Genomic DNA, 72,089 nt, shown 5'->3' with positions numbered 1-72,089 from the left:
AGTTCCTTGGAAATGCCACTTTCTTCTAACCTCTGAAAAACATGTCTTCCCAGGAGCCCAGGAGTAATTGCCTGGGTCAAATTAAGACAACCTCAAGGCCAAGTGCTGCTGTGAGTTTTTCTAATCCTGAGGAGCCCTAGGAAAAGACCATGGCTACCTTCCTTCAGTGGAAAGTGGCACTAAACCAACACCTCTGTAATTCTATTGGTAATTTAAATAGAAAGAGCTTTGGGCTTTTTCCATATTAATTTCCCAAAACTGGTGTACACAAACTTAAGTGGATGTGATGCCCCCACAACTCTTGTGTGTCGTAGAACATGAGGCTTCTGTTCTGGAATTCTTTGTCTTTCAGATTGTAATATAATTACATCATTCCTTCTGTTTTTTCCCTCCAAATCTTTCCATATACCATTTGTTCTCTTTCAAATTCATGCCCTCAGTTTTTATTAGTTGTTGTTCCATACATATATGTATACACACATATTCCTAAATACATAAATACAACCTGCTCAGTCTGTATAATTGTACTTGTACGGTCATTTTTAGGGCTGTCCTTTGGTATTGGCTGACCAATTGGTGTGCTCTTCCCTAGGGAAGACTATTTCTTCTTCTGTCAGCATCCCTCAGTTGCCTGTAGTTCTTTGGTGTATGGTTGAGGCCTTGGGGTCTTTCTCTTGCCTCTTTTAGCAATCTATCATTGTTGTCTTTGTTCAGCTCATTCTTAGTCAGTCATGTTGTTGAGACTTTATGGGGGTAGCATCTGACTTCCCTATAAGATAGAATCTTACAACAATCTCCCTGATTCTCTGGCTGTTACAATATTCCAGCCACTGTTTCCTCAATGATACTCGAGACTTAGATGTGGGAATTGAATTGTGGATCTAGCTGTTGAAATTGGGCTCCACAACTTTGATCGGCTATGGTTTCCTGTAATGATTTCCATCTGATGCAAAGAAAAGTTTACTTGATGATGGGGGAAGGCTACACTTATCTTTGGGTATGAGGACAAATGTTTGTAGGTTGTGATTAGGGATTATGCTGTCTTACAAATTATTGGTTGTAGATTCTCTTCCATTAAACACGAATGTACCAGCACAGAGTCGTTAGCTAGGTTTCCAGTATCTGGCACGGACTCCCTCTTTTTGAGTGGGTCTTAGGTTAACTAGAGAATTGTTGGTTACTGCTAATGTATAAATGCCATTATTGTACCCTTAGGGCTATCATGCCATACTGGTTGTTGTTTGGGGTCATAGGTAGCACAGCTGGATACAACTGTTGGTTTCATCATGAGGCTGTTTCTTGCTTATGGTTCAGAGAAATAGAATGCCTATTGTTCATATAATCACATAAAACATAGTAATAACATTCATAGTTTCTTTTCTTGAAACTGAATTGGGTAGATGAGCTTGCTTCTTTTATCTTTTGATTAAATGACTCTTCTATTTTAAGTGTTTTTTATCCCTACCTATCAACAGAATTTGTCTTGTCAGTTTGAAATATAGCCATAATGAGAAAAAATACAAGGCTTGTCCAATAATTTTGTCCACTTTCAACAACTTTGAAAAGGGTGGTATTGTGCTATGTTGAAATAATTCTCACTGTTGTATTGATTGGAGATTGATAGCATGTCAAAATTTGTTGTTCTTAGCAAATAATAGAGCTGAACAACATATCCTCATGATGTATGCACCAAAGTTCAATAACCCTATGATATTCAAAGATTTCCTTGTGAGGGTTTTTTAGTAGCAAATTGGAAAATTCACAACCAGGCATGTTCTAGATGCTTACTTACCATTGGCTGTTACCTGTTCCTTGCTGACATTATTTTATTACTTTATTTCTTTTATTATTTTGTTGTATCAGTCAGGGTCTGATTTATTCACAGTGAAACTTTCTGTACAATATTCCGTTTCAATTTGCTTGTGTTGACAGCCCAAATGAAGCTTCACAAATTTCTCTTTTATATGCAATAGTGCAGTAAGAAAACACTTTATTAAGCAATTCCAGTATCTCTACTTGGGTAAGGAAAAGCTCCATGAACAGCAAGTTACAAATCTTAAAATACATAAGCGACGGGATTGGTGTGATCACTTTTATCTGTTGTTTTATCATAGTTTTTACACCTATCTACTTCATATTTCAGTCCTTTAGGTATAGATATTTGTTTATTGTTTGTTTGTTAAGACAGGTGCTCAGACTTGTCTTCAGTTTGCTCCAAAAGAAAAGATCCTCCTGCCTCTAGCTCCCAGGTACTGGGAGGACAGACATGGGCCACTCTTTTGGAACTTTTGTCTATAATATAGTCTGTTCCTTCTGGACTTGGAAGCTCCTTAAACACAGAATCTTATATCTGGATTCAACTAGAGACATTTGTCTTCTCCCAAATCGTCTTGTACCCTGTTTCACACATTTGTGAAGTCAATCAACCAAATCTACCACTCCTACATTTGACAGATAAGGAAATGGATTCACAATGAGAGTTTATATTACTCTAAAATTAAACTTTTAGGTCCTCATGAGACCAAGCCTAGGAGTATGTCATCCTAATTGTTAGGCCAATGATTTCTCAGTCATCTCTGAGTTATTGAAAAAGGATATGAAGTTTGGAGTGAGCAAAATATCATCATTTTACTTTATTTAAAACTTCTGTTGCCTTCCAATGGACCCATTGAGAATATTCCAGTTGGGGGAACCAGTACAAAGTAAAACAAAACAAAACAAAACAAAAAAAAACCTAAATACAGTTAAGAGGAGAATGCTTTATACCTTAGTGTACTCGGTGAGACTGGGTTACATATGTAGTAGTGATAAAAAAAATTTGTGCTTAAACATTTGGAAGCAAGTTAAGTCATAACAATGTAGGTGACTGGAAAATATATCAAAGAATTGAGTTAAAACTTTCAAAACTTGACTAAGTTTGTGTGAATGTATATGTAGGGTTAAAATTATAGATAATATAGTTGTGAAAATTACTGATTACAAAGATCAAATCATGTAAGTAGTAACGGAGACATTTAGCCAATACATAAATGTCTTCTGTGGACTCGGTTAGGGTATATTCAATAAAATATCTTTTTTTTCTTTCCTCCCATCCCCCTACCCAAATTCCACATGTAGGGCAATGCCATCCAGGTGGGGTCATGTAAATCTGTCAAGTCATTTGAAGTAGGAACTAGGACTTCTCTCCTGTCTCTAGGTTAAGGTTCATGGGGGATATGTCCGCAAGGTCCTTTTGTGCACCCAGAATACATCCTGGTTCCACTGTCTGAGGTCCCTTAGACTGCTCAGTCCTTCTGGCTGAGACCCATATTCAGGGGGTCCTGAGTCAGTCCCATGCTGGATTCCCAGCTATCAGTCTGGGGGCCCGTTAGCTCCTCCTTGTTCAGGTCAGCTGTCTCTATGTGTTTCTGCAACCTGGTCTTGTCCTCTCCCTCTGCATCTGGATTCTAGCTTGACTCAGTGTTTAGGTATGAGTGTTTGCCTCTGTTTCCAACAGGTACTAGATGAGGGCTCCGTGATGATGGATAAGTTAGTTGTTGATCTCACTCAGCAGATGGAGAGAGAAAGACGAAGAGTTGATAGTCTATTTGATGAGCCTCTGTCTCAAAAACAAATGAAGGGACAAACAGTAAACCAAACAAGGGAATGCAGATTTGAAAGCAGACTCTGCTTTTCTGTTTGTTTGTTTGTATGTATGTTTGTTTATTTTCTTTTGTTTTGTTTTTGAGTTAAGGTATCATGTGAAGCTAGCCTTGACCTTGGAATGGAGTAAAACATGACTTTGAACATTTAAAATTTACGCTGTATTTACTTATTTTTTTAACTAAATCTGCTCACCTACTGTTTCACACATGTACTTATTGCACTTTACTCTCATTCCTATTCTATTTAATTTCCCTCTTAACCCTGCAATGCCCCCTCCTCCCTACAAATCCCTTTCTCACAATCATGTCTTCTCGTTTTGTTTTGTGAACCACTGAGTTTATCTAAGTCAATCTGTGTGACCAGGGGCTTGCCCTTATCCACTGGAACTTGGTCGACTTACTTGTGAGTACACAACTGAAGACAATGACTCAGAATCTTTTCGTAGCCAACAGTTTAGCAGGGAGGGATAGGGTCCCAAGAGCTCCTCCTGCATCAAAGACTGATTATTGACAGAGCTAATCTTGTGTAGGCTTGGTCCAGTTACTCAGAGCTTCTGTAAGTTCATTATTGCAATGGGTGAGTCATGCCCCAAAGATGGAATTTTCCAGCTCTTCTCCCTATCTTCTAGGTCTTACATTCCCTCTGTTCCCTCGTCTATGATGTTCACTGAGCCTTAAAGGCAGTAATTTAGTGTGGGGCACTCAATTGTCACGCATTCTCAGCATCTTGAGTGGCCCTGCATCTCTATACTCGGTCCAGTTCAGTGTGAGAAGAGAGATTTCGCTAATTTAAGGCTGAGATTAATATTTGCCTATGACTGCATGTCAGTTAGGGTTTCTATACCTGCAATGAAGCACCATGACCAAAAGCAGCTTGGGGAGAAAAAGGTTTATATTTTTGGTTAGTGAGCCTAGCCTTTAATGGCTGAGCCATCTCTCCACTCTGAGGAAAAGATTTGTGTGGCTTATGCTTCCATATCACTGTCACTGAAGGAAGTCAGGACAGGAACTCAAGCAGAGTGGGAACCTGGAGGTACGAACTGTTGGGGGTGCTCTGGAGAGGTTTTGCTTATTTGCTTGCTCCCTGGCTTACTCAGCCTGCTTTCTCATACAACCTGGGACCACCAACCCCGGAATGGAACTACCCATGATGCGCTGGGCCCTCCCACATCAATGTCCCACTTACTTGTTTGCAGCCAGATCTTATGGAGGCATTTTCTTAATTGAGGTTCCCTCCTCTCAGATGACTTTAGCGTGTTTCAAATTGACATAAAACTATCCATCATAGAGCATAAACATAAATATTTAGAAGATAGTTTGATGTTATGTCAATTTAACTTTAAAAAAAATTATTAAGTTCTCTAGGGCTTTTGACTTCCCCAGACACTTTTTTCTTTTCTTCTTCTAAAAGCAAGATTTAGTAGTTCCAGGCATGGGTTTCTTTGCAAACATAGACAAAGAGTGACTGGTTATTTCCATAATAGTTGTGTCAATATTATAAAAGCGGGCACCTCTTGCCTGTTGAATACATCCGGAAGTTTATAGCATTCATAAGGCAATTGGTGTCTTTTCCAGCCCGCATAGAACTTTGTAAAACTTACTAGCATAATAGTACATTTCCAGTTAAATTCTAGCTTGAAATCTCTATATACTGCAACCTAGGTGTGTGGTGTCTTCAGCCATGGGGTATTTTCACCTGGGAAACCAAGGGGAATGACAAGAGCATGTATTGTCTGGGAATCTTCTGCAACTTCCCTGCCCAGCATTCCATACCTGGTACTGGGATGGCTTTTAACTTTTGTATGTTTGCTGTGAGCCTAGCCTTTAACAATTGAGCCATCTCTCCAACCAGCTTTTAACTTTTGATCATCCTGCCTCTGCCTTCCAAACGCTGGGGCTGCAGTCACAAACCACCATGCCTGGTTTATGTTGTGCTGGGGATCATGTGCAGAGGTACGTACACATCAAGGTTGCTCTCTCCCAATGGAATCGCATCTCTAGCTGCAGGACTCTATTTTTAATGTTCCTTTTATACCATCTCCTGCCCAATTTTCACTTGTTTTACTGCCTGAATTACATCAGCATTTTGACAAATATATGTTTTGTACCTGCTAAATGTCATACAGAATCTTTGGTAATGGTGTTTTATTTTCTGTTTACCCATCTTGTTTTCGTGTGGTGCTAGGGATTGGCATGTCAGCCAAATACTCTACACTCTCAGCCTCAGTAGTGTTATTTTAAATACAAATATAATGCTGATTTTAACTTCTGTGATCTTGCAGCATACTATGAACAACATTGATCTAATGTATAAGTACTTAGAAATGCATCACCACACAAATACGTTGGATATCCAGCATGGCTGGAAAACTATCAGGGAAGGCTTTTGCAAGATGAAGCCTCTATCACCAATTTATTTAAAGGTGTGTGGACCATGTCAAGGAATAGCTTTAGAAATGCCCCAATGCTAATTTGCATATCTAAAATGTATATCCTGAACAGCGGGCTGACAGAATTGCTTTTCTAAGCCACACCAGAGCATGTAAATTTCCATTGCTTATCTTCATAGTGGCATCTCCCAAGCCAATCACTTTATTTATTTTGAGACAGGGTCATATATTGTCCATGCTGGCCTGCGCCTGGCTATGTAGCCAAGAATGACCCTGCTTCTGATCCTCTGCCTCTGCATTCTGAGTGTTGGGAATACAAGTGTGGAATAGTCATGTGCACTACCATGCTTGCTTTATGTAGTGCTGGGAATCAAACCCAGAGCTGTGCTCATGCAACACAAACACTCTGTCATTGGAGCTACATTTCCAGCTCCAAAGTGTAATCATGATAGGTTTATCTTCTCGTTCATTTTGGGTATTTTGAAGAATTAGCTTTGGATAAATAGTTCTTTGCTATTTGGTTGGTCTCCAAAACAGGAAAACCATTCACTTTTGTTAATTCTGCCTTTCTAACCAGGCCTAGCATTAATTCTTTAAACTGTACATCTGTCCAGGAAGTATAGTCTTGTGTCTAATAGGAAAAAAAATATTGAAACCTTTTTGTTTTTGGAGCTTGTCTCCTAGTTAGTTATAAGATGAAAACTTATTTCACGACTGTCTTCTGTTTAAGTGCTTAAAGAGGACTATGTCTCTGTAGAAGCTAGTGAAAGTTCAACTGGACTGGGCTTATAAAGAAAGCCTTGGAGCGTTTTTGGCGGGTGCAGAGTGTATGGGGGGAAATCTCACAGGTTCAATGTACTCTGCAAGGGACTATCCAGTTCCAAGGATAAAATGTGGGAGCTGCATGTGCTCAGGAAACACAGTAGCCTCTCCTGCAGCCTCCTCACACTCCACCCTCACAGGCCTTGGGCCCCTGCCAAATACACACTCGTCAGGGAATAAATGATCTGCTCTGTGAACAGTCTGAACCATGTAACTGAACCTGTTGAGACAACAACAAAAATTCAGGAATGAACATATCCTTCTTACACCACTTTCAGGAAGATTGCCCACTACTAAAAGATTTCTATGTACAAGTGTGTTCTTTAGATGCACATATGCACATAATCAAAGACACGAGCCTTCGCTCTCCAATACTGACAACACTGATCGGAGTCTCTTGTGTGTTTTAAGTGCTGGCTGCTGTAATTGGCAGCAGACACTGATGGCTAGAAGTATTTTGCATCTGTCAGTGTTTACTTTGCCCTCGAACCCAGGCTGCTTGCTGGCACTGGCTGGCTTCCAATCACAAGAGCAGCAACTGTACAGATGAATATTGCATGACATGGTTTGGGCCACTGTAGCAGGTGTGCCTGTGCCCATAAGTGAGCGAACATGCAGCAGAGAGCAAAGCTGCTGCTTGGTGGGCTGACACAAGCTGGGCTAAAATTCAATTATCCCCGTGAGACATGATAGACTCCAGAAGCTTCCAGAAGATTCTAGGTACAGTGCTATGCCTGTTCTTGTCTCTCATCACCCCTACTAAAAGATTCACTTCTCTCACTTTCCATCTTCAGCTTTCACTCCTACCCAACATTGATTTATGTCTTCACTCTCTCTGTCTCTGTTGCTTTCTCTCTTTTCTCCCCCCTCCTCCTGTTTCTCATAACACTGTCCCTTATATTAATCACCTGAGTCTCTAAGCACCTAATATATTTCCCTCAAATCTATCAACTTTGAAACCATTCCAAAGTCCCCATATATGACCTTTCAGAAAATTATGAGAAGCCAGTCCTTGGCTATAACTTCTGTTAGTGGCTGCCATGCAAAGCTGTATGCACTTAACTGAAGACTGGGACCCCCATAGGCCTTCAGCATCCTCTAAAAGGAGTCTCAGTTCCCTGATGTCTGTTCTTCCCGTCATTTGCCTTCTACCGATTTGTTTTGAGATGAAAAGATTGAAAGGTAAAGATCCCTGCACCAGTCTTTTGAATGTATCCTGTGCTATTTACCAGCACTGATCAGTTTTTATTTAATGACTAAGTGGCCAGAAAGATTATAATTGGGGAGGTAATCAAATGTCTCTGCACTATGAAGCTGCTGCTAATAAAAACTTGAAGTTCATCTCTTTGCTTTACTTTCTACGCACACAACAGTGCTGGAGACTGCATCTGTGGCCTCCTGCAGGCTAGGATGTCCCTTCTCTTTCCACACTCCCTTTCCCTTCCTTTTCTCCCTCATTTCCATTTCTTTGTGACACCAGCATCATTTATAGCTCTTAGAATACAGACCAGGACAGACATGAAGCTATTGAAAGGGCTGATTACAGGTCTCATCCATCTTGTATGGATTGTGGCTCGGCAAGGACTCAGGCACACAATAATTAAGAACAATTCTATTGCTGCCTGCTAGACAATACTGAATGTTTTAGGTGCTTTGCATAATTATTTCATTTAAATTATTCCAGTAATCCTAAGACTCAGGAAGTGAAATTATCCCCATTGTACAGATGAAGAAAGCAAAACATGGACACCTCCCCGCCAAAAGTGACTTGTTTAAAGCGGCAATTGATTTGTGTGAAGATTTAATCATAAAGCCATTTGGCTTCAGAGTTTTAAAAAACCCTGATAACCTTGATAAATAATGCCCCATATTCACATATCCATTTACCTAGTGCACCCCTGTGGCATGATTGCAAGTTCTTTCTTTGGCCAGTTCTTGTGCGATCGTAAATCTTCAAGGCTTCCCTTTTATCCACTTTCTTTCTTCCTTGTTTGTTTCTTATTTTCAACAACAGGGATCAAAATGAGGGCCTTGTGCATGCTAGGCAAGCACTCTATCATATCTGAAACATGTCCTAATCCCCTGTCAAGGCCCCTTTGGATACTCATTTATATTTAATGACACATGGAAAAGGGATGTGAGTGGGAGGGAGTTAGGAACCAAGTGTGCTTTATCAATGAATGCCCACTCCCAGGACCCTCACAGTTCATGGCCTTCTTATCAAAAATATTTAAACAAAAGATCCAGTGTATTCTATGTGTATCATTGTTAAGTCTGCATATATGTATCTTCCTTCATCCACCCTATATGTGTGTGATGCCCTCAGAGGTCAGAAGAGGGCATTGGATCCCTTGGAACTGCAGTTATAGATGGTTGCCAGTGTGTTCTGGAAACTGAACCCAAGCCTGTACAGGAACAGCAAGTGCTTTTAACTGCAAATCCATCTCTTCCAGCCCCAACAGACAAATCATTTCCGTTTGTCTACTATCACACGCGGTGTATTCAGAGCTGAAGGTTGAATGCTGCCAACTGAGCTACATCTCCAGCCCTTTTGTGATCCTCTTGCCAATAATACTGTCAGTTTTTATCTTTTCTTATGTGGGGTTAAAAAAAAACATTTACAGAGATTTAAGTTAGATCTCTAAAGAGTTCAAGATTACGGATTTGTTTTCATTTCCATTTCAAGTAGATACTAACCACTACCTGCTTCAGAGGTGCCTGGACACCAGTGTTCAAAGGGCAGATTCCAGACAACCGAGCCAGCCCTGCTGCATCTGAGTCTACAAGTCCTTATTTGTACAAACTTCCTCTGGTAGTGATCATGCACAGTGAGCACTGTATGTAGAAGGAGGAACTAACTGCTAAGTGGACCCGCTCTGCCACAAATTTCCCATGTAACTTTGAATGAATCAGTTAAGATCTCTGGACTTTAGTGTTCTCATCTGCAAAGAAGAACTGCCTTCTCTCCAACATCTCTACAATGCGGCAGAAAGTTCCTTAGAGTTTTATAAACACACTCATTGTTATCACTGTCAAATGTGGAGACAGGAGAAAATAGTGGAATACAGTTCCCTTCTTTTCTCCCCCCTGGACTCCATACAGTGGGTTATATTGTGGAATTGGCAAGTTATTTCCAGTTCCAATCCCCTTCTCTTCACTTCTGTGAGCTCGATGCACACTGGTAAATGTGAAGAAGGCCTCTATCTTCCACAGGGCAGCTCCATTTCTGATCACCACAAAGCATGGTACTGTCTGACACTGGGTCTTGCCTTTTCCTTATCAAGAGCAAATGTAATTAGATGGTGGTCATATATGTACTAGCACTGAGGAGCAAACAGCAAGTATTGCCTGTGCTCGTTCATGTTTAAACACAGGAACTGTACATGCTACAGACTGTCACGTAAGAAAGTGCAGGAATTCATTTTTCACCAAGCCTAAATTATTTGAGCCTGAGCAATTGAAAGATTGTTTTTCTTTCATCCACTACTATGCATTGAAGTCAGTGCCTCATGCACGGTAGGCAATTGCCTTACCACTGAAGGGCACCACAGCCTCTGGGTAACTGATAAATAATAGACACATATTTCTCACAGTTCTATAGACTGGGAGCAGGTTAAGATTGCAGCATAAGGAGAGTCCATTTCCTGTGACAGTTGCTCTCAGCTTCTTAGCTAGAGCTTTGCTGCTGTAATCTCATAGGTGGGAGGGTACAGAAGCTGAGTCAGATGTCTGTGTACAGGTCACCAGTCCCATTCATGAGTCAGAGGTTATCCAATCTCCCCCGAGACCCCACCACCTCTTAGTGCCACCATATTGAGAATTATATCACAGTATGAAATTGGGGAAGGAGGACATTGACATTGAAACCACAGCAGCTGAGTCTAAATATTTGTCTCTTCTATAAATCAAGTTGCATTACCTAGATCCATCCCATGATTCTGTACTCTCCAGTGTGTGTGTGTGTGTGTGTGTGTGTGTGTGTGTGTGTGTGTGTGAATTTTAAAATTTAATTTTATGTGCACAAGTGTTTATTTTGCATGCATGTCTGGACAACATGTACATGCCTAGTGCTCTTGGAAGCCAGATGAGGGTGTCAGCTCTTCTGGACTGACGTTGCAGACAATTGTTAGCCTCAGTGTCAGTGGCTATGAATCGCAAGCACGTTTTCCAGAAATGCAGCCAGTATTTGGAGCCACTGGGCCATCTCTCAAAAGCTTTGGTGAAAGGATTTTTATCAACTGGTTTGTGATTCAAATTGAGTCTAGAGTTTTGTCCAAACATCTGGCTTTCAGTTTCTGAATGCCTAGGTAATCCCTGCCTCTTGAAAAAAAAATTAAAAAGCTACCCATTTTTGTCCTTTCCTGGGTGTTCTGTCTCAATGGTTTTCTTTTCCATCCTTTCGACTGTAGAACTAGAGGTCCAATTTCAACAGCTTGAGCAGACGTAATAATTGAAGTGACCCAAAATTCACACAGGTACTCCACCCAAGACAAGGAACTGCTGTGTGAGCTGTCAGAAAGAGGCGGGAGAAAAGAGCAGACAAATGACGCTATGGGCTGCAGTTCAGCCAGAGCATCCTCCTGAAAGCAGGCCAGTGTTAGAGAGGCGGCAGCTTCTCTGGGTTTTCCAGTTGGTCTGAAGTCTCTACCCATGCAGCCTAGCTTCCATCTCGTATTTGATGATTCAGCTGCTTCCCGGCTGCCAGCAGAGATTTGGCCAACTATTTGAAAAACACTGTCTGCCCCAGACCACACTTGTTTTTACTCTGCCTGTTGTCAGGGGCCTCTTCTGAAACGGAACACCTCGGGAAAGCAAACCCAAACTCCAAGGAGTTTCTTCTTTCCGACTCTTCTGCTCCTCTTTCAAAGGCAATTAAAGCAAAATAGGGATTGTTGGCGGCAAATGGCCTTTCTAGTGATGTTGAAAGCAGAGTGCTATCATGAAACGATCTCTCATTAGATCTCCTTCAGATCAAATGAGAAACGTAGTGTGCTAGCAGACTCCTCAGACATTAAAGGCACAGCTGTGGCCTGCTGAACTCCCCGTAGATCAGCTTGTTCAAGGATGCAGGTTAAAGGGTAATGGAGACAAGCATTTGGGTAAGAGATTGAGGAAGAACGTCAGCTGCAAGCTGGACTCTGAAATTCCACCACTGGCTGCTGTAAAGTCTCTGCGAGGTTCAGGCCCAACTTTTTAAGAAAGAAAACTATCCCTGAACTTGGGCTCCCTCCTACAGCAATCAACATAAGACCTTTGCTGGAGCATGGCAATTCAGGGAATGCTCTTTGGAATCAGACTGCCTGAGTTTGTAGTTCAGCACACCACCACATAGTTTCATAAAATCAGGCCACTCAGTGACTCCTCTGTGTCCCATTTTTCTTGTCTCTGGGGTCATGAGATTGAGATGACGAATGAGTTGATATGGAAGAGTGGTTCAGATTGTGACTATGCCTATGATAAGCCTTTAAGAATATTATCAATTGCTGGTCCAGTAAGATGACTCAGTGTATAACGGTGCTTGCCACTGTGCCTGACAGCCCCAATGATATCGCTGGGACTCAAATGGTGGAAGGAGAGAGCTGTACAGGGAGAATTTTCTCCATCCCACTCCCTTCATTGGCCAAAACAGCTTTATTCATCAACCAATAAAAGCAACACGTTTGCAGCCTACAGAAGAACCTCCCACATCAGGAAGTCAACTCTTGGAAGTTATCCTCTGACTTCCACATGCTACTATGGTACACACACACAAAAATTGAAAAATGGCACCATCTACTATTATTGTTACCCTCTCAAAGGCATTTATAGGCAACATCTCTCATATGCCAGATGGCAAAATGATTGGGCCTACCACTTACTAACCGTTTAGTCTTTTTTTTTTTTAATTTTTTAAAATTTATTTTATATAACAAAGTCCATTTAAATGAAAACAAACATTTATAGACAATATTTGGGAATTTTGGCGTCCTTCTTTCCAAACTACTTCCTGCTGGTAAGGGGCGCTGTCACGGGGGATTCGAAGAAAATTCAGAAATCCTGGCTGTAGTCTGTAAGGCTGTTTTGTCCAGCTGTTTTGAATGTAGGATCACCTCGTACTCTGTTTCAGGCTGTCTGGCTTGATCAAACCACATTAGTCTGGAAGGAATCCACAGCTTTTCATTTTCTGTGGAAAAAAAATAGAAATCCTTTTCCCCCGTAACTTGTCCTTGAACTTAAATTTTGGAGTCAAGGCATTTTTTTTTAATTTATTATTTTACATGTCGATCCCAGTTCCCTCTCCCTCCCTCCCTCCCTTTTACCCTCTCTGCCCTCTCACATGCACTCTAACCACCCTCCCCTCCCATCCCCCCACCCCAATTCCACATGTAGGGGAATGCCATCCAGTTGGGGTCATGTAGATCTGACAGGTCATGTGAAGTAGGGACTAGGGCTTCTCTCCTGTCTCTAGATTAAGGCAGTTATCCCTCCATGGGGGATGTGTTCGCAAAGTCCTTTTGTGCATCAGGGATACATACTGGCTCCACTGTCTGAGGTCCCTTAGACTGCTCAGTCCTTCTGGCTGAGACCCATATTCAGGGGGTCCTGAGTCAGTCCCATGCTGGCTTCCCAGATGTCAGTCTGGGGGCCCGTTAGCTCCTCCTTTGTGCAGGTCAGCTGTCTCTGTGTGTTTCTGCTGCCTGGTCTTGTCCTCTCCATCTGCATCTGGGTTCTAGTTCGACTCAGTGTTTATGTATGGGTGTTTGATCCTGCTTCCAACAGGCATTAGTTGAGGGCTCCGTGGATAAGTTAGTTGTTGATCTCAGTATCCAGGAAGGGCATTTATGGCAGCCTTTCCACAGAAGCTCAAATTGTTAGTTGGCGGCAGTCTTGTAGTTCTCTAGACATTTCTTTGTGTTCAATTTTATCTTCAAACCAATATTGGCTCCCTCTTTTATGTTCTCTCATGAACTACCCCTGATCTATACATCCAAACTCATAATTCTCTTTTAAATGTTAGATGTCCTTGTTTTTCATGCACTCTAATCAGGACAAAGGCCGACCTCCTTTGGGAAGTCCTTCCAGCTGCCAATAATCCTTCCAGAACACCTGAAAATCCATGTTCCCACTAAGCAAAGGATTACATATCTGACTGAATGCCTGTGGCATCTTGAGCACTAAGAAAAGATGAAAGCAATGGTGAAGACTTGTGAGAGATCAACAGCTTTGTAGGAGGAAGTTTGGAGTGTCTAGCCCATCAAGTGGTAGGTCATTCAACAGGTCTGCTGTTCTGGTCCTCAGTTGTCAACTAATTCTGTTCTAAACCATTGCTTTCCCAAGCACATATCACTCACCATAACTTTCCTTTTCATCATCCCTTCTTTTCCCAGGGTACTTTTTTTGGTAATATTGCTTTAGTAATGTTATAGTACTAATACTGTTTCAATTACCCATTACTCCAGGGTGGACAGCGTCTTTCTTACTGTCTCCAACTTGACTTTCTAAGTCAAGTCTCTATACTAGTTCTTACCCATCATAGTGGTTCTCCAAAAACCAAGTGAATTCATGTGTACCCTACTGCAGAGCAGATATTATGCATTGATATTATCAAAACAATGCAAACCTCAAATCATTGGAGTATAAAATGCATTGAAATATCAAGGCTTCAAAAGAGCATTATTGAATGCTGGGCTGAGTGGTGGCTCAATCAGTGACATGCCTGTCATGCCAGGGTGAAACCTGAATTTGCATTCCCATTATTTATATAAAATCAGCTGAGTGTGGTAGCATGCACCTGCAATCCCAGACTTGGGGAGAAAGGATGAGTGGACCCCTTGCTGGCCAGCCAGGCTCGCTGCATTTGTGATCTCCAGGTTCCATGAGAGACTTTGCCTCAGGAAACTAGGGTAAAGAACAAGTGAGGGACACGTCCTACAGTGACCAGTGGCCTCCACAGGCACACACATACATATCCACACCCCAACATTATTGAATAAGTAACTCCAATAATTGTGTGACATTTACGTGTGTGTAATTTATGTAATTTCCACGGAGGGGCAATATTCCTCTGTTTAAGGAGTGTTATGTGATGGAGAGAGAAGTAAATAAGCTGTAGGGTACTAAGCATAAATATAATCAATGAAATATATATAATGTTTCATGTCATTTTCTACTGCTTAGAGATCATATCCCTGTATGGTCAATAGAATTGTGTTTAATGGTTATTCATGGACTAGCCCATGTTTGTATTTCTGACATGAGCGCTGTACCTAGTCTTATCGTATCATTTTATGTCATGGTCAGTTGATATCCCTGGGAGGCCTCCCCTCTTCTGAAGGAACTGGAGGAGGACTGACTGGGTCTGGGGGAAAGGGAAGGAGGGCTTGCAGGAGAGGAGGGAGGGGAAACTGCATCTGGGATGTAATACATGAGAGAAGAATAAATATTAAGAAAGAGGAAAGAAAGCTTTTATCTTCTCCAACCACATCAATCACACACAGTAGTTGTTCTGCCTGTGATGTCCTTGTTTTTGTCTACATTCCCAAGGGAAAGCTTAATGATGTTATGTGAATCTTTCAGGCAGGATCTCACTGTATAGCTCAAGCTAGACTTGAACTCAGGCTGGCTTTGAATTCATGATCCCTCTTGCCTCCAAGATAACAGCCATGAGCTTACACCTTTGTGGAAGCTGATCTTCTCATTCTACATATGGGGCTCCGGGATTACACTCAGCTCCAAAAGCTTGGGAGTTACACACTGAGGCTTCTCTCCAGCCCACATTTCACCCTCTTCAGCTCTCATTTTTTAAATCTAGGAGCTTTGGGGGTAGCAAATGACATAATAGTGTGAAAATACCTTTTTTGTTTGTTTCATTTTCCAGGTGCTAGGCATTAAATCCAGGTCCTCACAGGGATTAGCCAAGGATTGCGAGCTACATATCACCAACTCCTCTAAATGAATTCCTTTGTAGCTAGAGAGTATTGACACTTCAGTTAATAGAAAACATAGTTCATATTTAAAACCCCATTTCAATGGAAATCTACTTGGAAGGTGAATACATACATAGAAATAAAATTTAGCTCTTCTTGTTGAAACAAAATGAGTGTGTTCAGTTTTCAGGTTTTTACTCTCTTAGCATCTCTGCAATATCCTGCTCAAAATTCTGCTTCCCACAGAAACGTGGCTTGAAAATCATTTCTATTTTGTAGTCTACACCCTCATAGACAGATGGGCCTGAGTCCCAGAAAATGATAACAATTCACATTGTGCCATCCTCCTTACACAGGGAGGACTATAAAGTACACAATGTACACACAGTCTGGCAGTCTATCATTTCTATGTAACAGTAATTTTACTTGAGAAGTATTATGCTTAATATAAAGTGTCTGGATACTTTAGATTGGTGTGTTGTGATATGAGGGTACAGGTCTAGGCTGTGTGGCTTCTGAAATTGTGTTCTTCATGTTGTAAAAGCACATGCCATCGTGGCTTTTACGCAGTAGATGGTAAATACATGCCAATTCTTTTCTGATCTTACTGAAAATAAGAAATATTTTAAGTCAAGGAAGTAAAGGAACCCAAAAGAGGAATCTAAACACTTGGCCATAGAATCAGAACAGATGGAGAGGCAAACATGGAGTTACTATTCCTACTCATAATTACCACCCCGATTTTCCAGTCTTCTTAGCATCCCCCCCCCCAAATCATCCAGTTGGATCTTCAAGTCAATGTACTAGAGAGCTGGCTACGTCTCCACCCCAGGATTCCATCCAAAACTACACCCACACAAGCCATGTGTCTTCTCCCCGCTGTATGTCATTAAAGGCGCTGTTGATGATCCAAACAGAATGGGAAAACGATGTTGAGGAAGAAGACTGTATGCCTGGATCCACTTGGCGGGGGTATAATTTGCCTGTCTGCAGAAACTGACTCTGATGAAAGCGGGAATGCTATCTCCTGTCTTCTCAGGATGCAGGCTGTACCAAAGCTGTGTCTGAGCTGAACTTTAGCCTCTCCAAAGCACTTTTGCAGATGCTAGCACTTGTGGTCCTTAGAAGAAACATCTGAAGGTGGCAGAACAGGTTCGCTTTGTATACAGCACAGCCTACTATACACCTGGCTGTGTGCTCTCCTCTGGATTAAGCATCTGAACAAGGCAAATGCCTTATCCTTCCAGCTCAACCCAATGTCTCTCTTTCCTCCCAGAACATAGGCTTACCCCTTTCTGATTCTATGTCTGTGTATGTGTTGTGTTTCTATGTGTGAATGAGTGCATGTGTGGATGCCAGAATTTGCATCAGGAATCTCCGTCAATAATTTGCCACCTTATTATTTTGAGATGAAATCTCTCACTGAGTCTTGAGCTCACCAATTCAGCTTGACTAGTTGGTCAACAAGTGCCAGGGCCCCTTCTGTTCTTCCCCTCCCAGGCCTAGGATTACAGGTGCACCCAGTACCACAAAGTCCTGGCTTTCTGCATAGTCTCTAGGAGTTGAATACTGGCTAAACCATCTCTCCAGCTCCTCTGCAGCTATTTTTCACAGGACTCTAACACAATACAATCCGATTGCAACTTTATTTATTTATTTATTCATTTATTTATTTATTTGTTGTCTGGCTCTCTGCTTGCACTGTAAGCTTTGAGAGATTGAAGATTTCACAGTCTGGTAAAGGGAAAGAGAGAGGCACACCCAGAAACAAAATAAACTAGTGTGGATGCCTTGGCAGAAGTCTGTTTAGAGCAGGGGCCTTAACAAGGAAGGAAGAAATTCTCTTGCTTTGTGTCAGAAGGAGCCTCCCTGTGGGGGTTAATCTGAGCTGATTCATGAAGCTCTTAAGAGGGCAATAATCCTGAAAACAGAAAGCAAGAGACAGTAACATGGAGGAATGGAACAATAGGCTGACTTCTGGACAATAGGTATTTGGGACAAGTCTTGAATGTGTAAGATAAGAGTGTGTGAATTACTGAGAGAGTAATTTGAAGTAAACAACGAGTCCAGGTGTGATGTGTGGTTCATGCCTGTCAATCCAGCATTTGGGAAACTTAGGCGGAAGGATCTTTGAGAATTTGAGGCCAGCCAGCACAAAATAGTGAGTTCCATGCTAGCCTGGGTTCGAGTGTGACACGCTATCTTCAAAAGAACAAAAACAGCAATACAAAAGAGGGATGAGATGCCCAGGAGGACTTTGAATGTTGTGTTCTTCAATGGAAACCTCACTCTTTTCACAATGATAGGTTCCGATGCTGGATGATTTCCATTACAACGAAAACAGTCATCACCTACTACTAACACTTTTAGCTGAGTATTTTGCATGGGTTGTCTTTTTTCAAATCTTTTATTACAGAAGCATCCATATATGAAAAAGTAGGAAGAATGCTATCGAGCTTAGGTATAGTCACTATTCAGCTTAGACCATGATCTATGCGCACCAGTCATCCTCCTGTTTAGTCATTCTCTATTATTGGTCCCTAATGTTGTTGTTGTTGTTGGCCCTGGGCATCTGGGTTAGGGTCTAATACATGCTGCATTGCTGAGCGTCACCACCATCCCTATTTTCTGTTGATAGTTACATATAGAATGGGTAAGTTGAAAGACAAGAGGTTCAGTTTGGCTCCTGGTTCTGGTCTAAGGGTAAAACTTTATAACTGGTGACTGTCCTCCTTCTTTGCATCTGTTATTAATTATGCCATGCTGGAGATTATAGTTAGGGCCTTGCAAATGACAGGCAATTTTTCTGGCTTGAACTATATAGCCAGGTTGATTTGTTCATCTGTCCTTCCTTTCATTCTCTAAAGAAAAAACGGTTTAGCAGGGTGATGGTGGCGTGGCACATGCCTTTAGTCCCAGCACTCAGGAGGCAGGCAGATCTCTGAGACTAAGGCCAGCCTGGTCTATGGAGTGAATTCCAGCACAGTCAGGGCTACAGGGAGAAAGCCTGTCCGAAAAAACAAAAAGAAAAAAAGAAAAAGAAAAAGAAAGAAAAAGAACTGGTTTCATTTTGAGTTGGAATTGTTAAGTGGTCCAGGCGTTCTTTGAACTTATGACCCTCCTGCCCCAGCTTCCTGGGTAGTAGGTATTGTAGGTCTACATCATCATCCTGAGGGGTGATGGCCTTCTTGCTAGTATACTTCCAAGACAGTATGAGACCTAACAAAACTAGATTTTATAGTAAATTCATTAATCCAAAAATTAGTTAATCTTATTCAAGTGGTAGAGTCCTGAGCACCTCTTAAAGGGGCTGCCTTGTCCCAGCTCGCACCATCAACAACAGCCATCAAATCTCAACATGTTTCCAAGAGGACTACATTCCTAACCATCTGTGACTATATCACACTAAGGGAAGCTATCCTCCCAGACTTAGTGAAATAAAACAAAGCTTTAATCATATCCCATCATCTGGGGAGCTAAGAATTGGGTTGCTCTAGCTCCTACACTATAACTAGGGCCACTCTGTAGTACTCTTCTGGTAGGGGATTGGCCTGCAGGTCTAAAGAGCTTCATCCTCCACAAGATGGCTTCATGGACACAGAATATCTCTACACTGACTTCTGGTCTCTTTCCTGAACAAGGGTCCCAAGAGCATGCAACAGGAGTTTCATGACCTTCTCTGCTCTTGTTCAGAAGACAAACAATGTCCATTCTGATGCATTGGTTGGGAGTTATCTCCATTCTTAGCTGTCACATATGCCTCTTCTATACTCTCCCCATCTCCATGAATTGCTCGCAACTGAATAACGTACATTACCTTTGCATCTGTAAAACTTTCTGCACATACAGATTCACTTACGCATCACCCCACACTTACAAGACAGGCATTTTAATAAACATTTTACAAATGAGGGAATAGAAACCAAGGCCCATACCTAATAATCTTGGTTCTTGCGAGGCGGTAACATGAGAATCAGGATTTCAAATCCAACCTTAGCTAACGTCTGATTGCATGGCTAGCCTGGGCTACCTGAGATCCTGTTTTTATTTTTATTTTTTTTCAAGTCACAAAACTATTAAGTGTTTCAGTCAAGACCGGATGTTTAATTTATAAACTATACTCTTCCCATATTGCAGTTTTATAAAGGGGGCTCCTGAGGGCTTATAAATAGTGAAACATATAGTCTAGTGGGGAGAAGAATTTCCTAGTTGTAATGTAGAAGGCACATTGGAAGGAGTCAGAATGGAGACAGAACCCACTCACAGGCTGTAATTAGTCTAGGTAAGTCCCTCTCAAATTTTAATGTGCAGATGAATCACCTAGAGATCTTGTTAAAATGCAGATTCTGATTCAGTAGGTCTGGAATGGAGCCCAAGATTCTTCCTCTAACAAGCTGCTGCTTGGCGGAAAGCCACATTCTGCATAGCATGGGCGGAAATGGGGAATGATGGAAAAGCAGAGTGAAAAGACGGGATGTGTAGGAATGGTTTCTTAAGATGTACCACTCCCATTTCCAATGGCTTCATAGAGTTGCTGTTCAAATAAGTACATGTCTAGCTAGGAACTGTGAGCATCCCTCTTGATTGAATTGAGACATACCTAGTAGATAGTAAGGCATAATCAGGGGAGGATTAACTAAGAGGGGAAGACCCACCCTGAGTGGAAGCACCACCTTCCCATGGGCCTGGTACCCATAGGGACAAAAGGAGGTGGGAGGAGAATACTAAGGAGGGTACGCAGTCTTTCTGCTTCCTGGCTACCAGGGACTGAGGAAGCTCTTGCACGACACAATCCCACCTCCTTGTCTGATCCACATGGGGCCATGTGACTAGGGATGGAGCTCTCTAAAACTTTGATCTAAAACAAATCCTTCTCTCAAGTGTGTAACAGCACACACACACACACTCACACACACACACACACGTAAGCAAGGACAACTAAGCTATGTCTAGAACACAAACCTGCTGACTTCTCATCCAACTCATCTGTCACTGAAGGGAATCCTACCTACAGTGCAGTTACAAAGTATGAATTTCCTAGTAGAACCCACCCACAAGCATCTTGCATCACATGTTTTAATTTGCATTTCTTGCATTTCAAATGTATTGTCCTTATCTACCTTTAACGCCCCCTCCTCTCTGTCTCTCTCTGCACCTGCAACCATTTCTCTATCATGAAGTTGATGATATTGCAAAAAAAAAAAAAAAAAAAAAAAAAAAAAAAAGAAAAGAAAGAAAGAAAAAGAAAAAAAAAGGGTTTTATTATGTAAAGTAAAGCAGAATTTTCAGGTATTAACAGGAGAGCTGGCCCTGCACCTCACTTTATTGCTAAAAAAAAAAAAAGTGTTTTATTATATAAAGTTAAGTAAAGCAGAATTTTAGGGTGTTAACAGGAGAGCCAGCCCTGTGCCTCACCTGGGCAGCACACTAGAGCTGAGCCTGTTGTCTTGACAGCAAGTGAGCCAGCTCTCAGTGTGGTGATATCTTGTTTATGATTTATTAAAGCCTGCCTGAGGATTCAGAAAGCAAAGTCAGCCACTGGCCGTAGAAGCCAGGCACACACCTTTAATCCCAGCAGCCAGAAGCTAGGAGGTGGTGGTACATACCATTAATCCTAGGACTCAGGATTAGGAGATAGGCAGATCTCTGTGAGTCTACACAAGAGTGAACCAGTCTAAAAGAGAATTATAGCTCACACCTTTAATCCCAACATTAAGGAAGTATATTAGACAGAAGCAAGGTCTAAGAGCAGGTTTAATTCTCCAGCCACACTGAGGAGAGGCAGCAGCTGGGGCTTGGTGAAGATCTCATGCATGTGTCAGCCCTTTCAGTCTGAGGTAGAGGTGAGTGCTAATGGCCGGCTGCTTTGCTTCTCTGATTGGCTTGAACCCCAATATCATATCTGGGTCAGTATCTGAGAAGTCAGCAGGTATTACGTCTGAGGTATGAGAACAGGAGAGCTGAGCCCTCCCCCTCCCCCATTCCTCCTACAGCAATCAGAAGAGAGGGCCCTTCCCCTTGACTGGGAAAAACAGTAGAGCTATCCCCTGGTGATGAGTTTGGGGGATCCAGATCTGAATACCCAAGGACAGGAAAACTGGCCCTACTTCTTGCTGTAGGCTGCATTGGATGAGCTAGCTGAGACAGTGCTGGAGAGCTTGCCCAGGTAATGATAATGAGGGAACGTTAGTGAACTGACCAGTCCAGCTAGTACCCAGGCCCAGAAACAGGGCTATGTTAGCTCACCCCAGCATCCATCAAATCTATGAGCTGTTGAAGCATGCCAAAGGGACAAACCTACAGATTAAAAACAGCAACTTGGCATAGGACAACAACAGGATATATAGGAAGAGCCCCAGTGAGAGCAAATAATAGGTGGTATAGCAGAAACCAGAGAGAGGCTGGGAGCCAGACCAATCGCTTGTGGCAATTGGCACTTGCAAGAAAAGATGAGCAGACTAAAGGATAAACTGTGTGTCTCAATGGGACACACTGCGGCTTCCACAGAGATGCTTCTTCTTTTTTTCTTTTTGTTCTGTTTGGGTTTTGTTTTTCTTTTAAATTTGGTTTTGATTTGAGGGGGTTCAAAGGGCAGAGGCCAGCAGATTTGAGAGACAGGGAGATGGGTGGGATCGGAATCATGATGTGAAATCCAGAAAGAATTAATAAAAGTTAAAAAAAAAAGGAACAATAAAATGCTGGGTGGTGGTGGCAGCACATACCTTTAATCCCAGAACTCTGGAGGCAGAGGCAGGCAGATCTCTGCGAGTTCAAGGCCAGCCTGGTCTACAGTGTGAGTTACTTAAACATTACCTATAATTATGATTCGCTACATAGTGTTTTACTGAATAATACTTTATTGATTGCTGGAACACTTTAATGCAACTCACAATGTGCCATTGCTAGCTATATATTCTTAAGGAAGGACAGTTTACTGTGGCAAACAAAAAAATGAACATGAAGCTCACAGAGCTCTCCAGGCAGGAGAGGAGGCCTGACTGCTCTTAGTCCCACCACTAGCTAGCTGTATAGTCCTGGATACATTGGTAAACTCCTTAGCTTAAGACTTGTCCCCAAACAACAGAAAAACAGAGACTTTATTCCATTTCAACTTTAAAATTCTGTGACTATTCCTTTTCTTCTAGGGATATATGAATTTTTAAAGGGAACAAATGTTTAATATCCTCCAGTTACCTGGTCAAGGAAAGTAGCTTGGGGGAACATTAGTTAGAGCTGTGGAGACAGAAGTATTCTTTAGGGTGTTTCAGAGCACATCCCCCCCCTTTTTTAGTAGCTGCCAAAACATACTCATGGAAGGCTGTTCTTGAGGACAACTGTCAAGCGTGGCTCCAAGAAATGCCAGCATTCCCCTGGTTGGCTAACTTTCAAAAGAAAGTCGTTAAACAGCCCCCAAGATCATCGGCCTGAATTAAACTTTGAAACAACCCTGAGAAGAAACTACTTTCCAGCGTCTTTCCAATGTCCATTCCTGAAGTATGCAAATGTATTTAACCGAAAACCTCTGGTTTGTTTTTCTGTTAAAGCAGTTCCTTATTAAGTTAGGGTCAGACTCATTTGTTGGGAAGTTGAGTGCTGCCCTCTGCTGGCTCTCTTTGAGAAGGGCAGCCTTTCAGACAACAAAGCCAAAACCCCACAGAGCCAAGGTACATGCCAGAATCAATAAAATTTTACCCACCAAAAAAAAAAGTAAGTTTTGCCCTCCCCCCAACTCAAGTAACATACGATTGTTTAAAAATGTGTTAAAATATGGAAAAAGTGAATATGGGAAAGTACAAATCACTCCTCAATTCAAAATCTTGATGTATTTTTTCTTTCCTCCTTCCTGTTTCTGTTTTGTTGTTGTTGTTGTTGTTTTGCTTATTTGTTTATTTTGTGTTAGATCTTGCTATATATCTGAGACTGGCCTTGAACTCTTCTTTTCCCTGCCCAGCTTCAGAGCACTGGGGATAGCTGGGGGGACATTACCACTCCCAGCCCCCAATCTTTATGTGTTTAATAATTGAGACAGGTTTTCCTGTATCAAAGAACTTTCTCCTTAACCATCAACTTCTGACGCTTCTGTTTCAACCTCGAAAGTTTTCGGATGTGTGCCAACCATGTCTAGTTCACCCAGAGCTTCATGCACAGGGGTTACACATACAATCAAATTACTATATATCCAAGCCCCAAACTTTGACTGCTACTCTACTTTTGAGGTGTTAGGCATCAAACCCAGTGCCATAGCATGCTGAACAAGCACCCTACCACGGAGCTACAGACCCTACCTCTTGATTAGAGTCTGATATTTTTGTTACAAACTCATTTTTTACATGAGTCTTCAACAAACATCTGCTGAGAACTTTCCAGAAAGCCTTTCATTAGGCAATGGGGAGGCAGGGCTGGAGATGTGGCTCACTGCTCGAGCATGGTGCTTAGTGTGCCCTGGACCCCGTATTAGAGTTCCAACACTGCAAACCAAAACTCAGACAAACCAAGTGAAGCAGGCCAGGGCTTTCCATACTTCACTGTTAAGCTTCTCTGGTTTTCTAGGTTCTAATGCAAAAAGCGTAACTATGCTTGCTGATCATGGTATCTCATAGCTGTAAGCACTCAGGAGATAGAGGCAGGAGGCTTGCCACAAGTTCCTGGTCTGCATAGCAAATTTGAGGAACAGCTAGCCAGACATAGGGAAAATATGTATCAAAACCAAAACCCAAACCACTGTGAATGTAGATATGAGAGGAAGAGCACTCAAGACATTAGTTTACAACCTCCAGTAACAATAGCCCCAGGGAATCTGACACTCTTTCCTGGCCTCTGTGGGTACCACCACTCACATTCACGTATCTACATGCAGACACACAATTTAAAATCAAATTGTTTTTTCTTAAGAAAGTTTTTTCTTAAGAAGTAAAACGATTAAGACAGAGAGAGGAGACAGACCTCCACACAGATACTAGAACTTCACCCATCTCGGGGCAGAAATCTCATTTGCTACTCAGAATCATTACCGTGTATCACGGTTATCACCTGAGATATTGGGATATATCAGGTATTGCAGGAAGGTTTGCTAGAATGTGGATTTCTGGGAACTGTACTTCGAGTTTCTTATTCAAGTGATATGAAATGAAGCCTGAGAATTTGCTGGTTCTCAGATGATGCTGTCAATGCTGCCCTGAAGACCATGCTTGGAAAATTAGGGCCAAATGAAACATGGATGGAGTTGTTGATGTACTGAGTGCTTGACTCTTCAAAGTGTCCAAAATTATTATTTGTATTCCCTTGTTTCTATGTTATTTAAGGCAGAATAGGAGATGGGTGAGGTTTAATCACTCATTGGAAGCAAGACACAGAGCGATGCTCCATGTTTCCATCCTGTATTCTCAGTCTATAAAAATATACCCTTTTTGGAAGTAGAGCTGTCTGTTACATAGTTCAGTCTTTCTGTGAGGCAATTTGTTAAAATATGTAGCATTCTGCATATGTACTATTTGGTCTAGCCATCTTCTACAAAATTGCCATATGGAATGAATTAAACATACGTTGCAAATGTATAATACATGGAACTTCTCCATAAGCATAATTTAGCAAAATCACACTGGAAACAGCTTAACAGTCCAGCAATGGGAAATTAGATTCATGCAGTGGAGAGCTTTGTTGTGGAAGAAACCTCAGCGACAGAAAAAGAAGTATGAGAGTAAAGACAGCCAGTGGTATTTGTCCCTGTCCTTCCTTATTGCTTTCACATGCTCTGAGGCCACAGTGGTTCACAATTTGTGCACCATACACAGGAGTGGCATTGGTAAAAGACTGCAAATTGGTGGCACCTTATTGCTTACTCGGTGATGTCACTTGGGCTTTGATGCCTTCCTACTCCACGAATAGATTTGTGGGAATGAGACACTCTACATTGTGGATCCAGTGCACCAGATAACATAACGTAAGAAGATACTATGATGGATAACCAGAAGGGCTGTACAGTTTGTAGGTTACCAACTATAGGCACACTAAACACAATGGTTGCATCAGTACCAGCATAAAGGCACATGTGGCTCATGGCTGCCATATTGCTGGATCATTGAGATAACTATGGCACATTTAATGAAAAGACCCTGTTACCACTGGATTTGCAAATCTTACAACCTTTGAACTATGGTTTTAAAACCAAATACTGTAACTGTGTTTAAACAGATGAAATATTTTAGTTTTAGAAGTCAGAATGCTAAAGGGAAGACATGTTTTGCAGATGGCAGACTTCAATAAAGCTGCTGAATCTCCTGCTGCTGGCCACCAAGATCCAGCCACACTCTTCCATTTCTGAGACAGAAATTGACCTGGAAAATTATTTACCTGCATCTCAGAGATCTTGTCTCAATCCCAGTGCCGTGTATTGATGCTTTCTGGGTGTGATTTTCAAGGTGAGAGAGGCTGGTGTTTTCACTCAGACAGTAGAATGCTTTCCTCGAAGGCACAGAGCTAGGTTTGATCCCCAGACTTGCATACGCTGGATGTGGTCTTGCAGACCTGTAGTACCTGTAACCATAGCACTAAACTAGGAGGTAGAGGCAGGAGGATCAGAAGTTCAAAGTTATCTGAGGATTTATACCGAATTCGTAGCTAGATTAGGTTATAGGAGAACTGTCTCCAAACAAAACAACAACAACATGAGAAGGGGAAGGGAGGAGATGGGGGGATTCTCAGCAAGATGGCTCCTCAGTGGGTAAAACTAGTTGCCAGTCCAAACCTGATGTTCCGAGGACCCCTGTTTTATCCCCAGAACCTAGAGTGGAAGGAGAGAACTGGGTTAGTTATACCCATGCATCCACACTCATCAGACACAACACACAAAAAACATGGCCAAATGATATTTTTAAGGTGGGGGGGGGCTGGTGAGATGGCTCTGGGCTTAAAGAACTTGCCATGAAAGACTGATGACTTGATTCCATCTCCAAATGCCAGGGTGAATGAACTGAATCCGCCAATCTGTCTTTTGACTTTCATTTGAGAGCCATGGCATGCACACCCTTGAAAACATGCAAACACGCCAGGCAGTGGTAGCACACGCCTTTAATCCCAGCACTTGGGAGGCAGAGGCAGGTGGACCTCTGTGAGTTTGAGGCCAGCCTTGCCTACAGAGCGAGTGCCAGGATATGCTCCAAAGCTACATAGAGAAACCCTGCCTTGAAAAAAACCAAACCAAACCAAACCAACCAACCAACCAAACAAACAAACAAAAAACCCCATGAAAACATGCAAACACACACACACACACACACACACACAAATAATAAAATTTTAACATTTTAAAAGTGTAAACAACTTCATTTTGACCACTGCATCTTGAAGGATGTCAGACTTCATGCATTAGTCATTTGTCAGTAATAACACAGAGCACATGTAATTTCTGTTTTTCATAATTTAGTAGGCATATGAAGAACATTTCTATTATTTACAAAGGGGCTTCTCTAAATGTAAGATACATGCATAAATGTCATACTCTTTATTTTCTTTCTAGTTTTCTTCTCGAACAAGGAGTCAGTATCAACATTTGGGCCCAGATAATTCCTTGCCATGAGAGACTCCACTGCACATTCTAGCACATTTTTGTAGCATCTCTGGTCTATACTCATGAGATGCTCCATCAATCAGTTCTGACAATTAAAAAAAAACATTGCCAACAGAGTCACCTGCTCCCTGGGAGGCAAACAGAACTTGATTGACAGATAATCCATATCCTTGAATGTAAGTTCCATGGAGACAAATTTATAAAAACTGTTTTGTCTAGTTAGGCACATTTGGATACATCTGTAATGGCAGCACCTTTGAGGTGGAGACAGTGAGAACAAGAGGTCAAATCTGGTTACTTAACAGCCTTGAGGTCAGCTTCGAAACAATTTATTAAAACTCCTTTGTTTTACTCTTGTATTTCCAATCCCCAAGAGCAAATGACCTGGAGACGAGAACTCCTTTTAGACCTGAGGCTAATTAGAGTAGTGTGACTTCAAAATGCCCTTAGAATGAAAAAACCTGGTGTAGATTTATCATTCTGCCCCTAGCCCCTTGTAAACACACACACACACACACACACACACACACACACACACACACAACTAGCTTCTCTTAGATCCATTCCCTTCTCCCAACTTAACAGTTTTGTTTGTTTGCTTTTTAAATAGCCCACTTCTACATAGTGGTGCAGGGCTTTAGTTCTCATGAAGCAGACACAGGCAGATCTTTGAGAGTTCGAGGCCAGTGTTGTCTACTGAGTGAGTTCCAGGACAGCTAGTGCTACACAGAGAAACCACCTTCAGGAAAAAAAAGCCCATCAATGAACTCCTATTTTTACTTGTATTACACTCATGGGTGTGGGACCATCCACTGGAACATGTTCAACCGAACTCAGAAGACAACTAGCAATAGCTCCTCAGCTAAGGTTCAGAGCTCAGGAGCCACTCAAGCCCCCCTTGATGGAATGCTGACTGACTTTAGGTCACAGCTGCTGTGATTATCTGAGGGCAATAGTCCTATCATGTCCAAAAGACACAGATTGTGGCCTGTATCCTGGCTGCTCACTTTAACTGTCTTTCGGTCCCTTCTTCTGAGATGTCCCTTGAGTCCTGGAGGAGGATGTGTGTGTTAGCCTTTATTGTCAATTTAACACAACTTATAGTCACCTGGGAAGAATGAACCTCAACTAATTACCCACACCAGACTGGTTTGTGGCCACGTGTGTGAAATAGTCTTCACTGAGGGTTGATGTGGGAGGGCTCAGTCCCCAGTGAAGAGCCCCATCTCTAGGTAGATGGGTCAGAAAGCTAGGAAAGCATGAGTCAGATAGAGAGCCAGTGTATTGCTACAATGTTTTCTGACCTATTTCCTGTTGCAGTTCCAGCCCCAACTTCCTCCAATGAAGCAACTGTAAACTGGAAATATAAGCTAAATAATCCTTTCCCTCCCCAACTTGCTACTGGATATCACATCAGAATGCTCACTAGAGGTGAAATCCAGATGTTCTATTTATGGCTGGATTGCTATGGTCTTTATATATTTACTTTTGGTAGCTTTCCTTCAGTCCAGTGAGTTGTGTTTCATTTTATTCATTCATAAGTCTCTCATGAATATTCATATCAACAGTACCAACTTAGTAAAAGTAGCTTTTGTTTCTTTTGCCATTTTCAGTTAGTGTCAAAGTTTCAATTAGTCACACAGAGGGAATATTTCTCAAATCTTAGAAATACACTGGCAAGTGAAGTTTGCAAATCTGTAGCACTACAAGAATCATCTGAGTTTAGTGCTTTCACTACAGATTTTACAGCATTGTGCAGAAGTATTTTAAGATTCTAATAGGAATAAAACTGCCCTTTCTATTATGTGAGTCAACATTACAATTGTAATTGGTGGGTATGTGTAAATATTTTTGTGTTTTATGCCTTTTCACATTTCTGCAATGACCGTGTATTGATCTTACGCCAGAAGAAATGTTCTTATGCTGGTGATGCAGCTCATTTGGTAGAGTGCTAAGCTAGCATGCACAAAATCCTAGCACTTGGAAGATGGCAGAAGGAGTAAAAGTTCAAAGTTACCTTTGGCTACATAGCAAGCAGGAGACTAGCCTGGGATACTGGAGACCCTGGGAGAAAAAACAAAAAACAAAACAAAACAAAAACCAAAACCAAAAAAAACAAAAAATAAAAAAAACCCAAAACAACAAAAAACAAAACCTCCACAAATCAACCACTTAAAAAATCTTTCACAATAAAAAGCATTTAAAATAATTTTTGAAAAAAAGAGAACAAACATGCTCCCTCAAAAGTAATCTTTTGTAAGAATGGTATCAGAATGGGGCATGTCACAACACACCTAGAATCCTTGTATCTAAGAGACAGAGGCAGAAGAATTGGCACAAATTTAAGGCCAACCTGGCTTCTGCACATTATCCTTTTCTGTAATAAGGATTAGGTCATTGTAACAAACTTATAGCCAATGATTTAGACCTTAAATCAAACAGATGATCACTGTTTTCAGTACAGTATTATAATTACTAGTCATTATTGTTAATCTGACTTAGAAACAGTGCCAAAGTATAGAGTTCATTTTTCTTCTATCTCCACACTGCATTTAATTGTCCATGTAGATTTAACTACTAAATGTGAGGACAGGTGTTGCTGCATTTTTTTTTAAAAAGTTTTCATGTCACTGTGGTAAAATACCTTAGTAAAAGCAACTTTGAGAAGTATATTTTAACTGGCCCTTTGAGGTTACAGTCTGTTATGGTGAGGAAAACACAGCAATGGGAACTTGAGGAAGCTATGAATGCCTGTGTTCAGCTCACTTTCTACTTTTCCCAGGGTAAAGTCAAAGCTCAGGGAATGGTGCCACCTGCAGTGGATGGGTCTTCTTACCTCGGTTAACCTAACCATGATATCCCCCCCAGGAATTCCCCCTCAGAGGCTCTCTCCCAATTGATTCTGGACCTCATAAAGTTGTGAACTGAGACTAACCATCATACCAGCCGTCTACAGAAATACCACTTAATTATAGCATCACTTTGTGAAATGTAGAACTGTAAGGTTATCTGGACACAGGGGCTGAGGTCCAAGTGCACTTTGTTAATTCACCACGTCAGGATCATTACTACTTTCGACTCCAAGTATCAATGGTCAGGAAAAAGCACATTTATATTTAAATATTTGAGCTGGGGAGATAGCAGAATAGTAGAACATGGCCTACATTGCATAAGACCCCAGATTCTTTGTTTTATTACACTTTTTGTTTTGTGTATGCAGACACATGGAGGAGGTTAGCTGACAACTTGTAGAAGTCAGCTATCTCTTTCTACTATCTGAGACCAAGGGATGATCTCAGATTAGATCAAGCTTGGTGGCAAGTGGCTTTATCTGCTGAGCTGTCTCACATTCCCAAGGCCCTGGGATCGAGTTCCAGCATTGAAATATTGAAATAAATAAATAAATAAATAAATAAACAAACAAATAACAATGCTCATACTCTTTATTATTTTTCATGTGTTTACAAAACCAACAACAGAAGACGTTACTCTTCATTTTATGTTACGGTACAAATTTCTATAAAATTTAATAGTACAAAAGTCTATTGTTTTACTAACACACTAGTTAAAGTTACACACAGGGATTGGTTTTTGTGGAAAGAAATTCCTTATCATTTGTATAGGTTCCAAGGCTTAAGGACTACAGTAAATTATACTTTTCTCTCACATCAAAAAACTAAAAAACAAAACAAAACAAAAAAAAAAACCAACAAAAAGTATATTTCTAAAGATAGCTGTTTTCCTAAAATAACCCAATTAAATCAGCTTTCTTCTTGCACATCTCCTTGTTCTCTTATGCAAACGGTGCTAAACAATTTTTCTTCCAAGTGCTTAGTATCAACAAAATACTTGACATCAAACCCAAAGAAAGTACTTCAATAATAACAGTCTAAAGTCAAACATTCTAAGAATATATTTATGCTCCTAAGTATGGTTCAGTGCAATTGGTAGCAAACTGTTGATAGGAAAGGACAGTTCATTCTTCCTGTCTTTCTTGTCCATTGTTCATACTGTTCAATCTGGCACGTCTCAAATTCCTCAGTATGGTAAATCTAGTGTGGAGCGACAGGTTAGTCTGTGAAAGAGACAAAATGCTTTACATTTGAGAACTCAGAAGTTTAACAAAATACTCTTGAATTTGGTTATTAAAAATAAACTAGGGAGACAGTTGTGCTGGCATACACCTGTATTTCCAGCGCTTGGGAGGTGGGGGCAGGAATTCAAGGTCATCCTCAGCTATGATACTGAGTTTGGAGTCACCTTGGGGTATGTGTACCCTTAGCAAAAAATGCAAGGAGGGAGAAAGGGTTAGGGAAGAAGGGAGAGAGAGAGGCAGAGAGAGTGAAACAGAGACACTAGGCAGCTAGGCCTGTTGGCAAAGGCAGGATGATTGGAAGTTTAAAGTTTTTTGGGCTATAAGACAGAGGGCTGCTTTCCAAATATACAAAGAACGCAAGAAGCTAGTTACCAAAACACAAATAATCCAATAAAAAAGTGGGGTAGAGAACTAAATAGAGAATTCTCAATGGAGGAGTCTAAAATGGCTCAAAGACACTTAAAGTGCACAACATCCTTAGCCATCAGGGAAATACAAATCAAAACAACTCTGACATACCATCTTACTCCTGTCAGAATGGATAAAATCAAAAACATCAATGACAGTTTATGCTGGAGAAGATGTGGAGAAAGGGGAACACTCCTCCACTGCTGGTGGGAGTGCCAATTTGTATAGCCACTTTGGAGATCAGTATGGTGGTTCCTCAGGAAATTGGGAATTAATTAGTCTACCTCAAGACCCAGTAATTCCACTCTTAGGCATATACCCAAATGATCCACATTCATACAACAAGGACATCTGTTCAACTATGTTCATAGCAGCATTATTTGTAATAGCCAGAACCTGGAAGCAACCCCTCAACTGAAGAATGGATGGAGAAAATGTGATACATTTACACAATGGAATACTACTAAGCAGAAAAAGCAGAAAAACATAATGGAATCCTGAAATTTGCAGGGAAATAGATGGAACTAGATGACTCCCCATGGACAGCCTCACCCTCCCTGGGGAGCAGAAAGGGAATGGTCTGTGTTTGGTGGGTGTGATAGGGGAGGGTGGGAGGGTGAGGGAACTGCGACTGACATGTAAAACCCAGTTTCAAATTTAAATAACCAAGGATAAAAATTTAAAAAGATAATTAATGTTGGCTTATTTCCCCAACTTCCCTGTTTTTCACAAAGGCAGAGCACAGGAAAAGATTTCTTGTTTAGTAAGAGAGTCACATGTTTCCTATATATAAAAGATAACCTTATATATTTCAAGTTGACCTAAAAATAAACATGGTTTCCTTAACGTATAGTGAGCCAACAGTTGTGCAGTTGCATCATAAATACCCGATTATTCCGTGCTCCGACATTGAAGCTCAGTCTTATTCCTTTTGGATGACGTGGAATAGTCTTAATAGTGGTGTATCTACCATTCAGGAATTCAGCATCCACTTCAGGTCTCCATAAACTGTCAATTAAAGCATAATTCACAAGTAGATATAGTAGCCACAATCAGATGAACAAGTTTGAGGCCTTCAACTTAAGGGTATGTAGGAATCATTTCTAGAAGTCTAAAAGAAGTTATAAGGTTTACCACTGAACTATACTCTTAATCCTAGGTATTATTACTATTATTAATTTCCTTCACATCTTTAGATGAGTTTTTACCTGCTAGATAGGAACCCAGTTTTACCCTTCTTTAAGTATAGTGTACTTTGGACTAAATGTAACCACAACTTCTTTAGAAAGAAAATAGATTTGTGATTGCCTTAGTCTAGGATGGGGAGAACATAGGTCTGAATGAAGAGACAGTGAGAATGTTCTAAAATCATACTATGAGGAAGACAACACATTTCTTAATTCACCAAAATCCACAGAGCTGTGTAGTCTAACTACAAAGTATAAAAATTGTAGCTTAGTAAAATTATTAGGAGCTATACCTATAATCCTAGCACTCAGTAGGTAGAGGCAAAACAATCAGGAGTTCATGAGTATCTCTGACAATATAGAGTTTGAGGCCAGTCTTGGTTATATGAGATAGTCTCAAAAAATCCAAAGAAAACAGCTGCTTGCTATCTTCATCACTAAGACCACCTACTTTTCTGAGTCCCAACTAACTGTAACGTCCCCTTTCCCCATTTCTATTGGATAGTGGCTAAAATCCCAAGCCCATTGAGCCAGCCTGAAACCTATTCTTCCCCATGAAGCTAATGAATATGCTTGTTTTGTTGAACCTTATGTCGAAAGTCATGACTTCCTTTCTTCTGCTTCTCCATCTCCCTCCTCCTGGCAGCTGCTGAGATTTACAACTTCTCTGCCCTGTCAGTGTCTTTTTTCTAACTCATAAAATGGTCCTTACACTTAAATAAAAGAAAAAAATGGTACAAAAATGTTAGCTGGAGGGCTAAGGATAAAGAACAGTGGTAGAACACTTGATTAGCCTGTGTGAAGCCCTGAGTTCCATTCTCCTCACCCTAAGAATCCCAAGATAAAAAGTGAAAAAAAAAATTAAATGTGATAGAGCAAACCTAGACTCCCCAAACCAAGAGACCGAGGCAGGAGGATCTTGAGTTTAAGGGCAATCTTGTTATATAGGAGTTAATACAAAAGCCAGCTTGGATTCCTGTGACATTTGTTGTGCCATGTTGCAAAGGTGTGTTCCATAATGGGCCTCATGGGTGGCTGCTAGTGGGTCTGGTTTATTTTTTGTCTTACATGGCTCTTTGTGTCAGTGAATAGTAGAGCAAAAAGAAGCTTTTTTAAAAAATCTGTCCAATAAGCATTTTTGTAAAACATGTCAATTTCTTTATTAGATGATAACCATTTTAATAATTTTACTTCAAGAAATCAGTTACATTTTACACCAACAAGCAAAAAAAATTATACCAAATTAAATGCCATGCTGCTAATCTCTTGAAGTATTTTGACAGATTTTGTATATTAACAAATTTCCTATAATTTTGGAAATCATTATAAACTATATTCTGCACTATAATTTAATTTTCAAATATTTTTAAAGAAATAAACTTGTATAGAAATGTGAAAAAAGAAGCTTTATTTTTTTTTGGAGATAGCATCTCATATAGCCTAGACCATCTTAAATTTCATTATATAGTTGAAGATGACCTTGAACTTTCAAAACTCCTGCTTCCACTTCCTGAGTGATGGGATTGCAGGCATTGGCCAATAAGCCTGGTATTATGCCCTTCTGGTGAATGAATTAAGAGATTCATACATGCTAGACAAGCAATCTAACAACTAGACTACATCCCCAATCCAAGGAGTAATTTTTTTTATTATATGTTCATTTTAAAATATTTTATTATTATTTAATACTTTTTCCTTATTTTACAAACCAATCCCAGTTCCCTCTCCCTTGCATTCTCCTATGCTCTCCCCCACTGGACCTCCATCCTATCCCCCATCCACTCCCCAGGGAGGGTGAGGCCTTCCATGAGATCAAAATCTGTCAAGTCATTTGGGATAGGGCCTAGGCCTCCCTCCTCCCTCCTTTTGTGTACCAGGGATACATCCTGGTCCTACTGCCAGAGGTCCCCTTAGACTGACCAGTCCTCCTGACACCCACGTTCAGAGGGCCTGGTCTGGTCCTATGTTGGTTCCCCAACTGTTGGACTGGGGTTCATAGGTTCCCACTTGCTCAGGTCAGCTGTTTCTATGAGTTTTACCAGCATGATCTTGACCCCTTTGTTTGTCACAAGGAGGAACTTTTTAATGGGTAGCTAAAATAGTATCAGGGAATAGGTTCATCATATGTAGTGACACTTTACCATAACACAGCAAATGTTCAAAAGCTGTGTGGTTGTCTTGATAATATTACTTGAGTTATTATAGTCAGCAGTTCTATATAAACAATGTTCTTTCTATAACAATATAAATATTGTTCCTACCAGGCTTTGAGTGGACAAAACAATCATTTTTAGGTGGGATAAGTTCAACAAATAGATATGTATGTTTTCTTTCTCCGTTCCTTCAAACATCTCTTCCTCCGTTTGTTATCTTCCTCCCTTCCTTTTACAGTGCTAGGCACCAAACTCATGGCTAAATAATTCCAGGCAAGTGCTTTGAGTCCTTCAATGTTAATTTCCTCATAAAATTGCTGTTGCATTTTCTCTGGCCTTTTCTTTTTTCCTATTTTTTTTTCCTGTAACACCATGTACCTGGGTTAGCCCAATGCAATCAGAGTACAAGGTCTAAAGTGGAAGTTAGGGAGATTAACAGTGAGAAAGTGGTGATTTGGGTGGAAATGTGCATGTGGGTGGTGTTGAAGTTGGAACTGGCATCTTATAAGAGGGGTGGGGTGGGGTAGTTCAGGTATTGTTTTTGAAGAATGGACTCTGGATAACAAGCAGTAGGAAACTAAATTCTGCCAACCACTAGAATCATCCTGGAAGTAGGTACCTCCCAGAACCTTCTAGTAAGAGGGTACCCAGGGCAGCACCATGATTTCAGGCATGAGTCTAGCAGACAAGCAATCCTTGACATATGACCTGCCAAACTGGGAGATGATGGGTGGGTTCTGTTTTAAGCTGCTGTGTGTGGTAAAGGTACATTGTGCGGCAAGTTCCCAAGTGTACTTGGTGGCAGTGTGGTGATAGGGCTACTGATCTTTTGAACGACATTTTAAATGCCCTCAGCATTCAAATCTGTATGATGAGCAACTGTTTTAGCTAAAGCTCTTAGAGAATGTTTGAGTCTGTGACTCATTCATTTCAGTTGACCTTGAGTATACTTTAATTATTATTGTGCTTAAATTATCCACCTAGAGGCAGTTGGCAATGTTTTTGTTTTTTAACATATATGATCTCAGCTTGAGCATGTCATATGTGTTAGGCTCCAAAACAGAAGTACCTCCTTTTTGGAGGCCAAGAACATCAGAAATGAGTTCTGTTTCCTAGTTTCTTAATACTTCTTAGGCTTGCTTGGAAGGAGGAAGTGCCTGCGACAGAGACGAGGTGCCTAGATACCACTTATTAGATGACCTACTGGACTGACCATTATATTTTCTTCCTTATACATTATACCAATCTCTGTCCTAAATTCTGAAAAATATCCCCAGAGCAGCACCTTGACATTTCCCTGCCCCTGGAGACCTGCTCTTTCTGTACAAGAAGTTTGCCTTCTTTTAAGCTGGCTCTAACAAAATGCTTCTTCCTAAAATATCCCCTCTGTGGCCCATTAACTTCCCATTTCAAATTTGGAAGACAAGAACTAGAAAGCCACTGGCTTTGGTTGGCTCTTGAGTTTTACAACACTTTAGCCCTCCAAAGCTAATCTTAGCAAGAAGTAAGAAAGGCTGTGAACTGTCAAAGGTACCCCACTATTTCCTAACCCACTTACTGTTCAAGTAATAAACTTCTCAAAGATACCCCACTGTTTCCCACTCCACTTACTTGTTACTGTAGTAAATCTCTTTCCACTCTCGTTCCCTGGTTGTGGTTATCCTTTTTCCACTCACTAAGACTGAATCCACTGCCCACAGCCATTGTAATTGTTTAAGCCACAAAAGAAAGTGAATATTCCAGCATTGCAAGATTAAACCTCCTCTGTACTTACAGTTATGGAAAGGCAATATGGAACAATAAAATCCCATAGGTTCTTCCCCACCTCCCGCCCCCCCCCCAAGAAAGGGTTTTCCTGTGTTGCTCTGGCTGTCCTGAAACTCACTCTGTAGACCAGGCTGGCCTTGAATTCACAGAGATCTACTTGCCTCTGCCTCCCTGGTGTTGGAATTAAAGGTGTGTGCCACCACTGCCCAGTCCCATAGGTTTGTAGAAACACAAACACTCTTGTTAGCTGTATGATTTGGGGAAGTTAAAAAAAAAAAAAAACAAAAACAAGAAAAACTACCTTCCTTTGCTGGAGTTGAACTCTATGACATAGTGGTAAATCTTATTCCTTCCTCTGTGCACATGATCCTAGGTTTGATCACCAGTAGTGCCACAAACCAAACCAAACCAAAACAAACAAACAAAAAAACCTACCCTTTCTTCAGTTTCAAGCTATCATTCTGTAATAAGGAAATGCTAATACCTTACCACAGAGGAATTCTAGGGCCAAACTAAATTATGAATATAAAAGTGCTCACTTACAACTGTCAATTATTTCATATATTCCTTTGGCTACTCCCATTTCAAAGTTAGTATAGCAACATTCTTCTCTGTTCCACTTGTATAAACTCCCCTAGCATCACTGAATAAGTTTTAGACAGCCACCCACAAATACTACCGAAAGAGACTGACTCCTCAGTTCCACTGTAAGAGGCAAAAATATGCCATCTATAATTAGTCTCTTTTCTGTAATTACTACATTGAGTTAATCATTTTGAGAAAGACAAGACACATGGACAGCTGTGGAAACCAAATGAAAAAGTAAAAGTCACCCTTTTATGAGAGAGAGAAATGTATATCTTCAAAGGTAATTTATAAGAGTTTCCCCCTTTTGCCCCACAAAGAGAAGGATAAGCAATAAATGCAGCTCTTGCTTTTTCCTTCTTTTCCTGACCATCTCCCTGAGCAGGCCTTTACCCACATCTTTGTTGGTTTCAGGCAGGATGATATATATGTTAGTGAAAAAAATCTAATTGGCCATGCATGTTCAAGTTTGCTCTTGTGGTAGGGACCATCACTACCTCCCACCCAAACAGCAGGTAATCAAGTTAAGAAATTTTGTTTTGCTTACATTTGCATTTTGACTTGTTTTTGTTACAGGGGTCTATATTACCTAAGATCTAAGAAATCATAAAGGAACACAAAATTCTTGCCTCCCTGAACCATCACAGGCTAAGTAAGCCTTGCTACTACTGTTACTAAAGTGAGATGTTGAAATTCATCTTGCTTGTCTAGTAGACCCTGTTATTACACAGAAGAATTTCCTATCTTAAAATTGAAATACGGAAAAAATCCAAATAGTTCTGATTTTTTCCAGTGACAATTCCTGTAGAGATAAAGCCAGTTTCAATGCAAAATTATGATATTGAAGATACATCATCAGAATATGGTATAAATAAAAGTCTCAGAAATAAAAATAAAACCAAGCCAGGCAGTTATAATTAAGACTTTTCTGATTCTGACTAGGATTATTTATGCAATTTGTTAAGGAGTTTTCAAAGTGAGATTGTAAGGTTCATGGATGAATATTATATTCAATGCCAGTTTTCATATTTTCCTCTTAAGAACTATACAAAGCCCATCTAAAGTTACCTGTCGGAACTTTCGTCACTTTGATCAGAGCTGTAGCCTTCTATCTCCTAAATGGAAAAAGTTGAAAAAATTATTGAAATGACATCATAATCTAAACTGCAACTCTTAGCATTTAAATGACAATATTCCTTTCACTTGATTCTTAATACTGTTAGCTTTGGCCTTTGCCATCTTGTAAAGCTTCCCCATTGTGGTTAACCATGACAATTCCCAAACTAAAGTGATTGAATTCCTAGAACTAAAGTAAATTGCATTTCTAGATTCTTGCCTACCCTATGCTTTTCATCCCCAAGAGATACTGATCTTCTGACATTGTTTAACTGAACACTCTTGGCAATGGCCAATATCCGGACAAAGGGGAAGATTTTCCAACCCTGTAACTACTCATGTCTAAGAGGACCACAGGCTCTCTAGTTTCCTGAACTAGAGATCTCCATGCCACACGTCTTTTCACAAATAAAGCCTGCACTGTTATGGAGTCATTCAGTCCACTGTCTGTCTTTCCCTCTTGCTCAACTGCAAGTGTACCATTCAATTTCCGATAGTGTACACAGATGAAAGAATGTCAATGGCAGTGTGCCCTTAGAGATAAATCAGCCTAAGCCTTCTAATCATATTGAAAAATTGCAGTTGAGAAGAATCAAGGAACTTCCCCAAGGCCTTGTAGTAGTGACCTAGAGAAATCCTCTCAAATCTGTGGCCTGGGTCCAAACATTATTTATCTGGAGTGAGGGTAGTATCAGAGTTGCAAAGAAAATCCACAAAGGGTTTTCTCAAAATTTGTATATTCAAACTCAAGATACTGGTTGTCTTTGTAACAGCTAAAGTAGAAAACTGTATTACTCCAGTCATTTAGTTTTATCAACTTATGTCTCTTGTTCTTATAATTACTATGTAAGTGATAACAGCTAAATAGAAGAAAGCATAAAAACAACTTCATACAAATGTTAATTGGCCCAGATCAACCCACAACTAAATAAGCTGTTTAACAGCAGTCCTAAGTGGTGGTAGTGTGTGTGGGGGGGAACCTGACACTAGCCATGGTGGCACCTGCCTGTTAGCCTTGCACTTAGTGGACAGAGGCAGGGAGAGCATGAATTAAAGGATGGGATTACAGGTTTGTGCTACCATGCTTGAGTTTATGTAATGTAGGTGATCAAAAGCAGTGACTAGTCCATGCCTTGCAAAAACATTACTCTAATTTAGCTATGTTAGTTTCAGACAGGATCTTGCTATGTAGCATAGGACTGTCTTTGTGTCTGAACTTCCTGAATGCCAGGATCTTAGGTGTCTAACACTTTGCAGGAAACTTATAAGTAATTACACAGAGGACCGGAAACAATGTTTGTAAGCATATATAATATGATATATGGCTTTCTTATACATTGATAATTTGATAATTTATTTTTTAAACCCATGAAAATAATCATTAATATAAATAGATGCCAAATTTTCAAAGAAGCAAACATGACACCACAGGAAATCCTAATTAAATGAAAATGATACATAATACTACACAGACTTTTGAGGTAGAAAGTAGAAAGCGCTGAACTTACCCCTTCGTTCAGATTTTCAATTCTGTGCTGTTCCTGAGCCAATAAGTATTCAGTCTGTTCTCTTATTGTAGAATTTCTGGTATTCAACATAGAGGGTGAAAAATCAGAAAACTAGTTTTTACTAAAATGATCACTAACAGATTATTTAATATTTGTGACTGATTTAATTATATGTATGTATGTATGTATGTATGCATTTCTGTCAGAGTATGCCTATGTATTGCTACATGTTCCTGTATATACATGGAGATGCCAGAAGAAGGCACAATCACTTTCTACCTATTGTTTTGAGGAAACTTTTTCCCTGATACTGGGGCTTGCACTTTCTTGGCTAGTCTGGAAGCCAGCAAGCCTCAGTGAGTAATCTTGTCTCTCCGCATTTCAGTTAACCGGGCTACAGGTTTGTGTAGTACACCTGGTTTGTTGTGTGGGTGCTGGGACCCAAACTCTAGTCTTCATGCTAGTACATCAAATATTTTAAATTCTTAGTTCTCTCTCTAGCTCCCTATCTAAGATTTTTAAGGAGACATTTCAAATTAATCGCCTTTATGATATTGAAATGTAGACTAACCAGTTATTGCTGCATCTAGGAAACTTGTAAGTAAATAGATGGAATTAGGAAATATGCCAAGTGGGTAACCCAGAATGATAAATGCTGCATGTTCTCCATTTCTGTGCATACTCTAAATCCTTAGATGAGTATATAACCTGGAGTATCCTAAGAAGCCAGGGAAAAGATAAAGGTACCACAGTGGGAGGAAGAGGTGCTCTAGAGAGGAATAGAGTGGAACATTGGTACTGTCAAAGGGAAAATGAGAAAACAGGTTGGGGATTTAACTGGAAAAGGATGAGGAAATACAGAGGGAGAAGAAGGATGGAGCATTAATTAACACTAAGAATATTTAACAAAGTCATAGTAAAGCATAGTAACTTTGATCACATATAGTATATTTAAAATATACATAAACATGTTTAAAAACATGTATGTAGTTCGAATGAAGTTATGCCATTTTAAGTGCCAATGCTTCCCATAAGGATCATAGACAACCTAAGAAAAACCCAGGGCTAAGCATAGGAAACCTCCCTTTCAATTGTTGGTCATGGGAGTAGAAGAGACTCCCAAAACGGTATAGGCTATTGCTGTTGCCCTTGTTTTCCTTGCATAATTTGAAGGTAAGACCTTACTGCTGAAGATGGCACCTACTTTAGACAGTGTACTTGGAGGAATTGAGCTGCTCAAAGACACATTTGCTCAGATGAGGTTGTGGCTCAGAGGTAAATCATTTACTTAACATGACATGTACAAGGCCTTGGGCATAACATAAATACACATACCCATATATATTATTTGCTAAAGACTTTTAGGACTCCTTAGGAAGGAGATTAAGGAACAAAATAAATTAATTACCATTAGTTATATTTTATCTATTTAGCATAATTTGTCAGTACATTACTTTGCCTACCAGTTTGAAAGATGCAACAAACCTAACTAGATACTAAATGAACAACTTTGTTTATTGGGTAGGCCTCAGAGGAAAGGTCAGAAACTAGAAAACAAACTTAGTTAACTGCATGTGCATGTCAGTTGATACCATGAGCCACATAATTGGATTAATCTAAATGGGAACAATTTCTGAATTAGGAAAATACATATTTAGTTATCAAGATACAGAAATAGAAAGCATGCTTATACACTTACATATCCTACAAAACATTCTAACACAGATAAATCACTGATTTACCTGTCAATTTCAGGATCAGATTCTGGTGATGTTCGGATTCTTCTAAACCTTTCTCTTTGACCATGGTATCTTGCTTCATGACTGCGAGATCTCCATGTACGGTTGTTATGAGCTCTCCTTGCACGGCCACGATGAGGTCTTCCTAAGTGGCCATTATTAGCTCTCCCTCTGCGTCCATTATGAGCATGGTTTTGACGAACTAGCCCTGTATGGTTGGGACGAGCTCTTCCTCTGTGGCCACGATAAGCTCTCCCTCTGCGTCCATTATGAGCTAGCTCTGAGTGGCTACGATGAGCTCTCTCTGCACGGTTGGGAAGAGCCAGCCCTGTGTGATTAAGATGATCTCTCCCTCTCTGGCTTCGGTGAGCTAGCCCTGCATGGCCAAGATGGGGTCTATCTGAGTGGTCATGATGTGGTCTACCTGCATGGTCATGCTGGAGTCTACCTGAGTGGTCATGATGGGGTCTATCTGAATCATCATCTTGGGGTCTATCCAAGTGGTCAAAATGGGGTCTATCTGAGTGGTCATAATATGGTCTATCTGAGTGGTCATGATGTGGTCTACCTGAGTGGTCATGATGGGGTCTATCTGAATCATCATCTTGGGGTCTATCCAAGTGGTCAAAATGGGGTCTATCTGAGTGGTCATGATATGGTCTATCTGAATAGTCATGATGTGGTCTACCTGCAAGGTCTTGCTGGAGTCTACCTGAGTGGTCATGATGGGATCTATCTGAATCATCATCTTGGCGTCTATCCAAGTGGTCAAGATGGGGTCTATCTGAGTGGTCATGATATGGTCTACCTGAGTAGTCATGATGTGGTCTACCTGCATGGTCATGCTGGTATCTATCTGAGTGGTCATGATGGGGTCTATCTGAATCATCATCTTGGTGTCTATCCAAGTGGTAATGATATGGTCTATCTGAGTAGTCATGATGTGGTCTACCTGCATGGTCATGCTGGTGTCTACCTGAGTAGTCATGATGGGGTCTATCTGAGTCATCATCTTGGGATCTATCCAAGTGGTCAAGATGGGGTCTATCTGAGTGGTCATGATATGGTCTACCTGAGTAGTCATGATGTGGTCTACCTGCATGGTCATGCTGGTATCTACCTGAGTGGTCATGATGGGGTCTATCTGAGTCATCATCTTGGGATCTATCCAAGTGGTCAAGATGGGGTCTATCTGAGTGGTCATGATATGGTCTACCTGAGTAGTCATGATGTGGTCTACCTGAACGGTCATGTTGGAGTCTATCTAAGTGGTCATGGTGTCGTCTACCTGCATGGTAACGACGGGGTCTATCTGAGTGGTCATTTTGGGGTCTATCTAAGTGGTCAAGATGGGGACTATCTGAGTGGTCATGATAAGTTCTATCTGAGTAGTCATGATGTGGTCTACCTGCATAGTCATGTTGGAGTCTATCTAAGTGGTCATGACGTGGTCTACCTGCATGGTAATGACGGGGTCTATCTGAGTGGTCATCTTGGGGTCTATCTAAGTGGTCAAGATGGGGCCTCTCTGAGTGGTCATGATAAGATCTATCTGAGTGGTCATGATGTGGTCTACCTGCATGGTCATGACGTGGTCTATCTGAGTGGTTATCTTGGGGTCTACCCAAGTGGTCAAGATGAGATCTATCTGAGTAGTCATGATGGGGTCCATCTGAGTGGTCATCTTGGGGTCTATCCAAGTGGTCAAGATGGGGTCTATCTGAGTTGTCATGATATGATCTATCTGAGTAGTCATGTTGGGGTCTATCTGAGTGGTCATCTTGGGGTCTATCCAAAAGGTCAAGATGGTGTCTATTTAAGTGGTTAAGATGGGGTCTGTCTGAATGGTCATGATATGGTCGATCTGAGTGGTCATTATGTGGCATATCTAAGTGGTCATGATGTGGTCTATCTGAGTGGACAGGAGCTCTCCTGAAGGGGCTAGGAGATCTGGAGTGGCGGCCATGAGATCTGTTAATGGGGCGGCCACGAGATTGGGGGTGGTCATGAAATCTGAAGAAAACTTGATTTCCTTCCATTTGTGGTTGTCTCTCTTCAAATTGGTTTCCATTCCACTCTGATTCATCTTCACTGTTGTCATGTCTCATCTACAAAGGAGCCCAATTACATAATACAAATGAGACAGATTGTCCATGGTTAGATTAAGTCATAAGGGTAATTTTCAAAGTCAGTCCTTCAGTTCTTCTGTCCTTCCTTCTTCCATTCCTCCCCCCTTTCCAATGAATTTTTGAGGCAAGTTCTAACTATATAGTATAGGTTAGCCTGGAAGTTCAGAGTTTCATGAATGCTTGAATGAGATTATACTACCACACACAGCTTATCAAGACAATTTCTATCGGTCTTTCTCCTAGAATTATAGTATAACTGCCATTTGTATACTACTTACCAGTATATAACCAACTTAAAGACATATCTGATGTACCACGTCCCTTGCATAAAGAGATTATACACATGAAAAAAGAGAAATATGTAAAACTAGCTGTCTTATGAATTTTAATAATGAAACAAACTATGTGACTTTATAATTGAGATGAGAGGTTTTTTGGGGGAGTAAGGAGTTTATGCTGGCCAGAAACAAGCTCCTAAGTATAACCTTGAACTTCTGAAACCCCTGCTTCCACCTCAGATGCTATGATAAAAATTATATGTGTGCCACAATATCTGGTATTATATGTTACTGTGAATTTAACCCAGACCTTTATGCATGTTAAGGCAAGTACTCTATCAACTGAACTACTTCCACAGGCCCAAGAATGATAGAGTATTTAATAATGTTTCATAACAGAGAATCTTAAGATCAAAGAAAGGCATTATAAATTATTCTGTTGATTATTTCCCTGCCCAGTGGTCATTAAAAAACTACCTTTCAATACAAAAAATTACTTAATTCTCAGGAGAAAAACAAAGAAAGTGGAAAGGATGGTATAAAAGAAGCAAAGGGTTGATTTGATGCAGTTCAAATAAATTAATCCAGTAACAACTCAGCTTTTCTATCCTTTCAATTTTTAAAACAAAAGGACTATATTGTGAATCACCAAGAAGAAAATAATGAAAATTTTGGCAAATGTCTGATATTCAGAGTAAATGAATACTATCATATGGACTGTGCTAAGGAAGCAAGTTTTAAACTAGCACATGTTGCTCAGCAAGGAAAGCATCCCTTATATTTAGCATTACCATGTACTGCTACAACACTGTTAAACGCTAGAAGTAACTGCTAAATATGAGGAAGGTACTAGCACGAAGATATAGAACTTGAATTAAACTACGAAAAGTCAGCTGATTTGCCAAAGGTTAAATCCACAGCTTCTATTTAGTATTTCTATTGAGAACATGAATAAGTAAATTAGGTAGACTATCAATGTTACCCTTTTAATTTTAAGTGACTAGTCTAGGGAGAACAGTGAATAGTCAGGAAAGACCAGACTGAGGCACATCTCCTGAAGAATCTTTTAACAGACTTTCCAATAGTTTCACGAATGTTTATGTAAGGAGTATTTTCTGGGCTTGGATTATATAGATCAGTGGTATAGTGTACCATGAGCATGATCAGGGCTGTGATTCCCATCTGTTATATCCCTAAGGAATTATTTACACCAAATTAGGTATAAGATTCCTAAATTCGATCGTTGGCTGGCCAGAGTGTAGGTCCAACACCCCCACCCTGTCCTTGGTACTTTCTGGGTTGGCTCTGTGCATACTGAATCAACCCTCCATTCAGGACCATATTGGGCTGGTCCTCACTTGACCTCTGAACCCCTTTGCCTGCCCTCTGCCTGAATGCATAAGACCATCCTGAGCCTGCCTTCCCCAATCATTGGCCCTGCTCTGGCCTCTGCTTAAGCTTGAGAGACCTCCAAGAAAGTTGGGATCATCCAGAGTTACAGACATTGAACTCCTGACCCACCTACACCGACTGAGAAAGCAGGAGAGAGAGAGAGAGAGAGAGAGAGAGAGAGAGAGAGAGAGAGAGAGAGACTCCACCTGCGCCCACTGGAAGAAGTGATGGTAAGACAGCAATATAAGAAAATACCCAACAATAGAAAGTCAAGCATGACTTGGGACTCTACACCACCTAAACCTAAATACGCCAAAGCAGATGAAGCAGAAGAGAACGAATTAAAAAGTAACTTCATAAAAATGATAGAGGCTCTCAAAGATGATGTGAGAAAATCCCTTAAGGAAATGGAGGAAAAAAACAAACAAAAAATTGGAAGAAACAGAGGAAAAGACCAAGCAAAAAATGAAGAAATGAACAAATCTCTTAAAGAAAGCAAGGAAAGGCAAGAAAAAACAAACAGATGAAGGAAACAATTCAAACAGTTCAAGACCTGAAAACTGAAATAGAGACAAGAAAACAGAAATTGAGGGAATGCTGGAAATAGAAAAACTGAGTAAACGATTAGGAACTACAGACACAAGCATAACCAGCAGATTACAAGAGATTGAAGAGGGAATCTCTGGTGCTAAAGATAAACTAGAGGAAATAGATTCATCGACCAAAGAAAATCTTAAATCCAACAAATCCTTAACACAAAACAACCAGGAAATGTGGGACACTGTGGAAAGGCCAAACCTAAGAAACATCCAGGAAATGTGGGACACTGTGGAAAGGCCAAACCTAAGAATAATAGGCATAGAAGAAGGCAAAGAAGACCAGCTGAAAGGTGCAGAAAACAGATTCAACAAAATCATTGAAGAAAACTTTCCCAATCTGAAGAAGGACATGCCTATGAAAGTACAAGAAGCATAACGAACAACAAATAGACTGGACTAAACTCACAAAGACACAGGCAATAGATAATCCCACTTTACCAGAACCCAAAAGAAAAAGTGAGGCAAATATACAACAAATCTAAAACAAACAAGAATTAATAATCAATGGTCCTTACTTCCATTCAATATAATGGTCTTAACTCACCAATAAAAAGACACAGGCTAACAGAATGGATACGAAGACAGAATCCATCCTTCTGGTGCATACAAGAAACACATATAAGCTTCAAAGACAGACATTATCTCAGGGTAAAGGGTTGGGAAATGATCTTCCAATCAAACGGAGGCAAACAGGTGTAGCTATTCTAATATCTAACAAGTTAGAGTTCAAACCAAAATCAATCAAAAGGGATGAGGAAGGTCATTTCATATTCATCACAAGAGAAATCCATCAGTACAACGTCTCAATTATGAACACCTATGCCCCAAATACAAAGGCATCCACATTCATAAAAGAAACACTACTAAAACTCAAAGCTCACATAAAACCTCACACACTCATAGTGAGAGACTTCACCACCCCACTCTCACTACTAGACAGGACCACCAGACAGAAACATAACAAAGAAACAACAGAAGTTATATCTCAATTGGGTTTAACAGACATCTATAGAACATTATATCCAAACACAAAAGAATATACCTTCTATTCAGATCCACATGGAACCTTCTCTAAAATCGACAACATACTAGGTGACATAACAAGCCTCAACAGATACAAAGTAATTGGAATAGCCCCCTGTATCATATCAGACCACCAGGCTTTAAAGTTGGAATTCAACAACAACACAAATCGCAGAACCCTACAATCTCCTGGAAACTGAACAATGCATAGTTGCACCATTTCTGGGTCAAGGAAGAAATAAAGGAAAAAAAATTAAAGATTTCCCAGAATTCAACAAAAATGAAGACACAACATACCCAAACTTATGGGACATTATGAAAGCCATGCTACAAGGAAAGTTCGTTGTACTAAATGCCCATATGAAGAAAACAGAGGACAGTCACATTAGAGAATTAACAGCACAACAGAAAAACCTAAAAGAAAAAGAAGCAAACTTATCCCAGAGGGGTACATGCCAGGAAATAATCAATTTGAGGGCTGAAATCAATAAAGTGGAAACTAGGAAAACAATACAAAGAATCAATGTAACAAAGAGTTGGTTGAGAAAAAATCAACAAGATAGACAAATCTTTATCCACACTAACCAAAAGGCAGAGAATATGCAAATCAACAAAATCAGAAATGAAAAGTGGAACATAACAACGGACACCAAGGAAATCCAGAGAATCTTCAGTTCATACTTTGAAAACCTATACTCTACAAAATTAAAAAAAATTAATGGAAATGGACAAATTTCTGAATAGGTATTACTTATCAAAATTAAATGAAGAACAGATAAGCAATTTAAATAGATTTATAACCAGTAATGAAATAGAATCAGTCATCAAAAGCCTCCCAACCAAAAAAAAAATCCCAGGGCCAGATGGCTTTAGTGCAGAATTCTACCAGAAATTCAAAGAAGAGCTAATACCAACACTCCTCAAAGTGTTCCACACAATAGAAGCAGAAGGTTCATACTAAACTCTTTTTACAAGGCCACAATTACCTTGGTACCCAAGCCACACAAAGTTAAAACTAAGAAAGAGAGACTCGGACAAATATCCCTCATGAACATTGATGCAAAAATACTCAATAAAATACTGACAAATTGAATCCAAGAATACATCAGAGAAATCATCCACCATGACCAAGTAGGCTTCCTCCTAGGGATGGAGGGATGGTTCACCATATGAAAATCTATCAATGTGATCTACCATATAAACAAACTGAGAAAGAAAAATCGTATGATAATCTCACTAGATGCTAAAAAAGCCTTTGACAAAATCCAACAACTTTTCATGATAAAGGACTTGGAGAGATCAGGGATAACAGGAACATACCTAAAGACAATAAAGGCAATATACAGTAAACCAACAGCCAACAGCAAAACTGAACGGAGAGAAGCTTAAGGAACAACACAAGGCTGTCCACTATCTCCATATCTCTTCAACATTGTACTTGAAGTTATAGCTAGAAAAAGCAATAAGACATCAAAAGGAGATCAAGGGGATACAAATTGGAAAGGAAGAAGTAACACTGTCATGTCTAGACAATATGATAGTTTACATAAGTGACCCAAAAATCTCTACCAGCGAACTCCTACAGCTGATAAACACTTTCAGCAAACTAGCAGGATACAAGATTAGTAAAAAAAAATCAGTAGCCCTACTCTACTATATACAGATAATAAAGGGGCTGAGAAAGAAATCAGAAATATCACCCTTTACAGTAGCCACAAACAACATAAAATATCTTGGGGTAACACTAACCAATAAATAAAAGACCTATATAGCAAGAACTTTGTGTCTTTTAATAAAGAAATTAAAGAAAGGTTTCCCTTGCTCTTGGATACGTAGGATAACCATAGTAAATATGGCAATATTGCCAAAAACAATCTAAAGATTCAAAATAGTACCCATGAACGTCCCAGCACAATTCTTCACTGACATAGAAAGGATAATACTCAACTTTATATGGAGAAACAAAAGACCTAGGATAGCCAAAAAAACCCTGTACAATAAAGAAACTTTAGGAGGCATCAACATCAGCGACTTCAAGCTCTATTATAGAGCTATAGTCCAACAGTTTTGTATAGGCACAAACATAAACAGGTAGACCAATGGAATCAAATTGAAAATCCTGATATTAACCCATATACCTAAACACCTGATTTTTGACAAAACAGCTAAAATTATACAATGGTAGGAGGAAAGCATCTTCAACAAATGGTGCTGGCATAAATGGATGAATGTTTGTAGAATACTGCAGATAGACCCATCTCTATCACCATGCACAAAACTTAAGTCCAAATGGATCAAAGATCTCAACATAAATCCAGCCACACTGAACCTCTTAGAAGAGAAGTGGGAGGTACCCTTGAACTAATTAGTACAGGAGACCGCTTCCTGAACATAACTCCAGTAGCACAGACACTGAGATTGACAATAAATGGGACCTCCTGAAACTGAGAAGCTTCTGTGAGGCAAAGGACACAGTCGACACGTCTAGTTGCTGATGGAATTGGAATCAAACACCCACAGCTAAATACTGAGCCAAAGTCCTAAAATCCAGTTGCAGAGAGGGAGGAGTGATAAGAAAATGGAGTCAAGACCAGGCTACAGAAACCCACAGTGACAGGTGACCTGAACAAGAAGGAGCTAATGGACCCCCAGACTGATAGCTGGGAAACCAGCATTGGACTGACTCAGATTCCCTGAACATGGGTCTCAGTTAAAAGACCTGGGCAGTCTAAGGACCTGTGACAGTGGAAACAGGATGTATCCTTGGTGTACAAAAGGACTTTGCGAGCACATTCTCATGGATGGATACTCCCTTAGCCTACAGGCAGGAGGGAGGGCCTAGTCCATGCTCCAAATGACTTGACAGATTTTGATGACCAGTCCTGGAAGGCATCACCCTCCCTGTGGAGTGGGTAGGGATTGGGGATGGGAGGAGGAGTCAAGGAGCATGGCAGGATGGGAGGGGAAGCATCGATATGTAAAGTAAGAAGAAAGATAATAAAAAAATTAAGCTTCCAAAAATAAGATTCCTACATTTAAGAAAATAAACAAATATTCATAAGAGTAAACACTTAAGAAATAAATACTATGTTATATACATATTTGGGTTTATGTGTCCATGGTATGTGTGGATATATGTGCTATGGTGTGCATGTGGAAGTCAGAAGCCAACTCTGTCTGAGCCTACTTTTTCCTTCCACTTCTACAAGGGTTCCAGAGATCCAACCGGGTTGGCTAGGGTTGTGTGGTAAGCACCTTTACCATTTTCTTTTCCTATTTGCTAGTAGAAACCTATGAAAAATAATTATATGTACAAGATATGGTAGTTCATGCCTATAATCCCAGCACTTAAAAGACTGAAATCCACATGTTTGCTTTCCCACCGAGGCCAGAAGAGGTTTGAAGCCCTTGGAAATGGAGTTACATGAGGTTGTAATCCACCTGATACCAGTGCTGAGAACTGAACCTAGATTTTCTGGAAGAAAAGTAAGGGTTCTTAACCACTGAGACACCTTTCTAGTCATAATTTGTGGTTTATAAATTAATTTTAATGCTACTAAAATATTTTTACAATGTAACTTAAGATCAAAAATTGTATGAGGACAAAAATGAGAATGATTCTATATGATAAAATACAGTTACCAACAATTTTTTTTTACATTTTATAAATTCAAAATTCCTGATGAAGAATGAAAATAAATATAGGGACAAAAAGTAGATCAAAATCCATCCCAAATTTAAATTAAATACATGTTAGCAAGGAAAAAGAAATCCCTTTTCTCAACCATGGTGTTTTGTTACAAGAATAGGAAAGCATTTGAGATAATCAACATGAGTGTGGTCCCAGCACTCTGGAAGACTGAGGCAGGACAACCATCACAAGTTCTTTGCCAACTTAGGCTACACAATGAATGATATAGTAGTTTGTTCTATATAGCAAGACCTTGTCTCAAAACACACACACACACACACACACACCCTTAAAAATCAACAATGTCACATTTCAGACTCTTGATTTCTGTTAACTATTGGTATTGACTTACCAGATGAAATGAAGGCTGAATTTCTGGAAATCTTTGTCCGAAAAAAATCTCGTTCCTTCCCCTACTGGCACTTGTGAATCCTGTATATTATTTTGACAACAGTTATTTTCTGCATCTTCATCAATGAATTCAGTAACTTTCAGAATCAGCTGTTAGAATCTAGGCCTTGTTTTAGAAAATATTTACACTTTCATCACTCTGACAGTGTCTGATTGTCTCACTGAATTCTGCAACAGCGTTTGCCACCCTAGCTATATTCACTACTTCAAAGGGGCAATCCTCACTTTACACAGTATTTAAGATTCAAATTGTATATGGTACCAAGGTTGAGACATCTGGAATTAATTAAAAATAATATGCCAGCATAAAAAAAGGAAAGATGGGAAAAATGTATTTTTTTTAAAATTAATCACATCAATATTTGCCCCAGTTTATCTACTTTGTTTTGGGTACAGAGATAGTTTAGGAGATACTCATAAAATACTTTGTGGGAATGTGGCTCAGTTGGCAGATTTCTTTCTTAGTATGCACAAAATCCCTGAGTTTGGTCCCCAACACAACATAAAAGTCAGTGTGCTGTCATGTATCTGTAGTATTGGCCCTTGACAAAGGCAGAAGATCAGATGTTTAAGGTCTTTCTTTGTGACACAGTGAGTGGGAAGACAGCCTGTAGTACATAAGACCTTATCTCAGAAAAATAAATTAATTAAAAAATAGAAATATCTGAAAAGCTTATAAAGATCAATTTTATGTTTTATTGGAAAATACATGAAACTACTTTCTTACCTGTCTTATCTATATTGCCCCTACAATAACTACTCTCTCTGTTTCTCATTAGAGATTGAGGCATGGAAAGATTCATATGAAGGCCACAACAAATTTGGGTAAGCTTGCAGAAGCTTGCAATATGAATTGTGTTAAGATAGTGCTAAACTAATGAGTATACCAGAGACCCTTAATTGTTGAAAATACTTCTTTACAATGACAATCTGTATAGCATGTTTTTGTGAAAATGTGTTTACGTGTTTCATTGCTCCAAACAATGCTGTTAGAGCTACTGGAGATATTCTTCACATTCTACCTCATTCTCTTTACCTGATAATATTGCTGTATAGCAAAATATAGTTGTGACAGTGATTAGGTTATTGATCATGCTCTTAACATTCTTGTATTGCCTCCTAAAAGTGCAGCAACCAGGCAAATCTAAAACAGTTATTGCCTCTATTGTTAATGTCTCAACCTGCTCTCCAATAGAAAAGTAACTTATCACTTAAGCATTTCTTTCATTTGACCTAGAATTTTTACCAAAACCGTACACGTCCATGTCTGAGAGAAATGAAGTATGCAACATAATGCAACATTAGTATACTTTAAATGTTTTAGAATCTGCAATGTTACTTTTTACCACACGTGCTTTTGAAAATGTGCTTTACCTATCCCCCAATGATGCCTATGGATAACCAATGGTCCTTGGAAGCTTGGTCTCTGTGTGTCATTCTGCTCACTGTAGTGTTCGTGAGGGCTAAGAGCTTCTCGTCTATGGAGTCTAATTTCATCTGCATCAGAAATTACAGGAAAAATGAAAAAAAAAAAGTGGAAAAGTCAAATGACAATAATTTATTCTTAGAAACAACTCTACATCATACTTCATATTTCAGAACATACAGAACAACTGTTAATTGTTAAAAAATAATCCCTAACACAGTCTAGTGTTAGAAAAAATTTGGAAAACCAAAGTAACAGCAAAGAGAATACAGACAGTTGTGAAACATGCAGCTTCTATGTAGGAACTAAACTCTAAATCTTTTGAAAGTGCAAGCATTCTTTAAAAACAGTTAAATATGTTTTTCAGAATTCTTTGAGATTTCAAACAATCTATATTGAACATATTCACCTTCCTCCTCAAACTCCTCCCAGATCCACCCTCTATTCCATAACCTCTCTACTTAGAGTCTGCCTACTTTTAAAATTCATCAACTCCAATGTGAGATACCCATATACTGCTGGGTATATAGCCATCCACTTTAGGTTGAGTAACATGCTTGGGCCACACCTTCAAAGAAAACTATCTCCAAGTAACTATCCATTGCCAATAGAAATTATCCATCTCTCTTCAGCATGATGGGAATTCATCTGATACGAGGTACTATGCATACTGCCATAATAATTCCTCCAACTCTACAAGATTCAGCAAGTTCTAAATCACTCAAAGTCCTTGAAATTAACCAGATATATGTACAAGATCCTCTCATCCAGCACTATAGAACAACAGGGACTGCTGAGGAGACCTGGACTGGATTAGCCAAGCCACTGTGAAGTTGTTGAGCTGTGTGCTTCAGGGCTTCAGCATTCCTGAACTGTCATCAACATTATCTCTTGTTCATACTTTAATTAGAAACTCTAGTAAGCTTACTGGTTCATCAAATTGAACTTCAGTGGTATCATTATTTTATTCTGTTGTTGGTTCCCTATATGTAGTGAGTATGTTCACCTTTACCCAGAATTTTTATGTCACACAACATTTTGTGTGTGTGTATGTGTGTGTGTGTGTGTGCTCATGAGCATGTGTGTAGGTGTACACATGTCATGGTCAGAGAACAACCTTTTGTGCCTGCCCTTTTCACTTTATTTAAGACAGAGTCTGTTATTTGTTGTATATGTCGGCCTGGCTTTCCCTTGGATCTTCTTGGTATTTCTACAACTCTGCCTCTCATGTGTGCTGCTATAACAAGACATGTAGATTATGGACATTTAAACCCAGGTTCTAATGATTGCAAGGCAAATGTTTTACCCATGGAGTCATCTCCCCAGATATTTTCCTACTTTTTTCTGCTTGCTTGTTTGAGAAAAGGTTTTGTTATATAAACCAAGCTAGTCTCAAGGAGTACTTAACTTATCCATGATTCCTTATTGCTAGGGGAATAGGCATGTGCCACCACACTCCACAAGTTTCCTTAAATAATATGGAAGCTTTTATGTCAAAGAGAGTCATGATAACTTCATTTACACACACATACACACACACATACACACACATAAACAAAAATGGTTTTCAGGTTCTGTTATCTCAACAGAGAGATCATTGATAAAAGTGCTTTCACCTAGTGTTATTCTAGTTTTAGAGAAACAGCATCATTCCCGAGTAAATGCCAATATAAGACAGTTACATATATTTTCTCAAATATAGTACGTTGGACATGAGATAATACTTTGTAATCTGTCACCTTATATACTCAGGGAGAGAGCACTTAAATAATTAAAGGATTTCAGTGGTGTCATTTTCCATAGACAACTTAAGGCACCTGAAGTTTCAAACAAAACACACCCCAACTCATACCACGCCCTTTAAATCAGAAGTAAAATATATACAATTGCTCCTCAAATATCATGTAATCAAATCTGTTTATTTTCAGCTCATCTATAACTTTATAAAAAAACTAGTTCAATCTTCATGATACTCAGCACCAAAGGCCATAATTTAAAAAATCATTTTCTTTTGGATACAGAATGTATGGGTTTATTTTCCCAGTAGTTCTTTAATACTATGAGTGACAAAACATGAAAACAAGAGAAGAAAATAATAGTGGTGCCATGGATAGGAAAAAGTCCATATTTCAGATGAGATGAGCTCCTCCTCCCAACAGAACTCTTATTGCTTATTTGGGAATTTCATACAATGTACCCTGATCCCTTTCTTCCAAGGTCCACCCTCCTAAGCTTGTGCCCTTCCCTCAAAATAAAAAAATACAAACAAATACACCAAGTCCAATTTGTATTGCCCATATACTCCCCAGAGCATGGCCAACCTCCCAATGGCCAGCCTCTTAAAGATAACTGAACCCTTCTCCACCTCACCCCCATCAGAAGCCATAGACTGTGAAGAGCTACACTTCAGCAGCTTTAAAACAATAAGGACTCTTTTCAACGCATTCCTTAATAGACCATTTTCCTTATTTTTTGGGGGGGGGTGTTTGCCAAAAAAAGCCTTCAATGTCTCTCATTCTCAGTCTGAAGTCATTGATACCACTGCAAAAGAAGCTTCCTTGCCCATAGCATCCAAAGGCAGCAAGGATCATGGACTTTCACATGGTTTGTGGCAGCAGCACGGAGCAAGGGCCATCAGCAGCACAGATAACAGACATCAACATGGCCCCTTGGTGGCAGCACAGACATTGGCCATCCATGTATCCTCTCTGGCAACATGGACCATGAACATATGCCTGAGGCCATATTGATATCTGTGGTCTTGGTTATTACCAGAGTCATGTTGGAGACTGTGCTCTGTACAGGCACCACAGGGTATGTTCGTGTCCTCAGTCTGTGCTGCTACCTGAGACCATGTTGAGGTTTTTTTGTCTGTGCTACTGCTTGCGGCCAGGTCAATGCCAGTGGTCTATGTTACCACTGGTACAGGCTTTTAATACAAGCATTTGAGAACTTCAATTCCAACAGGATGACTGATGTAGTCTGTATTCGACAAATGGTTAGATGGTTCATATCCACTACCTGTCTAGTAGCATCAAGATGTTTTGATTCATATTAATTGGTCTAGAAAAGAGAAGGCAGATATACACTCTGAAATCCACCCAAATAAACAAAAGACACAATCTCTTGATTTGATAACACCTTATATTGTCAATTATTTATCTTTAATCTAAATCTATATACCACCTGGAACAATAAAATGTGATGAGATTTAGGTTTTCTTCAAAATGGACCCTGTTTTCACTTAGATCTATAAGCAATAGTACTACTAGTTTTTCTATAAAGAATCAGCATCATGTAATATGGGCTCAGCTTTTTAAAAATTCTGTGTGTGTGCATGTGTGCATACATGCCTGCCTGCCTGTAAAGGCCAGAGGTCCATGTCTGGTGTCATCCTCAATCATTTTCTACCTAGGTTCTTGAGACAGGGTCTCTCGTTCAAACTGGAGCTCACTGATTTGGCTACACTGATTATCCAGAGAGCCCCAATAACCTGCTGTATGTGCTCTCCCACACCAGTGCTAGGATTACACATACAGCATCATATCCAGGTTTTTTCTTCTGTGTCCTCATGTGTGTGTGGTTAAGCAATTTACTAACTGACCTTTCTTCCCAGTTGCGGGACTCCATTTTAATGTATACATATGTATACATCACATGTTAAAAGAAAATTCAATTTCCTGTGGTATTTTTCCATTTTGTTATATTTATTTCACTATTTAACTTCAGGTGAAGAAGTCACTTGTGCTAGGTAAGACACACATACAGTGTAGAAGGCAACACAAGCCATAGAGTATAGAAAGACAAGCCCCATAATAGACAACAGCAATATGTCTGGACAGTGTATATCATACAGGGAAACATGAATGTTGAAAAGATAGAAAGGATGATAGGAGAATTTTAGGTTTGAAAATAATCACAGTTTTGTTTCATTTCCATTATCTCCTAAGTTACCTTCCCTGAAATAAAACCAAAATACACAGTAAGCCAAAATGTAGAGTCTGAGAATCCCTGAATTTGGAATGGAAACATCTAGGGGGAAAAAACTAAACCTACCACTTTACAGATGAAAAATCAGAAACTCCAGAGAGTACACATCACCAGGTTTATTGGCACATGCCTGTAATACCAGCACTTGGGAAGTGGAGAAAGGAGAATCAGGTAGTAGAGGAAAACCTGGGGTATATAGGGGGTTGAGACTACCCTAGACTACATAAACTCATGTCTTAAGAAACAAGCAAAGAAAACAAAACAAACAAACCAAAGTCAAAGAAATAACCAAACCCAACAAAATCCAAGAGAGGAACTGATATGCCCAAGTTAGCTAATAACAGAATTAAAAATAGAACATAAATTTCCTGAACATTCAAAAGTCATGCTAATGTACCGTCATGATAGGGCTGGTAAAAGATTGCAATTTCACAAGGAAACCCCTGGCTGGTGTTCAGATGTAACTAACCAGGGGAAGTAACTTTATTCCAGGGGTAGATTCTGATATTGTGTCTCACAGTTAAATATACATATGCATATGTACTGACATTTGTTTCACAATTTAGAGAAATTCTAACAGTTACATGCAAAGAACACAGAGCTCACCCAGTTCTGGCACAAATTATAAACTCCTGGAACTCAGATTGTCGTTTTGTTTTGATACAGGGGCAAGCAGTGGGGTATGAAGACTTAGCCAGGACAAAGAGCCCAGAACGTGAGAATTTTCTGGGCAAATCTGCCCCGCAGCTAGAAGGTAAGCATATTTCAACAGCTGCAGGGACACTTCTGAGGTCCCAGGTGTCTCCCAACTCCTGGTGTTGGCTGTTTAAAAACCAGGCCTCTACAATAAATGGTTTGCATTCATTCATTTAAAAAATTCTTGTAGATGCTGACTAATTTTCCTTTGACATTTGGCTCTTCTAATTTATGAAAATTACAAGGTTTCTGGAACCCATTTGTTAGAAGAGGTGGTTGTCCTCTGTGCTTTTGTCACCCACTAGTAAAGAGGTTTGAGAGAAACCGGGCATATTTTGCTTTCTTGTCATTTGGGGAGATCTTTTGATCCATTTGAATGTGACAACAAGATTTGTATCCCTGCCACGAGGGGGTTCTTTTGAGATTTTGGATTCTTTTTCTTTTGTAATTTGTCTGAGAGGAAAAATCTTGTTTCTAGTAACTAGCAGAGAAGGGAAATTAGAAAAACGTTATCAAGGAGTAGATTTCTCTTTTGTTTCTGATTTACAATGTAAGTGTCTGAACAGATGAGACAGTCAGGATGCCTGATGCCTGGGGGAAATTACTTACAGGAGGTTGAGAAATATTTTCATTGTAATATCTCCAGCCAATGGGGTTCTCACTTCTGACAGGCCAAGAATAAATTCTCCAGCTAATTCAGTTCCTGAGGGTGACCTGGAAATGGTAGCTGTGAGGAACTGTCTGGAAATCTTCTGTCATTAGTTTCTGGGCTTTGTCACCTCCCCCCACCCTGTCCTGTGTGTGTTTGGAAACATATACATGTGCACAGAGGCCAGAGTTTGACATTGGTTATTTTCCACCATTTTTCTCCACTTTGTTTTGAAACCAGGTCTCATACTGAGGTCTCATACTGAATCTGGAGTGTTTTTTTTTTTTAAATAAACCAGCATGTGTCTTGAAAGCCATATTATAGTAAAGAGAAATTAGATTATATGGAAAACTTTAAAAAGCCTCTGCTTTTAGAGTTTTCACTCCTGATTGAAGAAAATAATGAACTACAAACATTCAAAGAAGAAACTAAAATGGGGGGGGGGAGGAATTGACACATAAAATTGCCCCTCTGCATCTTCCCTTATTCTTCTTCTGCTCTCTTTCTCTCTTGCTGTTCTCCTCTCTTGCTGTTTCTCCCCAATTCCTGGGGGTACAGGGGTATGCGTGAGTGCCTGCGTGCGTGCGTGCGTGTGTGTGTGTGTGTGTGTGTGTGTGTGTGTGTGTGTGTGTGTATTTGCAATAGAAACTCTTTTTACAATACAACGTGAGGGTCAGCAAGGCAGATAAGGTTTACACACAGAGCAATAAACTAAAACTGCGAGGAGAAGCTTTTACCATCAATTGCTTAGGGCTGTAGGTCAAAGAGAGGGTCAAAGTTTGATTTGCACAAGAAACAAAACCTGGGGCCTTCCAGTGCTCTGGCCTCAGTGGCAGCACAGGCCTTCAGGAAAGTTGACTTTTCCCTGAGGATGAGCAAATGAGCTGATTCCTTTTGTCTTTATCTTCTAAAAGGAAACAGGAGGGAGCAGTAAATCTCTGAGTAAATCTTGGGGTAGTAAAACAAGTTTGAGAATCTTTTAGTGCATAGCTAGTTTAGGTTATTCTTCTCTATCTGCCAGTGAGGTCCAACCAGGGCATGCTTATTTTTTTCTGTCCATATAGGCAGCTAGGAATCAACAACTTTGGACCTGTAGTAATTTCTATGTCCTTGGATATCTGGGAATGTCTTAGATGGGATGCTTTTTCCTGGGCCCTAAACAATGACAAAATGCCTGCCAAAGATAACTGCAGGATGGCAGACCTCTGCAATTACAATGGAGAGGGGAACAAGGATCTGATAGTGGGAAACAGGTCTCACACATAGCTAAGGAATGTAATCAGTAAACTACGACCTGTTAATGGAGAACAGGTTTTACACATAGCTAGGGGTATAATCAGAAAACTCCAAATGCATGGTGTTCACAGTAAATGATCAGACAGTGCTAAACTGTGCGAAGTGAATACCAAGTTCGTTGAAGAAAGAAATAATCTACAGGAAGAATCTACACCAAAGAACAATCCATTCACAAGACTCTAATGCCAAATACAACGTTTGTATTAGTTCCATCAGGAGAATCTTTAATACTTCTGAGTTTCTCACGAGAGGATGGCTGTATAATTACTGTGTGATCTTGGGGCTTATAGCAAGATTCATTACTTTTTATAATTAAATCTGTTTCTCAAGGATTGGGCTATGTCCCCTATGTCCTCTGTAACCTTAACTAGCAATATTCTGTAGTGCTTGTTCCGGAAAATCTCAACCATGCCTGTTATCATCCAGGCAAACCTGCCCACCTCCCCAACGCCTGCCCCTCAGGGACCTGGCAGTGTGTATCAGCCCTGCATGCATGGCTGGCAGTACACTGGCTCTGTATGCAGGTACAAAGTTCCCTTTAAGACACAAGCTCTAAGCCAGGTGTTGGTGGCTTACAACTTTAATCCCAGCGCTTGGGAGGCAGAGGCAGGCAGATCTCTGTGAGTTTGAGGCCAGCCTGGTCTACAGAGCAAGTTCCAGGACAGGCTCCAAAACAACAGAGAGTAACCCTGTCTCAAAAAACAATAACAAAACAAAACACCGCCAAACCAAAACCAAAACAAAACAAAAAGAGACAAGCTCTGCCCACTGCTGCTCTCTTTCCACCTCTCTGAGACAGGGATTTCTCTATTTTCTAGCTCTCCTTTCTCTCCTCCCTCCCTTCCCTTCCCATAATAAAACATCTTTCCCGTGTAAGTTCTGCCTGCATGGTGTATTCGTCTCTCACCCGCCATGGGATTGGTAGTCTCACCTCACACAGTATATCATACAATGCCTTTGTTTTAAAAGGTTATCATGACTACCTGTTGTTATTAACACCTTGTTATGACCACCTGTTTTTATGATCTCCTTGTTATAATCATCTTGTTATGCCTAACTTGTCTTGATTCAGAAGGTTCTTATAATCAACTTGCTAGGCTTATTTTCTGCTTCTGTAAATTTACCCATTTGCCTGCCAAATCCTCTATTTGAAAAGCTCCTACTCTTGACCTATAAAAATCTTTCTGGCCATTGGGCAGTGGTGGTACATGCCTTTAATCCCAGCACTTGGGAGGCAGAGGCAGGTGGATCTCTGTGAGTTCGAGGCCAAACTGGTCTACAAAGAGAGTTCCAGGACAGGCTCCAAAGCTACAGAGAAACCCTGTCTCAAAAACAAAACAAAACAAAACAAAAAAACAAAAACAAAAAAACAAACAAAACAAAACAAAACACAAAAGAAAAACATCATTCTCTCACCCATGTCCAATGCTGATGTCTGGAATCCAGCTTTTAGAGAGAAAAGGCCCATGTACATGAATACAATTAAGCTTGCTTTAATTAATTTAGCCATGTTGATCTGTGTCACTGTTCTCAAATCTGTGGGATTACCATTTTATAGTAAGGTAGGAATAGCTTGAAAGTTAGCTGCAGAGTTCTCATGTCTTTTCCTTCCCAGCCCTGTGGTTTCAGGTGTCCAGTGGCACATGTAACTTTTTATGTAAGTGCTAAGGATCTGAACTCAGGCCATCATGCTTGCATGGCAAAGAGTTTACTGATGGAACCAACCCCCAGTTCCAGCTTTTCATCTTAACACTCTGATCTGCATAGCAGTATTACATCTTTGCTTTTGTGTGCATCAAACAGACTTCTGAGTATCACCCTAGAAATGGAACTCACCCTTTATAATAATGCTATGGGAGAGATTCTTTGTACATCTAACAGCTGGCACACAAATGAGCTACCAGACCATTTCCCAGCTGTAAATAGCCTGCATGTGATTGAGTACCAACTGAACAACACAGAAAACAAATGCTCAATAGCAGCCGTGAAAAGACAGACTGCTATGCACTGCAACAGCTGCAAAAGCTTTCTTTGTGGCAGAGGCATGTGGGAGGCACAGAATTTGAATGAGGGGAAAGATCTGGGCACTGCAGGAAAGACAAACAAACCCAGAGTTCTTAGGAGGAAGATCAGCCAGGCTAAAATAGAAGATAAGTGCCTGAGAGTGGAGGTGGACAGGGTGGTGAAGACATAAAAATAAGGAACACCACCTCCAAAACTCAAGTGTCGGTAAGGGCTAGAATATATAGCTCAAATAATATTATGAACAGGGATGTGCTTGTAGGGAAGAACATCTCATATAATGCATATCACAGGATCAAGTTAATTGACCAAATAAACAGCACTTAGTATTATTTGAGTTTGATAATGTTTGGAAACTGATGAATACTTACAAAGTAACTATGCAATAATTTAGATTATCACCTCAATTATTTAAAAGGAACCCACCATTCTTTCTGTTATTTTTTGGTGTATATGTGCATGGTGTGTGTGCGCGCGCGTGCACATGCACTTGTATGTTTGTGTGTGCATGTGTATTTTGGAGTCAGAGGTTTATTGCTCTCAACTTTACCTCATCAGTGCTGGAATCACAAGTCCATGCCACTATGCATTGTTTATGCTGTTCTGGGGAATCAAACCTACGGATTTAAAAATGCTAGGTATGTATGAGTAAAGTTAGAGGGACAAACAACCCTTCATTTACCCTCTTTTCAACTGTGAGAAAATACTTTATGCAGCACGGGAGATTTAACTTTACAATACTCTTGCCACAGGCTGTCTCCATAGAAGGAGGGATGGCAGGAATGTGACATGACACTCAGCCACACTGTATCTGAGGATTACCTGTAACTCCTAATTTTCCTGCCCCAGGCTCAGTAAATTCATGTGTTACTGTCTGGCTGTATATTGTCTTTTTAATTGTGTTAATCAGGATTTATCTGAGAGCCTCATGCTCACCAAAAATGCACTGTGTTCCAAAGTTCAGCCTAGCCCATATTCATTAATGCTATATTTGTTTACATTACAAAAGCTAAGTACTTGGGATTTCATAAATATTTCATATAATATTCATAGATGATCCAGGTATGGTGGTGCACAGCTGACATCTCAGCACTTGTTAGACGCAGAAGGATCAGGAACTCAAAGTCATCCTGGCTACATTGGGAGTCTGAGGGCAGTGTGGACTCAATGATGCTTTTTAGAAACCAAGCCTATTGAATGAAAACAGTTTCTCCATGAAAGGAACATAGCATAAATGCTCATATCTATACTCGTAATACTTATTAGGTTGAGCCAGGAGCTGGAGAGATGGCTCAGTGGTTAACAGCACTGGCTGTTCCAGAGGTCCTGATTTCAATTCCCAGCAGCCATATTGTGGCTCACAACCATCTATAATTCGATCTGATATCCTCTTCTGGCATAAATGCATACATGCAGAAAACGCACTCATGCATAAAATAATACATAAATGAATAACATTTTTAAAAAGTAAGTTGAGGCAAGAGGCTTGACTTTTGATGCCAGCCTGGGCTTCAGAGTGAGTTTCAGTACAGCCTGGACCACACAGTATGATTCAGGGTAATCTCATCTATATAGCGTCGACTTGCCTCAAAATACAAGGAAAAATAATACATCCAGCAATGTTTAAATTGAAATATAAGAAAAATATAATAAGATAGGGCATCTGTGTTCACAAATTAAGAATGCACCATGAAACTGAAAGAAAGAAAACACTTAAAATGTACTTTCTGAAAATAAATGTTTTTGCAATGATATACCTCTAATTATTTCTACAAAGCTAAGATGGCCTACTAGTTAGACTAGAAAACGGAAGGAGAAATATGCAAAATTTTTAGACATTCTATTAGGAGTCCTGGAGAATTCTCAGTCTGTAACCATTTACTGTGTGATCTTAAGTGTCTGAGCTGACTACCCAGAGTCTCTTATGTGAGGGCTATGAGATGGCTCAGTGGGTAAGTGAACTTGTTGCCATGTCTGATCACCTAAGTTAGATCATTGGTAAACACACCCTAAAGGAGAAAAACAATTTCTGCAAGTTGTCCTTTGACCCCCAAATGTGCACTACAACATGGCATACAACCCTGACTCCATAAACAAATAAATAAAAAATTTTAAGCATAGGAGTATATTAATTGATATGTGAATGACTCCTGTTTAACACTGAGGCTGACCTCTAGCCTCCATATGTATGCACACATATAAAATATGGATACCTATGCTCACATAATATACAAACAGCACCTGTATACAGACATAAACCTGTACATACATACATACATACACACACAAAAAAAATTAGGAAAAAAGCAAAAAAAATCAATTAAATTTAATACTTTGAATCGAGTTGGTCTGTAATAATTTGTGACAGAACAGTGATTTCTCAAGTGTATCCATGAGACCCATAAAAACTACTTAATAGATTAGTTAATAGATTCCTCTTGGTGCACAGGAATAGCACATAATCCATGTTACAGCTGTAAAAAAGCACAGGAGATACTCAAACCTGCCTGGTTTGAAAGCTCACAATAATAAATCCTGGCACAAAGGGAGGTAAAGGCAAGAATAGGCAATTGAAGGACAGCCTGTGCTATACAGGCAGACACTGAAAAACGGCATCTAAAAAAAGAAATAAAACAATCAGAGGTCTTAACTTTTGTTGAAGATTTACTCAGAAGTGGGGAGGGCAGCTAAGATGGTAGAGTACTTGACAAAACTGTGAATCCCAGCAAAGAGTAACACTAGGGAGGACAGCAGATGCTTTGCATCCTGACAACCCCAGGGTATATTACCCAGTGGAGCACAGCTTGAGTGAGGTAACATTTTTGTTTCAAAACTATATCACATTCATTAAAAAGCTTACTTTTAAAACTTTATTTCGTTAATGTGGTTTTTGAGACCACAACTCTCTTTGTAGGACTCAAGTAACCAACAGTTCCTTTTACCTTTGAGAGATTCTAACTATACACATTTTCTGAACACTTCGAGAAAGGAGCAAATTGTACATATTTTGACATTGGCATTTCATCTAGATTATGCATTTGATAAGAGGACATTGCTTACTGAAGAAATAAATATGGACCCCAGGAGGGGTTTCCCCTTTAACTATCTTTTCTCATTTTACCCAGCAACCCCAGCTGCCACTCCCTCCACTCCTCCCTCTACACACTCCTTCCCCCCATCATACTCCACACCCACTCCTCAGAGAGGGCGAGGCTTCCCATGGGGAGTCAAGGAACTCTGGCACTTTACTTGGAGGCAGGATCAAGGGCCTCCCCACTAGAGCTATGCTGAGCCAGGTGTCCCTCCAAAGAAGATGGGCTCCAAAAATCCAGTTAAGCACTGGGGATGAATCCTGGGCCCATTGCCAGTGGCCCCCACAGACTGCCCAAGCCACACACACTACTGTCACCCACATTCAGAGGGCCTAGTTTGCTGCTATGCACCCCCCTCCTGCTGTCAGTCCAGGGTCAGAGAGCCCCCAAGAGCTGAGGTCACTGTTTCTGTGGGGTTCACAGACCACCATTTGCCTATGGGCCACACATGTCTCCTCTTTATCCAGAGGCAGTCCTTTGTCCCACTCCAGGACTAATATCCCTGGTCTCCTTCCATTGTCCCGTGCCCTTCTCCCTCATCCTCTATCGCCTGACTTTGTCTCTTTATTCCCTGCCCTCTGTCCCTGTGGGGCAAATCAATCTCCTTTGTGCTAAGAGTTTGGTGTTGGGGGATCCTGAACCAATACCAGTTCCTTTCAATACTCTCCCCCCTTTCTGACAAATTCCAACTATACACAGTTTCAGAAACCTTAGAAGGTTGTGAACTACACATAATTACTCAGGGGCCTTTTCATCTAGATCACCATGCCTTTAAAAGGAGGCTACTGGTTAGTGATAACATTATGGTTGCCTCCTTTTCACTGCACTGCTGATAGTTGTCTTGCTGCGCCCCCTGTCCCCATCCATTTCCTAATCTTTCTCCCCCCTGCTCATCCGCCCTTATCCTTAGGACAGGGGTGTGTTGATTTGACCAAGCTGCCTCCAAACTCCCAGGATCAAGCACTGAGTGTTAGTATTCAGGCATCTGTACTGGCCTGTCCTTGGGGTTCCCACAGGATATGTCCTCAGCTGCAGCCACTAAGAGCACTCACTGCCTGTGCACATTCACTACTTTCCCCTTTCAAAGGGCCCTGTCCACTGTCCCCTTCCCATTTCTCTCTCTGCTCCTTTATCCCCTGCCCCCATTCATTTCTCTGCTACCAGTGTCCCTAGAGGCCGCTGTCTGCTCTCCACTCACCCATTTTCCCTTTCCCTTAATAATATTATTATTAATAATAATAACACCCTCCACTTGAGCTCTATCACATGGAATCTGCTTTGCACCGCTTTTAAAAATTACAAAACTAAGTATGTGTGAGACTGCTACTAAGCCTACAGTGCCCCTTCTAAAATCACTCCTTCCTTCCTCCTTAGGTAAGATCGCCTCTCTAAGATCTGCGCCCTCTGCAACACACTGCTATTTTTACCTTTCCTCTCCCCTTCTCCAGTTCGGTGCTCACTAAGCCCCTCCCTTCACACATGTGTGGCTCCTCTCGTTTATACAGCCTGCCTTCCTGGCTCCTGCGGTTTCAATTTTCGTCTCTGCCCCACCCTGCTGACTTACAGGGACCCTGAATATCATACAGGAAGTCCTGTAGGGTACCGGTTCAAGGTTCAGAGCATAGGGAAGGTACGTGGGATGGCAAGGAGGATCTGGACAAATGGCTGAAAGGGAGCAAGAGTGGGGACCCATGGCGAGGCACCTAGGTGGAGCAGTATCATGGGCAGCAGTTGGCCACAGTTAGTACAAAAACCGAGAGAAATCCACCAAGCAAATGCCTGTTTTCCATTTTCCATGCCTAGATCACCTAAAACCTGTCTATGGACTTTCACCCTCAGGTCATATGGGCCGCGACTCTGCAATAGGCTCATTTGAAAAGAACCACCGTTTTAGTCCCCGCCCCTTTCAACAACTGTTAATCCCAGGCATTTTATGAGTTTCCCTTCTAGAACATAGAACGGAGGGGTGCATGGAAGACAACGAGCCCAGGACCAGACAGGGTGGGAGTTTGTTCGGGGCAAAGAAGGCAGGAGAAAGAGCACAAAGCCTCTCCCCGAAGGTCACCACCACCCGGCGCCATTTTATGCATCCTGCGGGACGATGCTGAGGCCTGCCCGCCAGGATCCTTCCTGACCCGAAGACGGAGAGGGGCCCAGGGGCTACATTCAGAGAGACAGGACTAGAAAGGACCAGTTACCCTCACTGTTTGTAGTCACTTCGCCACCAGAACTTGCATTCCAAGCCATCTCCAAGAGGAAGGGGCCCTTCCCTTCTGGAGGGCAGAGTCTCCTCCTGGACTCTCCTCCTGCTCTTCACGGGGGGGGGGGGGGCAATGGCGCCCTCCAATCACTGCCCTTCCTCGCACTGTTGCCAAGGCTCAATGGGCAGAGTTTAGTGTGTGCCACTCAGCACCACGCCTCCAATCAGGAGGGAGGGGCGGGGTTTTTTTTTTTTTTTTTTGACCCAAAGTGTCTGGGTTTAGCCTGAATGTCTGAGAATTCACTATGCTGGGCTACAACGTTTAGCCTGTCCCTACTTCCTCAGTGCCAGGTGTAACAGTGTGTGCCACCACTGCCTGGCTGCCAATCTTTATTACTTTAATCAAAATTTTTTTCAGCCAGGCGGTTATGGCGCAGGTCTTTAACCCCAACACTGGGGAGGCAGAGGCAGGCAGATCTCTGTGAGTTTGAGGCCAGCCTGGTCTACAGAGGGAGTTCCAGCACAGCCAGGACTGTTACACAGAGAGACTCTGACTGGAAACTAAACGAAACAAAAACAAAAATATTTTTTTTTTAAGGCAGAGCTCTCAAAGTACTGATTGACTCTTCAGGAACTCACCATCTAGTCCCAGCTGGCCTCAAACACAGTTATCTGCCTGCCTCTGGCCCTGGAGTGCTGGGATTAAAGACATGTGTCCCTATTCCTAGGGAGTCATCATAAATCATAGCAGTTGGACCCATCCAAGGATTAATAATGCCTCAATTTTTAAAATCAGCTTCTTAAAATTTATTCCCAGTGTATATAAAGAAAATTGTGATCATTTATATTTAGGTTAAAATTTTATTTAATCTTTTTTTAATTGTTAATTTTTAGTTCAAATGTTTGGGCCTTTTGCCTCCATTTATGTCTGTGTGAGTGAATTATATCACTGGGGGGAGAGAGGAAGAGAGAGGGAGGGAGTGAGAGAGAAAGAGAGGGAGGGAGAGTAGAGGGGAGAGAGGAGGAGGAAAGAGAGGGAGAGAAAGAGAGTCAATGTTTGAGAGGGGGGAGCAGTGTGTATGTGTAGATCTCAGTGGAATCTACTTAATCTGTATACTATGTAGTATGTAGTTTGACACACTTGTCACCAGATGCCTTTACCACTGAGTTATCTCACCTTCCACTTATGGTCTTACCTTGAGACAATTATATATAACTCAGTGTTTCCTTCAAGTATTATGGAATGCTTGCTGCAGTTTTAAAATTGTAAAGAGTAAATAAAATCAACTGAAGAGTAAGTTAGAATCTTAAATGTACTTCACATTGAGAAAGGAAAGGAAAGAACAAATTGAGAAAAGTGTATATTTGAAGAACATTATTTTTGTTGTATTCTTGGCTGGTCTAGATCTGATTCTATAATGGGGATTGGTTGTTACTCCTAATATTCCTGTACCAGCCTCATTACATTTGTATACCACCATAACTTTATCTTTTAGTGGGTCATCTTGGGGATTAAATCAATTCTCATGCTTACTAAGCATGCAGTATGCCCCATATCTCAACACAGCCAACATCCATTTACTGTTACATTATATTTCACAAGCCTAGTAATTAGAATTAAAAAAAAACATTTTATATCATTTTTCACAAGTAATACAGGTATGATGGTGCACTGTTTTTCTGGCTTTTGGGACCCTACTCCTCCCACTGAGTCTCCTTGCCCAGCCTTAATACCCGGAGAGGATTTTAGTCTTACTACATGTTGATATGCAAAATTTTCTTGATAACCACGGGAGACCTGCCATTTCCTGAACATAAATCTAGAGGAGAGTTGGGGTAGGGGGTGAGAATAGAAGTGAGATAGGAGGAGAGACTTAGGAGAGAGGAGTGAGGGGATAATATTTTTTTTAAGCCAGCATTTATTTGAGCAAGGGACTGAGAAATTCTTTCTCATCCTCACCTACACTGGGCAACTGAAACAACCATGTGCTAAATGAGATCCTTTCCTAAAAAGCAAACCGAACAAATGAAATTATTTGATTATGAATGTGCTTCTGTGGTGGCTTACATGTGTAATCTCTGTCCTGAGAAATTGAGGCAGAAGGACTGCCTTTCGATGCCAGTCTTAGTCACATATTGAGTTTCAGGACAGCCTCTGTCCTCCATGGTTGTACTCCCGAGCTAGCAGATGTATACTGCACAAGTACAGGCCACAGCAGTCAGAACAGGTAGGAGCCCCACCTGCTGATTGGAAACCCCTACTCCTCTGGATAGGACTCCGAAGACTCAAGCCCCAGATACCCACCCCCACATATACCCCCGGTTACCGCCACCCCCACATCTGAATCCATGTCCCAGCTTCTACACAGTTGGGTACCTGATTCACAAGTGCAGGCCACACCTGTTAAAACAGAGATCATCTGCTAGACCAAAGTCCACATTAGCTACCTGAAGTCCAGCCCCCAACTCTGTAGGAGAATCCCTGGTACATCTGAGGTCATGCTGGCCACCATGAATACAGACCACAAAGATCAGAAGACCAAAGGTAAAAAATGAAACCCAAGGAACAAGACTCACATCCAAGAAAAACAATTCAGAAAATGACCCCTGGATCTATAAACATCCCCAAACCAGATGCCTAGTTCCTAATTTCAGAACACAATCAACATCAGCCAGGGTAATATGGCATTATCAAAGCTCAGCTATCACTGTGCAGCAACCCCAGAATACTCCAAACAGTTGAAGCACAAGAAAACAACCTTAAATCCAATTTCCCGAATGCGACAGAGAACCTTAAAGAGGAGATGACTAAATCTCCTTTAAAAATTCAGGGAAACACAAAACAAAAATCTCGAGGAAATGAATAAAACCCTTAAAGAAAACCAAGAAAACAAGTGTGAAGGGAATTTGTAAAACTGTCAAGACCTGAAAACGGTAATGGAAACAATAAAAACAAAAACCGAGGGGATTCTGGAGATGGAAAATCTAAGTAAGCAAAGCCTAACTATAGAACCTAGCCAGCATCATCAACAGAATACAAGGGATAGATGAGAGAATTTCAGGCATAAAACAGACAATAAACGAAATTGATACACTGGTCAAAGAAAATGTCAAATCTAAAAAGTTTCTGACAAAACATCCAGGACATCTAGGATAATATAAAAAGATCAAACCTAGGAATAATGAGAATAGAATAAGAAGAAACCCAGCTAAAGGACCCAGAAATATTTTTAACATTATCATAGTAGAAAATTTTCCTAATCTAGAGGAGATGCCTGTTAAAGTACACAATACTTACAGAACACCCAATAAATTGGAACAGTAAAGAAAGTGCCCTGCCACATAATAGTCAAGACAGTAAAGATAGAGAACAAAAAAAAAAAAAATATTAAAAGCTGCAAGGAAAACAAAACAAAACAAGGTATAGAATTACACCCGAATTTTCAATGGAGATTCTAAAAGCCTGAAGTGCCTGGACAGGTGTCTTGCAGATGCCAAGAGACCACTGACACCAACACAAATTACTAAACTCAACAAAACTTTCAATCACCATAGATGGAGAAAACAATAATTTACCAGACAAAGCCACATTGAAATAACACCAATCCCAAATCTAGCACTATAGTAGATGTTAGAAGAAAACCTGCAATTCAACAATGTTAAAAACACTCAAGAAAATACAGGCAATAAATAATATAAACCAGGGAAACCATACGGGAAGTACACACAGACAGGCATGTGTGCCTGTTCGTGTGTGTGTGTGTGTGTGTGTGTGTGTGTGTGTGTGTGTACACTATCACTACTAGCATCAAAATAGGAGTAATTAACAATCATTACTCATAAATATGCCTCAATGTCAATGGACTCAGTTCCCCCAATAAAAAAATACAGACTAACAGAATAGTTGTAAAAACAGGATCAATCCTTCTGATGCATACAACAAACATACCTCAACAACAAAGACAGATATTACCTCAGAGAAAAGAGTTGGAAAAAGACTTTCCAAGCAAATGGACCCAAGAAGTCAGCTGGGTTAGCCATTCTAATATCTAACAAAACAGACTTCTAATCAACATTATAAAAAGACATGAAGAAGGCCGGCCACTTTATAGTCATCAAAGGGAACTTACACCAAGATGATATCTCAATTCAGAATAAATATGCCCCAAACAAAAGGGCACCCACATTTGTAAAAGCAGCAGTACTAATGCTTAAACCACAGATCAAACCCTATACATTAATCATGGGAGGCTTCAATATCTCACTCTCATCAATAGAAAGTGAAAGATTTTAGTTTGCAGAGCAAGGATGTAGGAAAGGGGCAGAAGAATAATTCTTGCAATCAGAATATAGAAAATCATAAAGAATGGACATTGACATGGGAGGAAAAGACAGAAATTATGAGGAAAGAACCCTGATCTTTTTAAATAGAGCTAGTAACTGAATCATCAATCTTTTGTGGAATAACTGAAGGCTCTAAATGTACAGCCAAGAGAAAGCCAGAATATGAAATAAATTTCTCACAGGTCTTGGCCCACAACAAGGAAATAGGCCCCCAACCCTGGAACAAACTGTCCCAGATGAACAGCCCTGTTGGGGTCACTCCTGTCCAATGGACAGTCTGGGGACTTCCCAAGTCATTCTATGGTTTATCCTTTGAATAAGAACAGGTCGTACCTGGGTGATCTCTCAAACATGAGATCATACTTTGTAATCAATCACCTTGCACCCCATGCATGTATGCTGACTGTGGTCTTTCTCTATAAAAAGAGAGCCAAAACTCTTTGTGGGGTGTGCAGCTTTCTCCAAGATTGCTGTCACCCGAGTCACTCGTTCAATAAACACCTCTTGCTTGTTGCATCTCCTGGTTTTGGTGTTTGTGTCACTGGGCTCTCCCACCGCCCCATCAGGACCCCGGAATTAGGGTCCAACAAAAGATCATCCAGACAGAAACGAAACAGAGATATATGGGAACTGGAAGTCATGACTTAAAAAAGACCTAAAAGATATCTACAGAACATTTCACCACAACAAAAAAGAACACACCTTCCTCTCAGCACCACATGGAACATCCTCTAAAAGGGAACACATACTCGGCTATAAAGTAAGCCTCAAAAATTTACAAGAAAATTAAAATAAACCCTTGGATCCTATCAAACAAATATGGTTTAAAGCTGGATATCAACAATAACCAAAACAACAGATATCCTTTGAACTCATGGAAATGGAACTGCTCCCTGCTGAGTGACTACGGGGTCAACAGAGAATTAAAACATAAATTAAAGTCTTCCAGGGATCAGATGAAAAC

At 40.4% G+C, this 72,089-nt stretch overlaps 1 protein-coding gene across 1 annotated transcript; it reads right to left on the bottom strand.

Moving 5' to 3' along the window:
- Window positions 1-31,220: 31,220 nt before the first annotated feature.
- On the bottom strand, window positions 31,221-43,995 carry LOC127217974 (uncharacterized protein C2orf16). The gene is made up of 6 exons (XM_051178983.1): window positions 42,840-43,995; window positions 41,891-42,767; window positions 40,149-40,224; window positions 38,593-38,636; window positions 32,720-32,840; window positions 31,221-31,403 (listed from the first exon to the last, which is right to left on the bottom strand). The coding sequence occupies exons 1-6, from the start codon at window positions 43,993-43,995 to the stop codon at window positions 31,305-31,307; spliced, it is 2,373 nt and encodes a 790-aa protein (XP_051034940.1). The 3' UTR covers window positions 31,221-31,304.
- Window positions 43,996-72,089: the final 28,094 nt, after the last annotated feature.

This window comes from Phodopus roborovskii, unplaced genomic scaffold, assembly GCF_943737965.1.
Source record: "Phodopus roborovskii unplaced genomic scaffold, PHOROB, whole genome shotgun sequence".
Taxonomy (NCBI): domain Eukaryota; kingdom Metazoa; phylum Chordata; class Mammalia; order Rodentia; family Cricetidae; genus Phodopus; species Phodopus roborovskii.
This window is presented reverse-complemented; position numbering and strand designations above follow the sequence as displayed.

Bases quoted from the DNA above. Each gene is read 5' to 3' on its own strand.
- LOC127217974 (XM_051178983.1), bottom strand. From the start codon at position 43,995: ATGAGACATGACAACAGTGAAGATGAATCAGAGTGGAATGGAAACCAA. The intron at 40,225-41,890 runs GTAAATCAGTGA...GTTGAATACCAG, and splicing joins TCTGATCCTGAAATTGACAG to AAATTCTACAATAAGAGAAC. The intron at 38,637-40,148 runs GTAAGTTCAGCG...TCCATTTAGGAG, and splicing joins TTGAAAATCTGAACGAAGGG to ATAGAAGGCTACAGCTCTGA.